General features: G+C 42.5%; 1 protein-coding gene across 1 annotated transcript; it reads right to left on the reverse strand.

Annotated features, from left to right (window-relative positions):
* Positions 1 to 6,815: 6,815 nt before the first annotated feature.
* TRIM71 (tripartite motif containing 71) lies at positions 6,816 to 53,734 on the reverse strand. The gene is made up of 4 exons (XM_066631364.1): positions 52,787 to 53,734; positions 17,644 to 17,811; positions 9,016 to 9,150; positions 6,816 to 8,267 (listed from the first exon to the last, which is right to left on the reverse strand). The coding sequence occupies exons 1-4, from the start codon at positions 53,732 to 53,734 to the stop codon at positions 6,816 to 6,818; spliced, it is 2,703 nt and encodes a 900-aa protein (XP_066487461.1).
* Positions 53,735 to 72,089: the final 18,355 nt, after the last annotated feature.

The raw sequence follows: 72,089 nt of genomic DNA on the forward strand, positions 1-72,089 counted from the left end.
AACTGCATAGAAACATTTTAAAGTCCAAAGAGACAATGACTTTGTTTTAAGGCTGCCAGTAGCGGATACATCGTCTCCTTGCTACATCCTTCAGCCTTCTCCATGGACCACAAAGATACATTCAGAAGCCTCCATTAAAAACATATAATCTACCATTTTTTTTAGCCTGTTAAAACAAAGCTTGTGCCTCACCTGTCCTGCTTTTTTACTCTGCAGTCTGCAACATTCACAGTTCTGAAAAGCCAGTTCAGGTTTTGTTTTGTTTTTTAAAAAGAAGGCTTCCGTTGAAGAGGGAAAAAATAGTCTTGACCTAAGTTAAACACTGTTGGCCACAAGGACAATGCTTGTTCTACAAGACCTTTCCTAATAGAGGTACAACAAAAAACCAAATTGATGTGCAGCAGAGCAAGAAACTACTGAAAACCAACTGGCTTAAGAGAAGCACCTTTTCTAAGAACATGCAGAATCCCAAATACACCTCAATGGAATGCTGAACTATTTAAAAGGTTGGCTTCTTCCTTCAATAATTTGGATTTACAAGATCAAATTGTATTTCGAAACCAATGGAGGATTTTAGTCTGCAGAGTTTTCCATGCTGGGTTGACGGAAGTGTTTTCTTTTGGTCTTAGACTTTCCACTTTGTGTTTAGGCACAGAAAAATACTGAAAATGCTTTGGGGAAATAAACAAAAAACCCAACACACTCTAAGGCATGTTGCACTGCAGTTACTTTAAAAAGTGAATGACTCTCTAGGCAGATACTCAACAGGTGAGGCACAATACAAGCAGTATCACATACAGTAAGAAAAGTCACCCCAACCAATCTGGGTGACTGTACACACGTTACATTAAGTATTTTTAAAAATGTCTTAAGGGGAGGGGCTAAAAACCAAGATCTCTCCCTGGGAAAGAAGCTACATAGACTGAGAAGCATTCTATAAAGCTACAAAGAAACTTACTCATTTGGTGGCTTAAAAGGACACCATTTACTCTACTACATACACTTAACATTCAGTCACCAAAGCTCTGACAAAGGAGCTTCAAACAAAATTACAAGGCAACCTGAGTTTGTAAGTTGATACAATCATTGAAGAGGTCTAAGACCATGCAGGTACACAAAGCTTTTCATTTTTCAAAGTTTCTTCCTGAAGAACCATTACTGGTTAAAACATGCTGGAGAAAAACCAAATGCCAGCCAGTCTTGGCTTGTTAACCCGTAAGATCACTTAAATATACACAAAATGGTACATCTTCCACTGTAACATATACCAAGCTCAACACAGCATAATCACTGGTGGTTTCTGTACCCATTTCTCCAACTTGTCACTAAGAAGACTGAGGGAGAGGCAGGGGGTGACAATTTGGAGGATATTCCCCACAGTAATTCAAAAGTGTGCTTCTTTTCTACCTGTGCTGCTTAAAGGAAATGGATGACACCCCCCTAAGTCAACTGCCTCTGGTATAAATACCTTAACAATGCCTAAAGCTTCCCATTGTGTCAGAATTTCCAGGATACTTTAAATACACAATCCACAATCTCATTCCCTTCAGTCATGTATAACCATTTGTTCTTTAAAATGTAAGAGAGTATTGTAACCTTTGATGAAATCTCAACTGCAAAAGAGAGTTCAACACCAGGCATTTCCTAAAACTTCCTGCAGGTATCACCAGATCAGTTATTTTTCTCTTGCAGAGAGGAGACCTGTGGTCACAAGAACTCTGCAAATAAGAACCTGTTCTCTGTGTTAGCCAGCTGTGCCGTAACACTGAAAAGTTATATACATTCCTAGAGAAGTTCAGTACATGAAAAAAGATTATCAGTAGACTTGCCTGAGATTTCCAAAGCATCTCTTATTTACACTTCCATCAGTGTGGCTGGCCTAATTTCTTTCTTCTTTTTTTTTTTACAGACAGACAGCCACTTGTAAAGTCACTACATTTTAACGTATAGCACTACTAAAAATGAAAACAAAAAACCAAACACAAAAGCACAACCTTATTCCGCTCCTACAGTTAATTCCTTTCCTCCTCATGTTGAAAAACCACTTTCTTCTATGACTTTTTGATGCTAAGTTTGAGGTAGACGCTTTGCTTCTTTTTCCAAAGTGAGGTAGAACTTTGAATACATGTTCAGGTATCCTGTACCACAGCAAACTGGGTTCTGCTGGTTTCCCCAAGGACTCAAGGACCAGAAACAGTGTTTGTCTAACGCAAGTACCAGTGTTTACTTTTTACACAGCTCCAAAACTGTGTAAGAGTGTCTTAAACATCTTTTTTTCCTTAATACCCTATTACCTTTTGGCACCATTTGGATATATTATTTAAAAAAACCACACACACACACACACACACAATGCTTTGGCACTTCTCAATTTAAACCAGAACTTGACATAGGAATCTCTTGGTCTTCAGAAGATATCAGAGATATGGCTAAAAAATAATCAAGCAGAGACCTCTCTCCAATAAATTAATTTTGGCTTAAACTAACTAAACAGACTGCACCCATCTCTCACAGTTCCCATAAGCAGAACCTCCCTTGTTCTGATTAGGGCAGAGTCTCATTCACAGGATCTCTCAGGTCCCCATTGCATTATATGGGATGCCCCTGAAGGTTTCCCGAAATAAGTTATACTTCAGGGTACCGTTTGTTACCTGAAGTTACTGCTATCTAGCACTACAGCTTTCTATGAGGCTTTCAGCAGGAGATAATTAGGGCAACAATTGGTTCAAGGAACACTATTTGGTAGCACCAAGATTTGATTCACACAGCTGAAATCAAGAAGGCAATGAGAACTGGGGGGCAGTATTTGGGGCAGAGCTAACAAACAAAACAAAAAACACAGCCCCAAAACAAAACACAGTTTATAGCAGTTCAAATTCCTTTGAAGTTTTTTTAGTGCACAACTGTCTTCCGAAATGTAGAATGTGGTAGAGGTTATCTCAGTTCTTTCTTATGCAGGTTCACTTGCTTTCAAATAAGTACAGGTTAGTTGCCCATTCTCAGACCTGTGCTTATTCAGTTTTTTTTTGTAGTCCTGTCTCCTACTCAATCTAGGTATCTGGATTACCCAGTTAAGCCCAGGAACTATGCAAACAGATGGACTTCAAATCCTGTCAGTTATAAACCCAATAAAAACCAATCCCCTAAGGGGCATTTTATGTTGGCATTAAATGTTTATGTTGGCATTAAATGTTTAAATTGTTGCACTACTTAGCTTCACAGCGTTACAAACACTCCCCTGTCAGAAGCCACATTAATACTCCAGTGGGATAAGGTGTGCTTTGCACTACCTACTGTGGTCACTGCACAGGAGTCACTCTGGATAGACAAACAACAGCATTTAAAAATTTTTTTAAAAAACCTTTTGATGTGCAAGTTGAAATTTTTCACGACTATTTTTTCCTTTGCTTTGTGCCAAAATAACAGATACACAGATCCACCAGTAGAGGTAAACAGCATATTTATGGAAGAACTCACACATGTTTGTGCAGTCCTTCTCCATAAACTAAAGAGATTTCTGGCTTCTCCAAGCATGTGGTGCAATACATATAAGTCATGAAACCTGAAAGGATTATCAGCCAGTGGCTTCCCTACAGCATGAAGAGATGGAATGGCACAAAGGGAACCTTTATTTAAACAAATACTAGAAGTAGCTTATTTTAAGAACACAAAACACACACATTAGAAAACAAAAAGGGTTATCAATAGAAGAAAACCAAGTGTTTGCCTTACAATACACACAGGAGATTCTACAAACTCTAGAATTAAAGCTTTTTAACCAGTTAATCTTTGGTAGCTAGTTCTGCAAGTCTAACCTTATTCCTCAACTCAAATCACAAACATTCCAACTTGGGATGCCTTCAAACCATTACATGTAGTCCCAAATGCACAAGCATTGCGTGGTCTCCATGACCTACTCCTTTCCCTGACCCCAATGACAAAAATGCCATGCACTCTGGACAAGAACAACACAATGGACAGCTACTTAGAGCCGCCTGCTAAAAACCCACCCACTACCTTTTCAGAAGGAAATGGGACACTTGGTGTTCTCACAATGCACAAACGTAATACGATGCAAACGGCCAAACATTTGGATTCAATCCTAAAGGAAGGAATGCTTCTGCTAGAGGAAGCAAACCTTAGGATAGAACTCATAATGTGACTGACTCTTAAAGAATTATCTGGTTTGCATCTTGAAGAGTGTAGGGATGTGGCTGTTAGGTCACAAAGATAATGCTTGGCCTCATACCCATCGGCTCTCCCTTTCTGACGAAACAACTTTGCAACTGATCAGCTACATGGAGTCCAGTAGGATCAGGCATTACCATCTTTGGCTCAACAAGAGCAGCCGTGCACAAGAGAAATCGAGTTAGAAATGCCACCAGAGGAACATGTGTACTAGTTCTCAGTGGCTGTACGGAATTGCAGTTTAAATCATCCAGGTCTGGGTTTCTCCCCTTTTAAGAACAGCTTACAACAGATGAACCCTACACATTAAGCCTGCTTAAAAGTAATTGCTCAGAGATGTTGCTGTTGGTCAATACAAGACCAAAACGATTCAAAAATATTAAAGATGAGAAAGAGTTCAGAGTCTCATCAATCCTACATCTCTCATATATTTGGAGAAGAGGGAACAGTCACAAGGTCTTACAGGACAGAACACAGCTTTCAAAACATCCAGAAGTTAGTTTTTAGGAAATTATGAAAAGCGCAGAACACAATCTTTCTAGTACAGAGACCTCTTTATTATTTCTGATCAGTAATAGATATATAGGTAGAGGAGGCGTGCCTTCCTCTGCCTTAGCTGAAAGGAATTCCAGCCTCCATGTTAAAAACAGAAACTGGTGGCGATTTAAGACTGTTCCTTGCTAATGGTTGCTGGATAATGCAAGACAAAGTGTCATTGCTACACTGCAAACACGGAGACTACCTTATCAGCATTTTGCATTCCCAAACAGGACCTCAGAGGAGAGACAAGACAGTGTAGTATAAATGTGCCTCTTAAGATAGCTATTGTCCACCATGCACTAGCTCAGAAGTAAAGCCATATTGAAATACATGGACTTTGCTTCCAAATGGGGATGAACACACCTTAAAATGATGGGATGCATACTGAAGAAACAAAGGATTCAAAACAGAAGGAATCACATTCCTATGATTTGGTACAAAACTTGAAATTTGGATCTTCTTAGAGAAGTAAAAGGAACCTTGATATTTTCAGTGCTAAATTTTGTGGCTGATTAAAATCTAGACACTCACGTTTTGGTTTTAGATACTGCACCCCATTTTACATGGCATTCTTTGGTGGTGGAGCAGCAAATGAGGTAGGGGTTAGGGCAGTTTTTCTCTTGCCCATAATCTCTGCCAACAGAGGGAGCTACATGGCTATCTTAGCAAATAGCAATTTCCCATGTACATGTTTTACCAAAAGCAGGAGGGCAGTGAAAGAAGAAAAAAGCAGAAGGCTGAAAGAGGCAGGAAGCAACACACCAAGTTAATGCCAGTAGAAAAATTAGTTACTACAATCTGTTTTCCTTCTGAAACACACCCTGAACCTCCAAATTTGTGCTTCCTGTTTATCTCTGAAAGATTAAATACTTCTCTTGACAGAGCTGCACATAAGGACACAAGGAGAGAAAGTTAAAATTCTTCAACAGAAGCCTTCAGAACAGTTTGCCTCTTCAGAAAAAATGGAACATTAAACTCAAGCATTTGGCTCATTGCCACAGATTGCCCATGTTAACCCTCCCAACACAGAGAGAGAGAGAGAGAGAGAGAGAGAGAGAGAGAGAGAGAGGCGGCTTTTTAAAAAGTCTGGAAAAGGGGTTATGAGAGAAAAAAACTGGCTCAAAAGGAAATCCATATTCAACTTTGATAACTAGTTACACCAAAGCTACAATCCAAACGATCTCCTTTCATTAACACAGAGGGCATGCAATTGTGCACTATATAGTTTTTCTGGCTTGCCTCCACACCTCACCTGCAGAGGTCACTCCCAAAGAGGAGAGGAACTTGTCCAACAGTGAGGAGAGCTGCTTCCAGAACATAAGGCAGACTCAGGGGCCCTGACACATGAGCAGCGCTTGGCCATTCAGCCCTTCGGATCAAGGCTGAAAGCCACCAATAAGAAGATTAATAAACACATTTGTGCATTTCCTTGAACAGTTTTTCTTTGTGTTGTGGATTTACTGAATCTTGCAAAACTGACATGCAATGACCCTAGCCTTTCCCTGGTGAATCCTATTCCAATTTGGGGAGAAAAAAAATCAACATCTTCTAGAAACAAGATAACTATGTCAAACAGTATGTCAAATGCACTGAGGTATAAAAAAGGAGAACAAGGAAAGAGTTCTCTGCTGCAGCAGCATCTAGAAACACAACCCCCTTCACCCTCCTCCAACCCCCCCCCCCCGAATAATCAGAACACAAAATTAAAAGTCTCTAAAACTACTGAGGTTTTTTTTTCCTTCTTCAAGATGAGAGTGCGCCTTTTTTGGCAGAGTCTACAAGGTTACCACACAAACCACCAAATGTGCACAGATACATGTTTGTGCATGATGCCCCATCCAGGGAAAAAGAGGTTAATTTTATACTGCGCTGTGTATACTGTAGAGGTAAAGGAACACAAGATAATGAGGTAGATACAAGTTTACAACACCACAGGATCTTTCCCTGCAGATAAAAGGGGAAGTACATTCATCTATAAAAAAAATTAAAGATGAGGTAGGTTTGAACTAACTTTGTAATTTTTTTTGTGTGTTCTCTTAAAATAATTTTCCCTGAGACAGTTTCTTCCTAGTACAGATTAGCACAAATTAGAAGATGAGAATTCGATTGTTTCCAAAGTCAACTACAACGATCATGCCATCTGGGGTGACTGTAATACCTGAAGGACGGTCCATCTGACCAAAGCCACTTCCCTGAGTGCCAAATTTGCATAAAAAACTACCATTCGGCTCAAATATCTGCACACGATGGTTCCTGGAATCTGCCACAATGATACGACCTTCCTGGTCCACCGCCACACCTTGTGGGCGCAGAAACTGGCCGTTACTTGTGCCTTCAGACCCAAGGAAGCGTGCTGACTGACAGTCAGGGTGGATAACTAGAAGGCGATGATTGTTGAAATCTGTCACGACGAGATGGCCCTCATGATTGAATGTCACACCTCTTGGGGAATCAAAGTGCTTCCAGAGTGCACCTTCAAAACCATACTTATTCAGGAACACTCCGTCTGGCCCAAACAGCTGAACTCGATGGTTCCTAGTGTCAGACACCAGGATTTTGCCTTCAGAGTTGACTGCAACATCCCATGGGTAATTGAACTGCCCATTCTTGGTTCCTTTCTCCCCAAACTTCAGAATGAACTGGCCATCAAATGTGAAGATCTGGATACGATGATTGTCCTTGTCTGCCACAACAATCCTCCGCGAGGAGTCGGAGGCGACGCCGGCAGGCCTATCAAACTGACCAGGCCTGGAGCCCAAGGTGCCAAACTTATGGTGGAAAGCACCACAGGGCTTAAAGACCTGAATGCGGTTGTTGCTGCGATCGGCCACAATGATATAGCCTTCTTTATCTACACTGACACCCCAAGGGCGACACAGCTTGCCGTCACTATCCCCCTCGCTTGCAAAGCAAAGTCCTGGTAGTCCAATGCCAACGTAACTGCGCCCAGATTTTACCATGACTTTGAATGGGCTACTTTCTATGTGCTGGTTGCACATCATGACTGATATCAGGTGTTCTCCCTCCATTTGGGGCCTGTAGTTGACGAGATAGGTTCCATTCTGCTGATCGCCAATATCTGCTCCGAAGATATTTCCATCTGGTCCCATTACCACAGCAGAGATCATGTCTCCTCCTGAAAGGCGAGGCTCTCCATCATGGTCATAGCCTATCACAGTGAAAGAGGCCACTTTGCCTTGCAGTGCACGTTTGAGACCTTCCCCAGTGGCTTTGGTCAGAGGAGCGAAGGCACCACTGCTGACAAACCCCATGGATTTGATGGCCATATACAATGCCTGATCAGGAGGTGTGAACATGACCCTGTCATCCTCTTGAGGCTGCAGGAAGCCTCTGACATTCTTCAGCTCCTGTACCTGAGCAAGCATGCGGTCTCGAGCCAAGAGGATATCCATGTTCCGCCCTTCCTCTAGGACTTGCTGGACTGCACTGATGGTGTTATCTAGTTTGTTTAGGTTTTGACGCAACTTCTCAACTTGCAGGTAGAGTGACTTAGCTTTCACCTGCCGTATTTTTTCCACCTAAAAAAAAAAAAAGATACACACATGCACAGTTAAAACCATTGACACATATCAGAGTAGAAGCATTATTTTATTTGCAGCGTTGAACTGAAAATCACAACTGCTCTGATGCTCAGCAAATGCACTTCATTCCTCTCTTCTGCTCTGCAGGATAACAGGGTGGGAAGGTTTGGGATTTGGCGTTTGTAGGTTGCATTGTAACATTTCCTTCTTCCTAAGGAAGTACTCTTCCTCTAAAGGAAGGAGGCACTCTTTTTAGAAGAAAGACTCTTTTCACAGAAGGAAGGAAATCTCACGGAATAACCCAAAATTGGAGGGGGGAGAAAATCATATTTTATCCCCCTAAAATTCATCTCTGATGGAGATACAACAATAAGGTGACTGAAAAAAAATGAAAAAGTCCCTACTGGTTTGGGCAGGAAGTATAACCACATTTTTGTGATAGGCGCACTGAGGTAAGAAGAAAGACATGCTGAAATGGGGCGGCAGTGGAAAGAGACTATCTTGCACCTGTATTTTATCTGTTTCTCAGCTGGACAACATTGACACAAGTTCATTGTCAGAGACAAAATCAAAGTACTTGCCCAAATGACTGCCTGTGGCAATGCAATGGGCATTAGTGGATGCTCCTGTCCCAGCTGTCAAATGCCCCTTCAAAGCATATAATGGCACAGGCCGTGGAAGTACATACGCCATGGCACATGACATGGAGAATTCATGGATCATTCAGCTTTCCCCCTCCCTTTACCTTCCACAGCAGCTCACACTCCCTTTCTTCAAGGGCCTTCTTATGCCTAGATGTCACTGCCTTCACTTCGGATTGTACCATCTTTGCCTTCAGCTCAACTTGTTCCGCTACTGCTTGGGCTTGCTCAATACTGAGCTAAAATGAGAGGAGATGGGGGGAAGCTAATTAGTCACAGAAATTACACAGCAGTGCACAGGGAATTACTTGCATCCCCAATGCTTCTAGCACAATAGACCAACAACAGAACATAATCACAGCATGGCCTAAAATTTCAAGATAGCACCTTCAAGACTAGACCACAATCATTACCAGTTTTAACTGCAACAGACTGAAGAGTCCATGCAGGATCTAATCCTAGGGTACTTGGGGACAAGGCTTAATTTTCTAACTTATTACTAGAGTAAGTAACTTATTCCAGTGAGTAAGATAGGATTACAGCCTAAGTCTTACTGAACACAATTGGTTTATTTATGAGAAAAACAAATAGTTTTCAGACACCTCTACTTATTACAATACTGTAAATAAAGTATGGGACGGTGTTATTTGATATAGAGCTCAAATAAATTTGTTGGACGAATGAGGCACGGATGGTCCCCTGGGCACAATCAGATTGACTTGCAGTGAATCACCTCTTAGAATTATTATTAGTAATAGTTTAGGGCTATATTTTACATGACTGCATGCAACTCTCTATAGTCTATATCTTTACCCAATTTTTTCTTATGGGAAAAAATTCCCCTTTTTCAGTCTAATGTAGGGCATAGATGTATATATTGTTCCTACTACCTGTTTTTTTAGGTAATCTAAGAAAAGGGTTAAGAGTAACGGCCCACCAGTGCATGGAACCAGAACCTGGTCTGAATGCCATAGCTCTGGACCAAAACTATGCACAACGTTAACAATGGGCTTAACCAGGAAGTGGATCAGAAGTTCACTTCTCATATTCAAAACACAGCTGCTGGGGGAGATAATTCAGCTCTGAATTCTGGAGGGGTATCACGTATGTATATTTATACATACAGTAAAACCCCAATAATTCAGCATCTTCAGGACCAAAATTGTTCTGAATTATTGTGAACCCAGATATGCTGGACTATTCGGAAGTGGTATCCTGGCCCAAATTCAGCATCCCTGTTGCTATAGGAACAGGGTTGCTACTTACATTTATTACCAAGCTAACTGGTTGCCCCGGAGGGGCTTCCATAGGCTGTCTTGGTGACACTATTGCATCTGTGCAGGTCAGGAGTCTTCTTCTGAGTCAAGAGTGGACAATTCTGATGCTGGGATATGAGAAGTTCACCTGCAGTTTTACTATATGTGCATTAAAATAAAAAATTTGCCCCTGCACCAGATTTCACACCTAAAATTATCTTCTGAAGTGTCTATTAGTTCAAATAATATAGAGGGGGCAATTTTCAGCATGAAAAGTGGGATAGGAGCAAAAGTGTATTACCTTTCACAGCATGCCACGGTTCTGAGTGGAGTCTCACTCACTCACTCACTCACTCACTCACTCACTCACTCACTCACTGTAATTTATGAGTATAAGAGGGTCTCTTCAGTGTTTCAAATCAACTGAACTGGTCTTATTTCTCAAGCTGACAAGTCTTCTTGGACAGTGCATACTGATTTGAGATGGCTCAATAGTTCAGTCTCCTCAGGGTCTTTCGCCTCACTCATAGTCTCCAACAACTCACAGAATCTCCCTCAGGTATTTCAGAATGACAAAGGTCTAAAGGGCGCGTACCCCACAGAGCAGTGGTTCTTACACATTTAGCACCAGGACCCACTTTCTAGAATGAGAATCTGTCAGGACCCACCAGAAGTGATGTCATTACCTGGGAAGTGACATCATGGCCAGAAGTGACATCATCAAGCAGGAAAACTTTTAATAATCCTACCCATAATTACCCAGGAGTAAGCCCCATTGACTATCATTGTTAAAAGCATATACATAGCAGCCTGTTAAAAGTATAGATCTATAACATTCCCCAAATGCAGTCACATACCAGGGCAGCATCAAGTCTAATGTGTTAAAAATAAAATTGAAATGAACAGGGACCCACGTGAAATTGGCTTGTGACCCACCTGGTGGGTCCCGACCCACAGTTTGAGAAACACTGCCATAGAGGACTAGACTCACTACAGAGGTTTTACACAGCATGTACAGAGTGTATCTTGCTCACCACTAATGAAATAGCAACCATATTTAGGGTTGATCAAAGAGCTCAGAGGAATGTGGGGAATAAGACCAATGAAGATGTCCTGATCCCCGTCCCCCCAACACAAAAACTCTAGTGAGCTCAATTACAATAACTCCCTGTCCTCTTCCACCTTCTAAAAACAAACATCACATAAGTCTAGCTAAAGAGCAAGTATTCACAATTCCAATTCTCTAAAATGTCAGCAAAAGATGTCTGTCCCACAAATTGAAGATTAGATAAAAATCCAGTGTGCATGCCTCAGCCCGCACAAAAAAGACTCTTTTTTGGTCTTTGAAATGTACCACTACTCACACAATGGGAAACCCAGCACTGCACACTTCCATGAGTTCTATTCGCTTTTCAGTTCCTGGCCCAGAAGCTTCACCTGACAACAGTGATCCTTATAAGGAAATGTTTGTGAAAAGCAGCCAATTGCACAAAGCTTCTGAGCCAGGGACCAAGAATGAGTAAGACTGCATGGAAATTATAAAGCAGCCTATGAAATACCTCTTACCATTCCTTGGTTCTAGCAATGAGAACAAGAAGAAGATTGGTTAGTGGAACAACTATATTTTTTAATCCTCTCCAGGGTAGATTACGAAAGAGGAACAGGCTGCACACAGCAATCAGAAAAACACTATGGTTGATGCCATGAAGAACCCTAAAGAACTCTAATTTCATTTTATTCTTTATTGTCTGGAACAGCCTCATAGCTCATAATGGGAAAACTTTCCCATGCAACTTCTAAATATTTCCCGACTCTCCCAACTTTTTAATTGGGATGTTGCCAATAGCAGATTTCAGTACATTTTCCAAAGGTCTGCATCCACAGACACCTGGCATTGTCATAATCATCACCTAGAGGAGCTTTTCTCAAACTGTGGACTGCGCTAGGCTGGTTACAAGCCAATATCAGGTGGGTCCTCATTCGTTTTAATGTGTATTTTATTTTTAATATATTAGATTTGATGCTACCATGATATATGACTACAGTCGAGGAAATGTACAGATCTGTACTTTAAACAGGCTACTATGTATATGCTTTTAACAATGATAGTCAATGGAGCTTACTCCCAGGAAGTGTGGATATAGGATTGCAGCCTTTGGGATGTTTGAGGAATTTTTTTTTAAACAGATAAGCAACTGCTTGGGAGGGTTCGGAGTCTTCAGAGGGTTGTTCTTTATTTTAAATAAATTGCTAAACATATACTTACGACTTTTAATTTTCTTACTTGATTTGATTTTCTCTTATGGGAGGGTGTTAAAAATTTCCCTTCTTGGCCATGATATCACTTCCAGGTTAATGAGATCACTTCCAGTGGGTGCGGACAGACTGTCATTCTAAAAAGTGGGTCCCAGTGCAAAAAAAAGGTCGAGAACTTCTGACCTAGAAGACAAGCTCTAAGAGCTTCCCCTCCAACCCAACAGAGCCAGGTGAACACAACACACAAATAATAAAGCCTCTCCGGCAAGGTTCCAGGGTCAGTCCTGGCACCATGAACTAATCATTTGAAATTGGTAAATCACATGCCCTCATTCAAAACACACTTACGTCAGATAGGAAGGATGCCTTTTTTAGAGCAAATGTCAGGTAGTGTATGATTAGAAAATTAGGACTAATGGCTTTACCACTACAGATGGAAGAGTCCTGACCTTTGGTCACCTAGATTTTTTGTTTTAATTTAAAGGTTTAGATTTATGAGCAAACATGATCAACACACAGTTAGATAAGTAGAATTTGCCAGAGGGAAAGCAGTGATTGAAAAATCTACAAGTTCATACCCTTGAGGCTTTTACAAGGGGAGAGTTTCCCTAAAGAATGATTTATTGGGGCATCAAGGTATAGTTTTGCAATGAGACAGAGAGCTGGAGAAAAGATCTAAATGCAAACTCAGCAGTTGTAGAAAGAGAAGAGAGAGTTGCTGCAGGACCCTTCCCACTTTCCAAATTTGTTCTTCTTCTTACAGATGTTCTTTAACAAAGAAAAGCCCATGGAATTGATAGAATGTTTATTTTGGACAAGCCTGCTTGCTCTGCTTCGGATCAATGGTCCTTGGCAGAGCTGGGCTAAAACTGCATGCCCTGCACACAAGACCAGGTCAGTCTGGGGACCCTGGGCAAGCCGATCCCCCTTAAACTGACGTGGATTATTATCTGACCCCACCTGTACAAGAGAGAGGAACTTCCCAGTTGCTCAAGACTGAGCCACCCTGGAACCACTGGAGAAGAAAGTCAGGAAGAGCTGTTCAACCCAACTCCTTTCTTGGCATTTTGGCATCCAGTAAACCTAGTTTCTTTTCTCTACAATTGAAGTTTTTGCCCAGATGAGACCAGAGATGCAAGATTCATCACCTGTTATCAGGTGATACAGCAGCCTATGTATTTTTGTCTAGTTCGGGAACATTCAACTCATCTTCACAGAGGTCTATACACAATGCAAATAACCAAGGATATGTTTTGTAAATACATTGTAATGATTCCTGAATAGTTTGCAATAGCTGCATCTTCTTAACCTATCTGAACATTTCCTTTTCTGAGAATCTGGCTCTGCAACCAAGGGAAATTTTCCCCACTATTTTTCCAGCCTTTGAATTTAGCACCTGCTGTTCAGAATAGTTCATTTGCATGCATCCTCAGAAATTCATGTAAAAAATTAAAAACAGTGCCAACAGATGGCATTATTCAGAGAGAGCAATTCATCATTCAAAATCCTTTAGAGTGCATGAGATTTCAAGCTGCAAGTTGGACTGCGTGATCTCTTCTTGAGATTTAGGAGGCAATGCCCCTCAAGCTCCACACCAAGGGTTATAGTACCTACAGATTAGAGCAGTGATTTTCAACCTTTTTCATCAAGCAGCCCACTGGCAAGGCACTAAAATGGTCAAGGCACACCATCAGCTTTTTGACAATTGACAAGGCACACTGTGCTGTCAATGGGGGCTCACATCCCCCAAAGTTTCTATTGATAAATGATCCTCTCCCAAATTCCCACGGCACACCTGGTGACCATTCGCAGCACACCAGTGTGCCACGGCACAGTGGTTGAAAATGTCTGGATTCGAGTTATAGTGGAAAGATTAGAAAATGCTTCAGGGTAGTAGACCATGGCAGATTACAAGTATACCGACAAACTAGCAGTTTTTCATGAGCTGGGCCTGTTCAGTCTAAGATCCAAAGGCTAATCTGTATTACCATTAAAAAAATACCAAACACATACACTCTTAGAGGGGAAAAAAGGTCAGTTTTAACAACTTTTTCCCAATCTAAGAATAATGAGGCACCACTTAATGACACACAAAAGCCATAAGACTAAGATTTCAGAGAAAACATGCTGCACATCTTAGCCAAAAGTCAAAGAAACAGAAAATTACTGGTCTAGTGATGGGAGTAAATTTACTCCCTAGGTCCAGCATGTAGGGAGTAGGTTCAGGAGGCTTTGCAAGAGGTTTGCAGGATTGAAATAAAAAGTGCTGAAAATGCAGCTCCCGGGCTCCGAATATTCAAAAAGTGCAGCTTGCTGGTTTCATGCCTTGGAAGCAACAATACAGAGAGGATAAAACCAACAACATAAAAACAAACCTTTGATATAAAAACTTGCTTCTATGTACATATAAAACTTAGAGCAGTTTTCATACCATTGCATCTTAAGGGAAGAATTTTGGCCTAAGAAAAGGACAATTTTCCAAGAGGAAAATCTCTTTATCCAAGTCTAACAAGCTGTACTAAGGTAAAGCTCTTTCCACAAAAGTGGCTATAACATTTGCATGTGCTTTTATGCAAGAAAAGTATTACTTACAATTAATACGAGGGCAATATAATATTAGCAGTCTTATTCAGGATCACTTTCCTAATGACTCCAGCATGGACTTTACCTCCTTTACAGATATTGCACAATCGGTCCACATTTTCTCTGGACTATCTTGCTATGACATCATGATCTCTTTCTTTTTCCACCATTGACAGATCCTATCTGTGTATATATGAAGATGGAATTTGTTGCCCCAGAGTGCATCACTTTACACTTATTGACAATTAAACACATTTGCCATGCGGTTGCCCATTCAAGCCGGTTTAGAGATAGATACCTTTTAGAGCTCTTCACAATCTGATTGGTTTTCAACCACCCTGAATAGTTTGGTATCATTTGCAAACTTGGGTACTTCATTATTTACCCCTAACTCCAGGTCATTTATGGAAAAAAAGCACTCGTCCAAAGATAGTTCCTTGGGGGACCCCCACTTCTTACGTCTCTCTACTATAAGAATTGCCAATTTATTCCTAATCCCTGCATCCTTTTCTTTAACTAGATACCATAAAGGGACCTGACCTCTTATTCCATGACAAGAACCTTTGTGAGGGACTTTATCAAAAGCTTTTTGAAACTCCAAGTATATAGCTAGATCTCATCTATCCACATGCCTGCTGAAATCTCAAAGAATTCTAGAGTGTTAGGCAGGCAGAACTTTTCTTTGCAGAAACCACACTGATTCTCCTTCAACAAGTCTTATTCTTCCAAGTCATAATTACTAAAATAAGCTTTATGCCAACTTGTCCAGAACAGATGTGAAGACAGCTGTCCTGTAGTTTCCTGGATTCCATCCCCCTTCCATCCATTCTTAGACATAGGCTAATATGCCACTCCCTGTCCCCACTATATTTACATCTCCTTTGCAACCAAGCACTCCAGTTCCCCCATCTTGGCTCAGAGACTTCTGGCAACTGCATATAAATCCTTTCCCAAATGTCATTGATGTGTCTTGTCCTCTTTTACCTGCTGATCTACCATATGCTCATTTCCCAATTGTACCTTTTTTCCTTCTGGAGGGTCTGGAATATTTACACTTTCAACCCTGCTAACTGGGCAAAGAGGCACCTTTTAAAGTGCTGCCCTTTTATATTTAGCAGGGGCAGGCAACTGTCCTTCACCCCAACATTGTGTCTTCTCCTGTGGCTGCTGGTGGTGTCTCTTCTGTATTTTTTTTTTAAAGATTGTTAGTCCTTTGGGAACCATTTGATTTATTTTACTATGTACGCTTTCCCGTGAACTACTTTTGCTGAAAAGTAAAACAACCACTACCACCACTACCTTAGGGATGACTTTCACCTGGAATGGATTCTGCCCAGCTCCTGTTGGGCTTCCCCCAGAAGTCTGTTAAACTGTTGTGCAGCCTTGTTAATGTTAGGCAACAGCAGATTGATTCCATTTAGGTTAAAATGGAGTCCATCCCATTTGTGCTAATACAAATTTTGGCTTGTCCCAAAATATTACCAATGCTTAACAAATCCAAACCTCTACTCCCACCATCTATATCTCATCCAGGCATTAAGACTCTTCAGCTACTCCTGAGGCCCTGTGTATAGAACTGGCAGCATTTCCAAAAAATTGCACCCTTGAAGGAAATAATGGCCTTCACCATCTTATCCAGCAATGAAAATTTGACTTCCAGGAATACATTCCCCAACATCATTCATGCAAAGTGCATCAGAACTGCTGACTCCTCCTCAGCACTGTTTACCACCCCATCTAGATAGTTAATAACAATTGCAACCTTTGTACCTGGTTATCCAGTCACAATACACTCCACATACGCATCACAAACCCATCCCCAAGTTCCTATTAAGTCATTCACTGCTAGGAGAGTCCTCTAAGTCCCAGAAGACTATCCTTGACACAAGAGCTCATTATGCAAGGAACAGGTCCTTTAAAAGGGATTGCTCCTTCTTTCTTGAGCTAATTTTCTTCCCCTAAAACTCATTCTCTGTGACAGAAATGCAGCTGCCATCCAGGGAATGCCTTATACTAAGTCAGAGTATCAGTATAGTCAACACTGACTGGCAATAGATCTTCAGAGTTCCAAATAGCAATTTTTCTCTGCCCTACCTGGAGACTGAAAATCTGGAACCTTCTGCATGCAAGATATTTGCCATTAAGCCTCAGCCCTTCCCTGAATGATTAGCTTATCACAGGGGTGCTCACACTTTTTTGGCTCGAGAGCTACTTTGAAACCCAGCAAGGCCCGGAGATCTACCAGAGTTTTTTTTACAATGTTCGCGCCATCATAACATATAACATTTATGTGTACAATGTATGTTGGTGTACCTTGAGCCCCACTGAGTATAACAGGACTTACTCCTGAGTAGACATGCCTAGGATTAGGCTGTGAGGCTGCAATCCTAGCCACACTTACCTGGGAGTAAGCCCCATTGAGTACAATGGGCCTTACTCCCGGCATTTCCTCCCAGAGGCACCTGAAGGGGGGGGGGTCGGCACTCCGCGATCTACTCATTTTGCCTTGCAATCTACCGGTAGATCGCAATCCACCTATTGAGCATCCCTGGCTTATCAGATGGTTTCTGCTTGAGGTTCATCATATAAGTTAGCCACTAGGATGTCAAACAACAACTATGCTACTTGCATATTTACCTGAATAGCCTGGCGTCCTTGTTGAGCATCAGCTAGTAGCTGAATGGTAAGGGTCCTGGAGTCCTGCAGGGCATCTTGGAGGTAGATAAAGCTGTGACCCACATGTCGTCCCATGGTGCATTCCCGGCAGATGGGGACAGAACAAGTGTCACAGTAGAAATGTAGCACCTGTAAAAGAAAAAGTGAATACATATATGTAAGCAGAGCCACTCAGGGGAGGGGACCCACCTGTGCAGTCTTTACTTTTACAACAATTACATATAAAATTTATTGAAAGCCAGGAAGTTCTTCTTTGTAGGCTCCAGGTATGTGCACAAAGCTATCTTACAACAAAGAATATTCTCTGAAGTTTGTCCAAGAATAAATTATGCAATTACAGCTTTTAGCTAAAGTGTTGTCAGTAAGAAGCTTATTAGTGAAAGATTCACCAGCAAATCAGGATGCTTTTTTCACATTCCATCCAGCAGAGGGCAGTAGCAGAGTACTTTGCAAAGGTGGCAAGGCTTAGTAACTCATTTAGAGAGCTGGCAAAAAAACTCAGAACCACCTCATAAGAAAAAAACTAAAACTGTTGCATCATACTGCAATTGATTTAGAAGACCATCCTCAAAGAAGCCAAGTGAAATGCAATGCTCAATCAAACAACATATACCAGTTTTGTTTAAACACAAATAGTTTTAAAAGGCATCATTAACATGAATTGAAATTGGTTAACCACTTCAAAATTTGGGCTAAGGTGATAAAAAGGATCAATTCTTCCTCAGGTTCACTTCCCAGATGTGCATCAGCTCATCTTAGAAATTAAACCAGAGGATAGATATTTCTTTTTCATCACAATGTGTTTGCCTAAACATACGTATTATTTGTGGAGGAAATGAACTTTTGTTAGTTCATTTAGAAATTCATTTACCTTTTCTACACTTGCATTACAGCTAACAATGATTTCCTTAACTGCTGCGGAAAAAAATTATGTACTTTTCACAAAGTGCAACCTTTCAAAACAGAACTAGGAGAATTAGTTGAGACAGAAGCCTTTATTTCATTTTTATTTGTGCTTAAGCAGACTTTTGTACTGCTCTTTCAGCAGCACAGAACTGTGTGGTGCTTTGTATAAAAACAGTTTTATTGTAATGAACTGCTAATGTTTTATTCCAGAACTTAAGGCTAAGTAATGGTTAAATGTGCATAGAAACATACTCTTACTAAATTTTAAAGCACTAAAGCAGAAACCAGCAGGGGGTCAGCTATCAAGTCACATGAATATCACAATTCTCCTGCTTGTTAGAGGAGGATCCCCCCCCCCGCGCTTCTAGTCAAAAGGGGCCAACTGAAGAGAAAATGGCGTCAATATGAGCAAAGGTTCAGCTTCAAGCTAAACCTACTATTAACCCTCTGAAACAGTTAATGCCAGAAGCAAAGCGAGGTCAAAGGCCAGAGAGCAGCCCTGTCATGCAGATCCAGATGCTGCTTCCCGAAAGAATACAAGGCACAGTGTAGGAGTCACTCAGCCACACAAGCCACAAAAGAGAGGAAAAAGTAATCAAAACAATTAACAGATTGTTAAAGAAAGCCTCTGGGTCCTCTGATCCAGTAAGAAATCACAGAACCTGTGCCCGTTCTGTGGCACTGGTTCTCCAAGGCCTTCTTCAATGCAAAAAAGTTATTTTTGTTTTCTTAGCAAAAGGAAAATGTTTTTTTAAAGTCTGGAATATAAAACTGGTTTTTCAAGTCAGGCTCCTGACTGCAGGAGTCTTCACAGGCTCACAACTGAAGTGTTCTCCGCTAGCCATTCAGCTGCTCAATTCAGTCCATCTCATACAATTGCATCAAGATACACCAAGATCTCAAGCTACTGGTCTATGTGGGAGTAGGGAAGAATCACCATTTGGCCTGCCTATTTTCTTCATCTGACACATTTTCTCAATGAACCTCAGTGCCCCCGTCCAGACCAAAGGCAAGGAGGAGCACTAGGATATTTCTGCCATTTTCAAGAGGCTGTTTTCCTTCTTGCCTCATCTGCAGTAGGGGTAACCAAAAACAGAATTGCAACTACCACCTTCCCTGCCAAGCCCAGCTACTTCTGACTGACACTTTCACACATACTGCTGGTAAGAGAGGATCCCCATGTAAATTACCATGCAGAGTAAAGGAAAAATGGGAGTAATTTTGATGTCTTTATTCTCAGCCTTGCCAAAGTTCCCCATTTCTATTGCAAGTACAAAGCAATACAGGGCAAGGGGCTCATTTACAGTTAATCTGCATTCAGAACTTCAATGTGGGGGGGGGCATGATTGAGACATACAAAATTATGCAGGAAATGGATATTGTGGATAAAGAGACGCTCTTTTCCCTCTCACATAACACCAGAACCAGGGGATATCCACTAGAATTGAGTGTTGGGAGAGTTAGGACAGACAAAAGAAAATATTTCTTTACCCAGCGTGAAATTAGTTTGTGGAACTCCTTGCCACAGGAAGCAGTGGTGGCATCTTGCCTAGATGCCTTTAAGAGGCGATTGGACAAATTTCTGGAGAAAAAGTTCATCACAGGTTACAAGTCATGGTAGGTATGTGCAAGCTCCTGGTTTTAGAGGTTGGCTACCTCAAATTGCCAGATGCAGGGGAGGGCACCAGGACGCAGGTTGTGTCTTGTTGTTGTCTTGTGTGTTTCAGGTTCCCTGAAGCATTTGGTGGGCCACTGTAAAATCTAGGAAGTTGGACTAGATTGGCCTTTGGCCTGATCCAGCAGGGCTCTTCATATGTTCTTATGTAAGTAGGGATGAGGGCACTGCTGTGTTAGGCATGTCCTTTCACATACTTGACCAGCCAAATAACAACTTGCTAGTGTCCCTTCTCATCCCTTAGTTGCCTTCTTCAAGTTTCCATAAGCAAAAAATGATTTAAAATTTCGCCTCCTTCATGTATCTCCTACCACAGAAACAGACAGGGGGATCTCCTTTCATGGAAATCCAGTAGAAACACAATAAGGGCTACCAACAGAAAGCAAGGAAAAAATTTCATGATTAAAGCATACCAAGCACTACTGAAAATGATAGAACAATTTGTGCTACACATTTTTCCAAACAACTAAGCTTGCACATACCTTTTCACACGAACTATATTTAACATGGAACTTCCATAAGTAATGTGAGAATTTTGATAAAAATTACACACCCCCAGTTAACCTTCAATCTACAGCCAAAAAATTTTTAAAGATGTTTTATATGGATATTATGTACCTCTAACTGAATCTTATTATTAAGAAAATTTCTTCACCACTATTCAACCAAAAACACAGCTGTGTCTTGGCATCCACGAGGGTTTTTTTCTGGAATCAATAAACAAACCAATGGGTCAGAGCACACCAGACCTCTGAACACAACCAGAGCTGTGCCCTGGTCATGTTTCGAGGGTGTTCCAAGGCCTGGAGAGGCCGCACATGGCTCCCCAGAAAAGGATGATAATGCCTTAACCATCCTACTTCAACAGAACTGCCAAACATGTAGGCAATCAGCCTGCACACTAGAGGAAAGCTAGGCTTCCTGTCAGTCTCTCTGTAGCATGCAGGCTAGTTGCTGCAGGTTCAGCAGTTCAGTTGAAGCAGAATGGTTAAAAAAGATCATGCTGCAAGCAATTCTCCAGTGCAACAAAGGTAATTTAATGGGGGCATGGGGAGGGGTCGCTATTTATATAGCATTTCCCCAGTGTTCACAGTTTCTGGTATCCGTGGGGGTCAGGAAAGCATCCCCCACCAATGCTGAGGCAAAGCTGTATAACTATGTCAGACTTCTTATGCACCAACACAAAAATACACAACTTAAGGCAACAAATGTTAAGTTGGGCTTACCAAGATATTAATTTCCGTTAAATATGGAGTTTATGTAGTCTTTGTGTTATTATGCCAGTAAAGGTTCCTGGGTACATCTCTGTTCAAGTCATGAAAGAGGCTGGAAGCACAAGAGTGCCTTCCAAAACTGGTTGATACAGTCCAGTAGCAGCCTTACAGATGGCCTTTAGAAGGTTGGTAGGACAGCAACCCTATTGATGGAGCAAAACGTCAACCCAACAGCCTGAATGACAATAATTCAGTGCTATGTACACCTTGGATGCAAGAACCATCTCCTTAAACAATTGAGAGGTGCATGACAGGTGGCCCTATCAGATTATAAGAAGGGGCAAGCGGAGACCTCAAGGTGGTATTCAGTTCCATTTCACACACACATCCATTATTGGATTAGATGGTTGTTTAAAGATGCAACTGCTACCATGACCAATGAACCTAAAGTGTAACACCCTTTGGATGTAGGATGGATAACTTCTCCATTGCAGATGCTTCAGCAAAAATGGGTTCAGGGGCACCATAGACTCATTGTCCAGTGAACTAAAGAGTGTTTCCATCTGCCACAGGGTAGGATTCCTATTTTCCACCCATTGCCCTGGAAGGTAGAGTGCTGATCACATCACCAGGGAAGGGATATTCCTGTACAGCTCTTTCCTGAACTCTCATTTTAATACCTTTCAAGGGACAAGATAATGGCTGACAATTCTAAGGTGCCAGGGACTGCTGGTATCCAGATTCCAGTACAAGCAAAGCAGCCCACTCGTTGAAGAAACTGCAGGCTAAACTGCATGACCCAGGTGCACTACTTAAGCTATATGTCTTGCCTTCACCTTTTTGCCTTCTTAGACATGCCACTTACTTTTGGTTCCCACCTGGCTGATGGCTTGCTCCTGCTTCATCTTGTTAATTGACATGCCCCAATTAACACGACCCACCAGCAACCCTTTGCACTCCCTGTGCGCCAACAAGTCTCCATCAGAGGTAATATTTAGGACCAACCAAAAGCAACACAATATTAATCAGTGAATTTTTAATCATTCATCAGATTGAAAAAAGGATATGGGGGAAGAAAGGGGTATGTTATAATAATTCCGACAGTCTGCAGTTGGTGTTCAGGGTGCCTTCCTGCAGGCATGAATCATCTCTGAAAAGATATGTGATGATTTCTACACACAAGTAGAACTAATGAACCACCATGACTCCATACAACTTTGTGAGTGGGAGAATGCTTAGCCATCCAGAAGGGTATTTTAAACCGAATTGGGGGGGCATTTTTTACAACTAGATGGTGGGATTCTTATTTCTGAAGAGTGAAATGCCCTCCAACATCAATTTGGGTTCAAGTTAACTACATTTTAGGTGCTGCAGTAAACTGAAAGTCAATCTTCTGCTTTATGAAAACAAAAAATCATCTTATACATCTGCTTTGGAAGAAGCCTGAGTTTCAAGCAGGGATGCCAGAAAAATTCTCCAAGTCTAAATAAGTTCTGCAACGGTCAAAATCGTTTTCCACTTGGGAGAAATTCACTGGATCACATTACCCGTCACCGTCCCCAAACACCTATCAGCCCCTCCATCCCTCAAAAACATAAATAGAAGGGGTGTGCATTTACAGTAGTGGTGAGGAAGAGGAGCAGCAGCGAGAGTGGAGTTGGAGAAAGGATTCTGGCAGGTGCCAACATAGAAAGTGGCAAGGGAAGCAACATACAGCAAGTAAGGAGTTGGTTTTATTTTAAATGTTCCCCTTCCCTTTCTCTCTGTCAGTGTTCCCGCCAGCAGCAAAGGGAAAGCTATGGGGGCTTGCACTCTCCTACCATTGCAGGAGGTACTGTACTGTAGCACTGGCAGGAAACTACAACCCCCCAAAAAATATTTAAGAATATTCAGCAGTTTACATAACATAAAAAATTAGATGTCATCTACAAATCACTGGAGGTTGCTGCTCTCTTGTATTTCTTTTTTGGATTATAAGCCCCTTTGAGATACAGAGCCATATTCTAAGTACAGGTGCAGCCTATTTATCCACAGATTTATCATCTGTGATTTTTTGTCTCAACATGAATGGGGTGGGGGTACTGAAAGTCACACACACCTTTGCCTCCTTTGCCCTGTGCTGGCATCTCCCTCCATTTCCAGGCAGCCCAAAACACTGCAAAAAGTCTCCAGGCAGGGAATAGCCCTGGAGCCCTGGAAGAGGTTCCCCTTTTGAAGGAACAGTAACATTCCTGGAGCCCCTGAGCCAGCAAAGAGGCTGAAGAGGGGGGCAGAAAGCCCTGTGTAACCAGAACACGTACAGCAAGTTGGAGCTCTCCCTCTCCCTCCCTCTCTCTCTCTCTCTCACACACACACACACACACACAGGACGGTGTGGTAGCAACAGAGGGGATTGCTTTAAAAAACCCAGGGAGTGTTTGCCAAATTCCCCCCCCCATGATGCAGGCAATCAGACACAAGCAAGTCTTTCTAGCAAGCAAAACATGTGATATAGCTTAGGTTCCTCTCCACACTTTCCTGCGAGTAAGCCCCATTGACTATAATGGAAACGCATAGGGCTGGACTCTGAAAAGCTCAGCATCCCACCCATGAAAGAAGCGGGACAGCTGGCAACTGGGAGGGCTCAAGAGGGGGAGGAGAGGGGATTGCTTTAAAAAACCCAGGGAGTGTTTGCCGAATTCCCCCCCCCCATCCCATGATGCAGGCTCTCCTGCTCCAGCAAGCCTTCTCAAGCAAGCCTTGGGAAGCCTTGGAGAGACAGGCGAGGGTGAGCAGAGGAGGGAGCAGAGGGGCAGAGGAGCTTCCATGATGGTGGCCAGGGAGGGCTGCAGAAGTGGTGGCAGCAGCAAAGAGGAGGAGGAGAACCTGCAGTGCTGTTGGGAGGCCACCTGGGACACAGAGGACGAGGCTTCCAAAGCAAGCTCAGCATCCCACCTGTGAAAGAAGCAGGACAACTGGCAACAGGAGGGTTGAGTATGGAGGGGAGGGGATTGAGAACAGCTGCCTTAGTTTCCTTCCATCCGGAAGTGTCAGGCTGCAGCGTGTTTGCGTAACTGTGGAATTTAGCACAATGCGTTTTTTGTTAATCGTGTGCCGAGTCACGGAACTAACATGGATAAATAGGCTCCATCTGTACTCAAAAACTTTAGTTTGCAATGGTGCGCACAATGAGAAGTTTGTCAACGAAAGAAAGAGGAGTACTTTGAATTGTGCCCCCAAATAACCAATAGACAGCAGGTCCTGTGCTGGACATGTCAACATATCATAACTGAGCCACCACATTTTGCACCAGCCATTATTTCCAAAATATGGAACTTGGAAATAGCACAAGAGGGAGAAAGACGGCTGTAGGGATGAGATATGGGCAACAGCAGGGAAAGCAGAGAATCTACAACTCTGTATTTTGCCTACACTCCTTTGGTTCCAGGATGTTGAACTTATAATGCTTATCAGGCTGTCACCTGCAGATAGAAACAGTCACGCAGCCCACTGGGATTTCTCAATGTCTCCCTTGGACTGAATAGGAGGGAAAGCAATTGCAGGCCCCGCTCCCATCCTTAGTGCAGGGGCAAGCAGTAACCTATGCTAAGGACCCTTATGGTAAATTATACTGTAGGACTTCCACAGCTCTCCCAGAACAAGGTGGAAAGGAGAGATAGCGTTGGGAGTCATCAGCATACTGGTTACACCTCACTCCAAATTCTGCATGATCTCCCCAGCAATTTCATGTGGATGTTAAAAAGTGTGGGGGATAGAACCCTGCAGCATTCCACACTAACACTGAGCAAGTAAGTGTTCCCCAGCATCACCATCTGAGAACTGTTGACCAAGAAGGAATGGAAGCACCACAGAACAGTGCCCCCCTCAAACCCCAACTCAGCCAACTGACCCAGAAGGATACCATAGTTGACAGTATCAAAGGCTGCTGAGAGGTCCAACCAGACCAGTAGGGACACACTCTATCTAATCCTTAATGAAGAAAATCTTTTAGGGAAACCAGGGTTGCCTCTGTCACAAAGCCCAGCCTTTTGCTAGACTGAAAAGGGTCCAGATAATCTCCCTTAGGATCTCCTGGAGCTGGGATGCCACCACCCACTCCATCACCTTACCCAAGAAAGGAAATTTGGAAACCAATTGATAATCGTTTAAATTGGTGGAATCCAGAGATGGTTTTTTTTTTCAGGAGGGGGGCACACAATTGCCTGAGTTACTCACTACTAATCTAATCTTACCCCCAGGCAAGCAGCAAAATGAGATGGTTTAACCAACAAAAGAGATGTGCAAAAGCAGAATGACAGGTTCTTTAGATTGTAGAACTGCTGTAAAGCTAACACAGGTTGCCCAATCTTTATCACTCAAAAACTACCTTCTCTCTGAAGCAACACACTCATCAATTCCATGGACAAAGGCGAAATATTAACCTCTTGCTTGTACAATTCAAGGATCCAATTACAAGCTTGTAATACGCCAGGGCCTGTTCAATAGGACCAGGTCTCACCAAAACCCCACAAAGTATTTGATGTTTGAGGAGAAGAAATGATTCAAAGCACAGCAGAAGTTAGCAGAGCTAAACTCTTTGACAGGTTGTACTTTGCCCCTCCCTGTTTTCCCCAAATGAGAGCCATGCTAAATACTTCTTAGCACTTGTATAATGCTTTGATGGTGCAAAGTAATTCACAGGTGTTATCTTGATGTATGTAATTCTAACCAAGAATCAGTTCCAAGAGGGACTGCAAGGTCCCCCTTATATCTGGAACTATCTCCTTAGAACATGTACAAAATGTCTCCTCACAACCTTCAAATCCCATCTGAAAGCCCATCTTTTCCAGAAGGCTTTGGACCATGCTTTAGTCCCAAAGCCTTGTGACTAGGGCCCAGAACAAACATGCAAAAACCCATGTGGAAATCCACATTTCCCAAAGAACAACTGCATGCTTTGATGCAAAACACTCATGGGCTTCCTCATCCATGAGTTTTTTCCCAATGGAATAAGCCAAGTACCCTTTTCACTCCTTAGTCAGAGAATTCCAAATCTTCCATGTGCAGCTGGAAAATTCACATGGTTGTCAATATCCATGAGTTTTGACTCCTCAGAAGAGGCGAGAAAGCCCTAAACTGTCTCCCAGCAGAACCCTCCTTTGTCAGAGCTCATCCTCCCTTTGCTTTAAAAAGGCGGCTCCCTTTGCATGGGTGTGGGGGGAGGGTGCAGCACCTACTCAGAAGTCAGTCATTGAGTTCAGTGGAGCTTACTCACAAGAAAATGCATATAGGATTTCCAGTGGGAAAGGAGGATGCTGACAGCTAATCAATATGTTCCTCCAATCCCATGCTGAATCAATTTAATTTCTTTCTACATCTTTGTTTCATAAAAAAAATAATTGTTTGGACTTGAAATTTCTTTATCTGCTCTTCCAAGTGTGGACATGAAGGGCTGTGGGGCAGCTGCTTGGATGATCATCCCCACACATTTGCTTTGGGACAAGATTCTACGCCAGTGGTTCTCACACATTTAGCACCAGGATCCACTTTTTAGAATGAAAATCTGTCAGGACCCACTGGAAATGATGTAATGACCAGAAGTGACATCATCAAGCAGAATTTTTTTTTTTTTTTAAACAATCCTAGGCTGCAATCCTACCCATGCTTACCCTGGGTAAGTTCCATTTATCATCATTGTTAAAAGCATATATATAGTAGCCTGTTAAAAATACAGATCTGTAACATTTCTCCAAATGCAGTCACAGCCTGGTAGCATTAAGTCTAATATATTAAAAATAAAACATTGAAATGAATGGGGACCCACCTGAAATTGGCTCGCAACCCACCTAGTGGATCCAATCCACAGTTTGAGAAACACTGTTCTACGCCCATTTTCTTAGAAGCAAGTACTGAGGAGAGGCCAGGGGTTTGCTCTTGCATGAGTAAAGCAGCCCTCTGTGCACACTGGTGCAGCAAACACATAGTAGGCAAAAATGTCATCACTTACAGGAGTAGGAAGTTTACTTCCCTCAGAAGGGCAAACGCTCAGGAGGAAGCTCCCACCCCTTTCGGCTGCCAAGTACTACTGGGGTACATAGGTTTTTGAGCTAGCCAGCTAGAGGTGTACGTAAATCTCCCCGTGTGCTATGGGTGCACATGTTTTTAAGCTTCTAGCACATCTGTGAAACTTGCAACTTTTCATCTGAGCCTGAAGGTATGGAAGCCACCATGCATAACATCATTTGACTCCCAGACAAAAGTAAAAATACCAATATACCCCAAAATTCATTCAAGACCATTGAGGTGGCTTGCAGCAACACTTCTCATTTTCCGATTCTGGTTCTAGCTCTCGTAAATAAATATTTAACATCGCAAAAGCACCATGAAGTAAGTTAAATGCCACATTCTGTGCTTGCTGTTTGTTAATAACTGAGCTAGAAGCATGCTAGCGATGTCACTTCCTGTGATAGAAGCAATCGTGGCTAGCTCAAAAACGTATGCACCCTAGGATACGTGCAGACACAGGAAGTCTGCCAAACAATGATTGGCAATGCTGGAGGATGGGCTAGCACAACTTTTTCCATGAATACCCCTCCCCCAAGGTTGAAGTGAACATGTGGTAGCAAATCCCACATGGCTGAAACTTGCAAAGGTATTTTTCCACAGAATAAGAGCACATTTGGTCAGGGCCTGAGTTAAGTGTGTGTAACAAAACAATTTGCATATGCTTCTTCAGTCCATCCCTGATTACTCTGCTAACTGCATAAAGAGGCACTTTTTCAAGTGGTACTCATCTTATGTTTAACTGAGGGGAAGCAACAGTCCCTCTTCATTCCAGCTTAGTGTCTTTTCTAGTGCCTATTTTCTGGCCTGTCTTTTTAGATTGTGAGCCCTTTTGGGACAGGGGAACTTTGCTTTTCTCTGTAAACTACTTCGCAAACTTTTTTGTTTAGAAGTGGTATATAAATATTCTTAATACGAAGAATTAAGAATAAATACCTCCACCTGTCAAATTTCTAGATTGTAAGATCCTTGGGACAGGGGTTTGTCTTTTTACTTTGTGTAAAGCACCATGTACATGGATGGCGCTATTGTCATACAGCTGCTGAGGTTAAGAGGGAATGACCTGATGCATGGCAGAGGTGAGATTTGCACTGGAGAAGTCCTGATTTATTGCCACTGTGCTATACCAGTATGGTAATGGAATTCTAGTTCTTTACAATTCTATACTTTGCAGACTACACCAGGGATCTCCAAACCCCAGCCCGGGAGCCAGATGCAGCCTTCAAGGAGCTTCTATCTGGCCCCTGGCCAGCCTCTGGTCCCCTGAGAGCCTCTGGACAACTTGACTGAACGTGACCAGAGCTGTGCTCCTGTTGTGTCCAGAGGGTGTTTTCAGAATGCCTTTTAAAGGCCTAAAAACATCACCTCCTGATTTTCCTGAAAATCTGGAAGTATCTTTTTGTGCCCTCTGAAGGCTTTAGAAGGTTTTTGAGGGTTGGGGAGGCCTCCACAGCCCCCAGAACATGCTCCAGGTGTTTCTTGTTATTTGCTGGTTCTGGGGTATTTACTCCTTTATATTTAAGTAAGCTGCTTGGGATGTGGAGGAATGGGGTCCATTTGAGTGTGTGCTGTATTTCTGTGGTATGTACTTGTGTCTGAAGAAATCTTGGAAATTTGAGCCCATTCATTTATTCATTCATCTAAGCTCCATCACTAATGTTCCATCTCTAATTTCATATTAATTCTCTTTTTTTGGCCCTTGCCAGATATTTGATGCAGCCCTCTGGCTGAAAAGTTTGGAGAACACTGCTCTACACAGTTTTTCAACTGTTGGGTAGCAGTACATTGGTGTGCCACAAATGATCCACAGGTATACCGTGGAGGGTCATTTATTAGTTGGGCCATGGGGGGGGGTCCCCACCAGCGGTTTGGTGTGCCTTATCTCTGGCCAAAAAACTGGTGGTGTTCAGCACCTTGCCAATTTTAGCACCTGGTCAGTGTGCCATGAGATGAAAAAGGTTGAAAATAGCTGCTCTACAATTTCCAGGTCAGGTCATAGCCCAGGAATATCCTAGAGGCCCAGCCCACATCTAGAAACCCAATGCATTCAGTCCCTGTCCATCCCACCATAGCATATCTTCTAGTGAGCATTTGCAGGTATTTCCCTTACACCTGTTTGTTTAAAACTGTGAGCCCCTTTAAGACAGGGAACCAATTTTTTGTTTTGTTTTACTATATAAATGCAATATTAGCAATGCAGTTTATCAAAAAATTAACAATGAAAGAGGTATTAGAAACAGCATTCAGAAATTCTGGATTGTAAAGTTGTGCATGCACACACACTTATGGCAAGAAGAATCAAACTCAGAAGTTTCAAGCCAATGCTTTTAGCTCCTGGAATTACTAAATTGCTTCCAATCACAACTGTTTAAAGCTTCCACAAGTACATAAGAGGTGTTCCACAGAAGAAAACAGCTATGCTTCACATATGGTGATGCACTAGTTAAGCTTTAGCAATATTCCAGTTCAAATCATTCCTGCAGAAACCATGTGGCATCCTGACAAGCACCAGCAAAAGCAAAAAGGCAGGGACAAAAACCTCAAGAGATGCTTAATAGCAATTTGCATTCTAAAGAGACATTAACTTCAAGTAAATGGATCATTTCCTAAAAAACAGGAAACATTTCTTCAGTTGGGCATACACACTTTGAAAAATGCAAAAACACAGTAACAGGAACCCATTTCATTTTCAGAAGCCAGTGAAGTATATCATGAGGCCATTCATCTTTTACAGCCACAGCAGGCCAAGGGGTACCAGAGCAAGGCCATAAACCTGATTGCTCTAGGAAAGGGCTTTATGGAGCACTGTAAAAAAATTTTACAACCCCAAGAATTCCTGGGTGTCATACTCTTCTTCTCCCCTCTTTTTTGGTCCATCTGTTTTCAAAGAGCTCATGGGGGAAGGGCAGAGATTCAGATAAATGTCTCCTGGGAATCCATAGCAATCAACCCACATCTGATGAATGGCCGCTAAAGTTAAACTCTGACCTCACTGGACAATTCCTATACCGGCTCCCTTCCCCCCACTGTTGGTCAGCTTTCCAGTATGCCCCACCCACCTGCCTCCCTTCTCCAAAAGTTCTCAAGTGCCAGGCACAGTTAACAAAAGCAATGGAATGTGGATTTCTCCTTGCAGTAGCTTCCAGCAAAAGCACTGATGCAAAAGAGACTTGGGCTCTCTGTGCTGCTGAAGGGGACTGCTTTACAGATTGTCATGCTCTGCCTAATTATTTATGTATGGATGCAAGACTGAGAAAGGGCTTGCCTTCCAGTTCCTAGGCCCAAGACTAGTGACTATTCTTAACACCTACAGGCATGACTCTAAAACAGAATATCTGGTGGGGAAGATTCCTGGGGATGGAACAGAAAAGGGTAATGGGGAATCCTGTGTACCCCATGTACATGTTCAGAAAACTATGGCATTTATACCTCTTTTCCATGCTGCCAGGCAGACCCTTTAACAAGTTCTATAGGATGTCATGGGAGATATCGTTTAAACCTACCAAAAATTCTAGTCCTCCTATCTCAGATACAATATTCCGCTCAAAAAGATTATCTAGCAGTGCAAGATCTCTACCAACGAACCTCACACTGAAGTTGCTGTTTCACTAAAAACTATTATTCTGGTTTTTTCATTCAATTGAAAAGCTTTAATATTCATTCATACATACAACAATTTTTGGCAGAATAACACAATGGCAATTCTACATACATACACTTGCACTTACATCAGAAGAACAGATGTGAAGCTCTTTGTATATTTGGAAAACACTATACTAATCTTGAAAGCCTGTTCATGTTTGCTCCTCTAATGAGATCACAAAAACAAAAGCCATAGAAGAGGTATGCCAACTACCTCCTAGTCAATGAGATTCTGTAAGTTAAAGGTATCTTGAATAATAAAAGGAGAAGTATCATCCAGTTTTAGTAATGAATTCAACAAAATAGAAGTCACCAACTTCCATGCTGCCATTTGAGGATGATTTCATTCCAAATCATTTCAGTCACAGAATACAAGTTGAGATGACTTCAGGCTTCTCACTCCCTACAGGTAGGGAAAAATCATGCATCTTGGAACTCAATTCATTGAACCTCACTGTCCGCTACACGATTTAATCTTGGTGTGAGATTTAAGTCCTGTATTATGCTATACTGCTGCCACTCAGATTAGGGGCATTCTCTGGTTTTAGTAGACTGGGATAGCCAAGTTAGTGCATTGGATCATAATTCAGCAGTAAATGATTGTTCTGATTAATGATTGATAATTGATGATCATTAATGATAATGGCATGTATTTAGTAAGGAGGATGGCAGGAGAATCATCTACAGTATTTAACTGCTGAAGTTTTGTTTGCTTACCAGTTGCTTGAAGTTGAATTCAAGCAAGATATGGGCCAACAGCAGCCAGAGCTGAACACTGAATATACCAAGGATTCCCAGAGGGCTCATCTCCCCCCTCCCCCCATGGCACTCACCATTTGGTGAAGACATTCAATGTGCTTACAAGCCTTGAATCATCACTGCATTCACCTGTTTCTGTCACTTGCTTTTGTACTTTCTATTACTTATTTTGTTACTAAGGGGTGGTCCCTCACAAATAAAAAAAAAGAAAAACTGTTTAAAAACCGTACTGATTGTATCTACTAAATGTCATACTCTGAATTCAGCAAGAGCTGGAGGTCCAGAACAAGGATACATTGACTCATCATTCCCACACATGCCAAGACACCAGCAAGGAGTTTTTTTGTTTGCGTGGGCAAGTCAAAGACAAAGAATTTGGCTGCATTTTTCCCTTGGACACATCAGGTACCAATTCTCATGTGCAGAACTGAAGTGCATAGAATGGGAAGAACTCTGCCCAAGTATCTCTCCTTACGTTCTTCTATAGTGTCTTGGCCAATGTAGAAAGAGAATTTGAGGAACACTATGAGCAGAAAGCTTTTGGCAAGCAAGGGCCTGGCTTGTTTTCTTTGCATCCTCTGTGGTATGTCTGCTCCAGGATAGGCAACTGGCCCTCTGGGGCTTCATTCTATCCCAGTAGAATGCTTCATCTCTTAAATGACTTTGTATTCTACCACAAGCCAAGTGAATTATTAAGAATAAGACTGCTTGAAAAAAAATTTCTGTTCTTTGGGGAGGAAGTCGCATGCAATTAGCACATGCTCCTAAGAGATGCACTTTAGTACCTTGATCTCAGTTTGATTTCTTTCAGCAGAAGAGGACTCCTTTGATATTAGTTGACAAGATAGAAATCAGAATGCATTTTATCTGGTTTCTTCTTAAGATTTATTACCACATGTGTATTATTTAGCACAGAGTATACTATTCTGAGTGATTATAGCAGCAGCAGAACTTCAGGTAAAGAGATTAACTTTACAGAAAGCATTTGAGTGTTAAAGGACAAAACATTTTATGCATGCATAGGATGTACAACATCAGATTACCACACAGTTTGAATTTCATGTTATAGCAGCAAACATGCACACATAAAACCAAGTTACGTTCTTACAAAAGGTTTAAAAATAGCTGATTTTATAAAGCAATCAATCTGAAAGAAGTTACACTATCATAATTTGCAACATTGCAAAGTATAGCAACCTTCACTTTATAGGCTGCAAAATGGACTACATTACAACTAACCAGGTGTACTAGGGAAATTAGTATTGTGACAGCTCTGCGATTAACAAATTTGTCCTTAAGTTGAAGAATGGATGGGTCAACTACTTATAAAAGTAGATTAAAAAGACAGAATTTATGTGCCATGGCTGTTCTTGTGGATTAGAAAGTAAGGGCCTAATTTCAGCACAAATTCAACCAGATTTTATAAAACCGATGTAATTCTAGCTCCCAAAGCACACAGAAGCGGAAGATCTGTACAGACCATTAATCTGAACTAAACTATCCATTTAATATATTACTAAATAAAGTAAAATTATTTTTAAATTTCAAAACTTAAGGAAGTCTGAATTTGCAACCTCTTCAAATTATACAAATAAGTTATAAAGGTTGCAGATTCAAGTTTTTGTTTTTTTTTAAAGCAAAGAAAATTGTTAAATCGAACTGCCTTCACTAGTATTGTCACAAATTAAAGAAATAGTAATCAATTGAACATAATACGTTTTAGTCAAGTAAACAATTGACTAAATTTGCATAAAGCCAAAGACAATAGTTCTGAAGAAAGCAGCATATTTTGTTTCTGAGTTGCATGAGACATTCTTCCCTTCGTGGGGGGGAGGAAGGGAAGATGCTTTTTGAAAGCTGATGCCTCACATCTACACTTTTTGTAAGTATTTGCATTGAAGTGATGTTTTTGCTTAAAACTGCTGCCTGATTAAAAGAGATGGGGGTATCTTTCATATTAAATCTGTGAATTTATCCAATTTAACAGCACTAGTATGGAGAATAGCTCAAGCTTTTAAGAAAGGCACCCCCATGGCATGCCAAATATCAGCTTTCTCCAACTCTCCTCCATCAGTTGTTGACACAAGATGTTCTATTTCTGTTATGTCTAATTTGTAGGTAATATAGCAATATCAAATACATTCCACTCCTTCACATTCTGTCACTGGGCAGGAGGTCTGGTCTAGAGGGTAGAGCCTCCATTTGCCTGAAGATAACATCCACAAGGTCGCCAGTTTGAGGCCACCGGCACCATGCGACCTTGAACCAGCTGACAAGCTGAGCCGAGTTATTCCATCTGCTCAGTGTGGGAGGATGGAGCCCAGAATGTGAAACCAGATCAGAAAGAAACATCTGAATGTTGTGGCTCTTGTAAGATAGAACCTTCTTTCAATTGTAAAAATCCCTACGGGGATTTAAATAGCCTGCCTATGTAAACCGCCATGAATAAAGTCTTGAATAAAGACCAAGAAAGGTGGTATATAAATACCTGTATTAATTATTATTATTATTATTATTATTATTATTATTATTAGACTTCCAGAGCCATCCCTTGGGTAGGGCAACTGGGGTAGTCACCCTGGGCTCCATGATTTCATGACCAATATATGGCCATAATGGGGAGTGCACTGGTTGAAATGCCCCCCTGCCCGCACCCTACTAAGGAGCCTCAAGAATAAAAGAGAATTTAACTACCAGAAATCAAGGGAAGGGACATTAATGCTCAGTAGCCACTGGCCATTTCCTAAGAAAGGTTTTCTTAAGTCCCATTGAAATTAATGGTCCTTCAGTTACAACCAATTTGTTTCATTTATTTCAATGGGGCTTAGTCATAACTAGCTTTCTTATAATTCAACCCCAAGTTCTCACTCAAAGAAACAAAATCCGTCCAATTGTATTACTCCCCCAACATCAAGCCAGCTCTTCATATCAAGCAATACTACCAGCCTTCCAGAATCCAGATAAATAATCCAAATCCAGATTAGCAGTGTGATCACAGCTTTTAAGAGGTACCATACCATTAAAATTTTATACTGAAAACAGACCATTATCACCAATTAAACTGAAGTTAGAAGTAGTGGTTAACACAGAACTGGCTCTTTAAAATGGAGCAATTGCGTGTTAATGGCATGGAGGTTCACTATTTAAGCCTATCTTCACAAAGAATCTTTGCTCCGTGAACTAGACCAGGGGTGGCCAAATTTGCTTAATGTACAAGACATACATGACAAACTTCAAATGCTTTTCACTATAAGATACTACTATGCAAATGTACTTCCAAGTAGCCTCATTGTGCTAAGCAGCTCCTGCTGCAGCAAGGTCACTAGCAAGGCGGTGACATCACTGCTGAGTGCCCAAGGTGGGAGATGCACTGTCAGCAACCAAAAATTTGGGTATAACCAACACAGCCAAGCAGCAGGAGAATTCAAAAGGGAAGGTAAAAAGTTAGAGTGGAAGAGAAATTAGATGATGGCAAGAAAAACCAGTAGCAAGAGAAAAAGGCTAAAAAAGAAGAACGAATGAACGAGGATGAAGCAAGTAAAGGGGGGAAAGGGGCAAGACTGACTTGGACAGAGAAGATTGGAAGAGAAAGACAGGAGGAACAGTGCAGGCAAGGAAGGAAAGGTGAAACAGCAAGGAAAGAAGAGAGAGTGTGGGGGAAGGAAGGGACATCCCCAGAGAGCTTCACTGGGTTGGATATGCCCTCACAAGCAGGGAATCTCCCAGGCTAGTCAGGACTGAGAGAAGAGACAAAGTCCAAAATCTTAATCAACTTTCCAATGCTGGCATAGTGGTGCCAATGGGGCATGTGCTGCAACCTGCAGTTGGGTGGCTCTCATGGAGGCCTCCTCAAAGTAAGGGAATATTTCTTCCCTTACCTCGGAGCTGCACTGCCCTTATGCCGGTGTTGGAAAGTGGGTTAGGGATTATGCCCTAAAACAGATTGCCAGCTACTGCCAGACATAATACCCAAGGAGGCTTGCCTGATCAGTGCCCCAGCAGCCCAGGCATACTCAGCTCACACCATCCAAAGGTGGCCTATGTAGAGGCAGAAGGGGGCCAACACCTGCCTGAACAAGGTTTATATTTACAGTAAGGGAGTAGGGAACACTGTGTTGGGTTCACAGGCCAGTTAAGAAGTTATGACACCTTTATGATGCCTGGTGTTATATTTGGGAGGCTTCACTGCCTCCCTCTCACTTCACCTGCCATACTCCATTCTCTGTGGTGTGGAGCTCTTGCCTTGGGATGAAGTCGGGGTAGCAGGGGTAGTTATAGGGAGTAAGCCTTCTTCATACAGGTTGAGAGTTTCTTCTCAGTGATTTGCAAACTTCCATACACATGCATTCTCCACCTGCAATATGTAGCAGGGCCCTACCTGCTGCTAAACTCCTGCACACAGACTCTCTTTCAACCTCCCAGGGTTACTGCAAGAATAACATGAAGATAGCAGCCCCATATGCTGCCTCAAGCTCCTTTGAGGAAGAATAGGCTAAAAATTAAATAGATTGCCCTTAGCTGAAAATATCTTTCCAACCTTCCTTTGCAGAGGCTGCATATGAAAATCAAGTGTTTAACTGAACGATTAAAACAGTTTTTGATTTTGTGTGTTTTGTTGAAAGTTTGTTCTAAACCAGTGGCTATCAAACTCACGACTGCTATGCACCAAAAACGTGGTCCCCATTTGGACCACAGCTTACCGTTCTAGCCCCATGTAGCTTGTCGTATGAGAAGATCTGAGCCCTGGGATGCTCTGGGCAGTCATGTCTGCTGTCCGACAACCCAGAAGCTGTGCAATAGGAGGTCCGGGCAGACACGACTGCCCAGAGAGTCCCGGGGCCCACATCTTCTCAAACAACAAGCCGAGCAGGCCTGGAATGGTAAACTCCACTCACAGAGAGGAAGGCATTCTCCAAACCCTGGATTCAGACCCCAGGCCAGGATTTGGAGAAGCCTGTTCTATACAATATAACTCTATTTTAAATTCCAATCTAGATATGGCTAAATTAACATTAGCCAAAACTAGCTAGACAAATTATGTATGTTGCATGATGTTAATATGTTTGTGTATCTGTTAGCAAATAAGAGACATATAATCAAATACAAAACTCCAACTGTGTATTCTCTCTTCAAGCTTAAAAGTTTTAGTGACATGGGGGGGAAGAGTTTAGCAACAAACCTCAAAATGCAAGATACATCTGGAAGGAGACAAAAGCCAAGCAATACTGGGAAATTAAAACATTGGGTCTTATTCAGATGGACTAAGCAGTCAAAGGTCAAAGCAGCATTAAATCATTAGTTCCCCAGCTGCCACCAAGGCGTGGTGTTGACCTCTGATTTTGCAAGAAGTGGTCCATGCAATTTTCTCGTGGCAATCTGGTAAAGTTGAGTATTTCTCTTGCATTGCACAATTTTTTCCTATGATAGCCTTAAAGCGACACATTAAAATAGCCAAGCACCAAAATACCAAAGTGGATCAAATTAATGTTACATTTCTGAACAGGTACAGATTGGTTCTCTCCTTTTTGTTCTTTGAGTTTTTTTGTTTGTTTGTTTTACAGACTACACACACAGAGCACTGAATATATAGCTAGTAAAAGCAGTGGTATAAACAAGGGTCATTGGATCCAACAGAGCAGTCAAGACCGTTAATAACTAAAGCCTTTTATTTTTGGCTCAGTTTTGTAGAAGTAACATAAAATAATGTTTACTGAACTATATGCAGCAAGATAGTCTGAACCGATCTCAAAAACAGTGCAAGCTTTAGTACTCTGTTTAAAAGGCCTTCAGGGTCACTTAAAAATGATGCTCTTCTATGTAGGAAAAAAAAATCACCATACAAGTACTGTAGTCCCTAATGTACCTGAACTGAAGCAATTTCCATTGAACCACTGAGCCCCAGCGTCATTTTCTTAAGACATAGATTAACTCGGTATACACTGTCAATGACAGGCCACGTGTATTGAAGTGGAACAAGCAAAATTTTGGACATTTTAAATTATTGACATTTTATGACAAATCTTACAGGGACAAACAGGATCCTCCTATGTGGGAACTGAGAGGTGAATCCTTTGAGAACCAAGTCAAACATTTTGGAAGCAAAAACAATGGCAGGCAAGAGCACTCTGACAAATATTTGTAGCAGATGATGCAACTTGTTACACGATTTCTCTACAGTCCTCTTACAACAAGGAAAATAGCAGCAAGTAGGAGTGCTAAACAATGGTGATCAATGCAACATGCTGGAAAGAGCAGAAGGTCAAAGAAAATGATTCCAAAGGATCTGTGTAGATAACATAAATGAAGTGTACTGGACTGGCTCACAACACCCTTACTAATAAGTACTTATTTTGACCTTCTAGCAAAGGCAAAGCTATGTTATACTGTGCACTCAGAGAACTATATACACCCTCCCCAATCCTTGAGCAACATCCATTCAAGACCTACCTAATTCCCATTTTGACTTATCTGGTAAAAGAAGTTTGTTGTTAACATCTGCTTCTGAACTTTTTTGGCGGGGGGGGGGGGGGTACAATTTATATTATCAGCACCCAGTCTTGATCCAAATGTCACCAGTGTTGCCAGCTGAACTGCCAAGTAATGGTAGGATTTTATTTCCATCACATAGCCCTGGATGGAATACATGAGATTCCTAGGCAGCCACCCATCCAGGAACTGACCAGACCTAGGCCTGTTTCGTTTCAGCAAAATAGCTACATCATACAATAAAGAAATACCACTGTTTGTTAACAGTGATTTGGGTCACTGCAACTCATTTGACTTATAAAATGGTTTGCACCAAGCAACTGGCAATTGAGAACTGGCAATTGAGAATGTGTCAAGCAAATGGAGATGCCAAGACAGACTTGGTCACTGCTGTTTCTGTTATCACGGTTGTATGTTTTCTATTTCTGTGCCTACAACTGGTATTGTTGCACATCTACAACTTCTCAGTTTAAATACCTTAAATTAGGTCCCAAGCACGAGGTTGTTGTTTTTTTTTTAAAGGCTTGGTGTTGATCAATGATATGGACCTTCAGAAGATTTTGAATTGCAGTTTTCCAATGCAATTATAGAGTATGATAAGATATGTCATGTTTGATTTATATTTGCTAAACAAAACTAAAGTCTCTCCTCCCCATCTGATGACCTCTGATAATTTTCTATCCAAATAGAAAATAGCCACCAGTATTTGAACTGAAATATTTGATTAGGGAACAAAATTAAACCATGTGTAGTTCAAACAAAAGTGTTACAGTCTTGGCTTTCCTTCCACTGCGGTCCAAGACGAAATAAGAACATTAGCTTTGGCTTGGATTTAAGCCATTTCTGCCCAACGTTGCACATATGCAACAGGAACCAAATGTGTATTCCTGTGGGCTGGGCAAAAATGGGTTTTAACCTACATAGTCAAATCAGATGACTTCATACTGTGATGTTTGATCTGGACTATTATGGATACACCGTTTTATTTCAACCCCCACTTACAAATCACTGACACATATGTATTCTCTCACACGTATGTACTTCCTAGGAATAAGAATCTGAAAATTCTTTGAAATTGCCACCCTTGCCTAATATTGTACTGCCAAGAGCATCCATCTGTTACCGACGAAGTTTATGAAATGAATCTTCAGAAAGGGAAACAATTTCATTGAAAAAAATTAGGCATTGAAAAGTTTTCTGCTCTACCCCTCTGGGGCTGACCAGTATAGGAATTATCAAAATTGTTAAGGCTATTTGCACACTACCTAGAAAGTTAGCATTTTGGGATGCAGATAGTTCAGTTTACTAGAAGAATCTATTTCCAACCCTGGATTACTTCATAACAGAGACTCACATTCCAAAGCAGAACAAGCTAAGTCACAACTGGACACAATACTGAACTAAAAGTATTTTATTACTGTGAACGCTTTAGGATTGGGGGGGTAAGGCGTTCCAGTAGCAGCCAGGAATGTGTACCTTTGTGTGAAGAATGCAAGTTGTATTTACTAAAATACAATTAGATCAGGTTTCAACTGCTATCACTTCATGAGTGAATGCTTGCATGCACACACAGAGGCTGACTAGAAAAATACACCTTTGTGCTACAATAAATGTGACTTTAAATGAGGCAAGCATTCTTAAAAAGAATCTCAAACCACCCGTTTAACTCAGACAGAAGACTGCAATTATGCAAGATTAGATTGTTACACTTTCATTGATTCAAAGTGGTAAGGAAGCAGTCCAAACTAGCAATGTTCTTCTTGATACCAAAAGCTAATACTTGACTTACCAATCGGATCTAGTACTAATCTTTACTACAAAAAATACATACTTTTTACTCCATTTGTGTCTCTGTCTGTGTCTTTCAGGCAGGTGACTTACCACCCAAACATGCCAACAAAACTTCCTCTACAGGTCCCAAAGAATCAATAATTCTTGTTAAGGCTATTAATTTGTTATCTTTTTAAAAATGGAGGTGGGTTTTAAAGAAAATCAGCTGCCACAGTTATAGAAGGAAGATAATGGTCTTTTAAATTTAACTAAAGCAAGCTCAGCGTCTGCTCCACAAGCACATGTAAGGAGTAGATGTCCTTCAACCTACTACTTGAAATTAAAGACCTCTTGGGATGCATGCTCAAGGAATTGCCATGCCATACATTTAAAATGTTGATTTTCTATTTGTTTATTATATTGATCTAAATCAAAAACTGTAGCTTAAAAAGGGAAGACAGGAGTTTCTGCTTCGCGTGCTAGTAAGAAGCATAATGACCGTTTTAGAGAAAAGCAGTATGATTTCAAGTTGCCATTCAATTAACACTGGAAAGCTTCACACACTGCAGGACCCAATTTCAGATCATCCTAAATCCATAACACCTTAATAAAGATCACTATTGTTTAACAGATATATTGTGCACTGGACAGCCAGGGGAACATTCATTATTCCCATTATTTCCAATATGTGCAATGCTGGTAAAATAGAGGAGGGTGTGCAGAGCCCACATTTCTGTTCAAAGGTAAGGCTGAGGATCAGAGTTACCAATTCAGAGTTACAAGCTTAATCTATAGAGTTCAATTTAATCTACAACACTGCTGTGAAGAACAAAAAAAGAAAGACAAACAGGAGGATCCAACTCATGGAGATGCTACCAAGAGTTCACCTTCTCTCTTCAAAACAAAGTTTATAGACTGAACTTTGTTTTTGCTCAAGGAGAACCATTTTTCTTCCCTATTGTTTTTCTTTAAAAAAAAGAAAAGAAAAGCAAATTCATCCCTAATAAGATTTTGATTTTTTTCCAGTTTCCTTAAAAAAAAAAAAAAAAAAAGTAATCCCTTCCCTTTCCTAGTAAATTGCATGATACCATTTCACCAGGCAGCACTTGCCACTTCAACTTGGTTCTCATTAAGCCACACAGTCCTGCCAGAAAGAATAGCACGGTATTCAAAATTTACCAACTCTACTGCACTGAGAACACAAAGCACTTCACCTGTACTGTCTTCATATATTCCTTACAACACTCTGTAAAGCAGTGGTTCCTGAACTTGCTCATGGCACCCTTCCTCCAGCAGTGCCTGTTTCGGAACCCAGAAGTGCTGATGATGTGTGACAGCAGCAGCACTTTGTACCTGGAAAGAAAGCTTGAAAATCAGTGTAGACACAGTCAGGAAGGGCAGTTAGGCTCAAAAAACATTGTGTGTGGCCCTCAGCTAAGGGAGCTGAGCTTCTGCTCTGTGATCTCTTGTGTTCATGTCACTGTGCAGCTTGGCTGGTGTGCAGCCCATGATGCCCTTGGAGAATCGTCACAACACCCCAGGATATGGCAAAGCACAGTTTGGGAACTTCTGCTATATGGTGAGCAAGTATTATCCCATATTGTGGCTGCAGAACTGAAGTTTACCTAATCATAGCAGGCAAGAAATGAACTGTGGAAATCCTGATATGCAGCTCAGTCATGATGCTACATCAGCTTTCACCAAGCTTTGTTTCAAGTCTCCTCTCTCTCTCTTTGTACTTAAAGTCATTAGATGTCATCGCCTGCAAGTCTCCCCAACAAACACTAGTGCAGAATGGGCACATAGGTAAGGAAACGTGTCATAGTTACATGTTACAAATAACCAGAAGAGAAAACACACATTTTGCCATCTTAAAAATTAAGACCTATTCCTGGGTATGTTTGGGGTGCTAATTCTAAAAATAGCATCAATTTTGCCCTATCACATCTAGATTTAGTGATATGGCATAGACTCCTTAATCATGGTTCAGGCTTCCTCATGAGGAAGCTTCCTGAACCACTCACTTCCTGAACCACTCATAGCCATAATGAGGCTATGCCGCATCTCCAGAACGAGATGTGATAGGACAACCTATCCTATAGGAGAACCTATGACACGTGTCAAAGGTGACATGCCACAACATTTTGCATGAAATGTCAGCATTCACCAACATCTGACAACAGCCGAGTTTATTTCATTTTTTATAAGTGACATTCCTTTATAGAATGCATAAGCCCACATAAGATTGGACTTTTTTTTAAATATGTAAAGCAGTGCTTTCCAAATTTTTAAAAATGATAATCCATTGTGATCCACTAGATTAAAAAGATCCAGAAAGAAATATTTTATTAATAATTAATTAATAGTCAGGATCTTCTGCTCCCAAGGTTGCTAGAGACCTTACATAGAGAGAGTATATAGACATTAGCTGGACTCTCCCTAGAAACAAAGTTCAAGGACTCCCCCAAACCTTTACAGTCATTCCAGGATACCCAGTAGGCTGAACAAGAGAGAAGATGTGCCATTAGGGACATCCAGGGCAGATGTAAGGCTGACCCTGGGTTTACAACATGCCAATTACTAGAAAAAAAAAATCAGAAAATTGAACATTTTACTTTGGGGATATGACAAATACTTCATATCACAGGTCATAACAATTTTCTTCTATAAACCAGGGAAAGGTGCTCAGAAAGTATTTTTTAATGTTTCAAAAACTTTTGCGGCCCACCCAAAAAAATCGGCTAGTGACCTACTGGTGGGTCTCAACCCACAGTTTGGGAAACACTGATGTAAAGAATTATGCCTCTTTTGTTGGGGGGGGGGCAGCGACACACCAGCATAGTCAGGTTAGACATTTTCCAAATTTCACACCGAGTCCAAACAGTTCACCATCACTGCGACAAAGCAAAACTTAGGCCACTTTTTGAAACAACAACAACAACAGTATTTATATACTGCTTTTCAACAAAAAGTTCACATAGCGGTTTACAGAGAAAATCAAATATCTAATGGCTCCCTGTCCCAAAAGGGCTCACAATCAGCACCCCAAATTCATATAAAACTACCATAAATTTTGGAAAAAAAGTTTGACCCTCAGTTTTGTCGGTCTGTGTAATAGTTGCAGTGACAGCTCAGCCTCTCTTATACTATTGAGGTTGGCACAAAGCATTCATTATATGAACTACTACATTCAAGCAGACATTTAGTTAAAACTGGTATCATCAGTACAGGTGAAATGTGTTGACATTCTGATTATACACTACTGAACTTCTAGATCAGAAGTTCTTAGCTTCCTTAGGAGTTCAGACTCCCATATGATTGCCCAATATGTTCCCATACTCCCTTCAACAGATTGTCAAAATCAGCACCACTAGCAATCCTATTAGGCACCAGTATGACTGCAAAAGATGTCAATAGCTTAGTTTTACTTTACATATAGATAGCCAGGAACAGTGCCTCAATTCGTATAGATAATGGCAATGGTTAATCTAGGGCCCAATCCTAACCTGTTTTCGAGCACAAGGGCAATGCAGCTCTGAGGTAAGGGAACAAACACTCCCTTACTTTGAGGAGGCCTCCGTGAGTGAGACCCAACTGCAGGATGCAGCACACAACCCATTGGCAAAGCTATGTGCAGTAAAGTTGGTTAGGATATGGTCCCTAATCTAACATTTTTGAATTGTTCAGAGATCAAGTCCCATAACCCCATCATTTGGTTCCCATACACCCCAGGGGGTAGGGATAACCCCGGTAAAGAATACCGGTTCTAGATTACAGTTGCAACTGTCAATACTAGATTTAATTTTAACTCAGTAACTACAACCATGCCATTATTTGGAAAGACAGTACTGCAAAAATAAAAATAACACATTTGAACTGAATTATATTCTGCAATTCTTTTTGCACAAAATTAAAAACAGCCCTGCATGTCTATTCCCCTACTCCATGTTAAAAATGTGCAACTGATTGACCAGTTACTAAGAAGCCCACAGAAAGACTGTAAGGGAACTACTTTTAATCAGCAACAAATTCAGAATTTCGTTTAGAATCCATAGTTTTGCTAGAACCAGATGCATCCAAGCATGGCCAGCATCCAGTCTTCTTCTGATCTTTTCCCTGCTATAAGTACAACTAGCTGCTGTCTTCCCGTCCCCCGTCCCCCAATTCACAAGGGCAACATAATGAGCAGCATTTGACAACCACTGGTATTCATCATTGCCACTCTTTGGTTTCTAAGGAAATGCAACTTCCTGGTTTTCATTTAATACACAGTTAAGATGGCAGACTTAAGCCCACACAGAAGATACCAAGTTGAGACTGCAGTGCAATGCCTTCCAATTTCAATTTTTAACATTACTGCTCTAGGAACATAATTTTCCTTGACCATGGTTTAATGATGTACTAGCTCCTCTCCCCCCCCCCCAACTGAAAACAGAAATAGAACATTAACATTCACCTCAGTAGGTTGAGGATTTCATTCTAGAAATTAAGCTTGAGGAACAAGGACCAAGCTGTAATGATGGCTGTTTTAATGCAGTCAGCCCATGTTGAAGAAGCACAATCTCAATTAATATGCTCAAGTCAAACCACTCAAAAGTTCAAGAGGTCACACAGCTCTGCCAGAGCAGGAACCAAAATTCCAGGAAGACTGATCAAGAGGTTTGACTCAGGCTTGAATCAGAGCAGGGGCTTCCCATCATATTACAGGTGATAATTAACTTAGCAAGGCTAGGAAGCTTCAGTTATCTCCAGTTAGTTCCCTTTTGATTTGTCAACTGTGCTGATCATGTATACAGTTAAGCAGCATACAAAATTGTCACCAATATAGGGTAGGATCCCAGATCATTCATGTTAATCCATTCTTGGAGGGAATCCCTAATGGTAGAAGCTCTAGACAGAATGCCCCCAAATCTCTTGTATTTCATGGCCATTTGATCCCACTGCGCACTTGACAAGTGGGAACTAAACTGTACGCATCTGCTCAAAATGGATTATAGTCCTTGTTCAACAGTACCACAACACTCTTACTGCTGTGCAATGGCCACCTCGCACCCCTGCCCCAAGGAGCCAGTTTTCATGATTTAAAGATGAACAGTTTTGCTCCGTGACTCATTTTTAAGAGTACAACCAAATCCACATCATCTCAAGAGTGAGTCCAAACTTACCTTACAGCAGCCTTTCAGAACATGCTCTTCTCAAGGAATTGGCATGCACCATCACATGACTGGGGCACTGAGCAGCAAATGGCTTCAGCACAGCTGCAAGGCTTTAATTTCATCAGGAGTCAAATGGGTTGCAAAATCCAAACACCCACTCTTTTGCTGCACTTCCACACATTTTTTCTACCAACAGCCCCTTAAACCTCAGGGGATATGCCAGCCTTTTACTGCAGATGGTAGTAAGGAAGCCAAGGCTTCCAAGATGAACTTAGATGCAAAGATGAACTTTGCTATCTGAAAATTATACTGTAAGCCACTTCAAACCCCCCCCCCCAGCTGTGGCACTATTACTCCTGCCTCCTCCCTGGCACTTTAAGGCCAGGATTTCTCCTTCTAACCTAAATGATGGCCACAGGGCACAGCCTGCCTCTTTCATATCATCTGTTGTTTCAGAGAGAGATGCATTTTACACACAATGCTTGCACATGTCCCACTAACAATTTTTGAAGTATTGTACTTTTTCAGTGTTACTGCTATAAAATACTATTATTGGGGGGGGGGGGGAAGAGGGCAGGGGAATGAAAATAAGTTACAAGAACCCAGAGATTCTCAAGACTTTTTATTACTACGAATATTGATATACCATTTTTCAACAGGAGTATTTCAAAGCAGCTTATGTAATAAAAATTACTAGGAACAATGCCCCATGCCCACATTGTGTTTCAGCCTTCTAAGCAAAACTAAAGCAAAGATGGGTGAACCTGTCTGTTGGAAGTCAAAGTGGAAAAGGCATTTGGGCTCACAGTGGGGTACTGTACTTCCAAAGGACAAATCCCCACCAAAGGCAAAAAAAAAAAAAAAAGCCCATAGAAAATATGGAAGTGCCCAGTGAAAGAATCATCCTACAATGCAATGGACCGGAAAGAGAAAATCAGGAAATACAGAAACTAGCCTTCATGTAAATTAAAAAACTGAAGTCATGAGCTCAAGAACTCCAATATCTTTTTTATCAAGTCTCGAACTAGCAAACTGTATTTTGACTGTCTCACTGGCTACACCTTTATGTGACCACTGGGTCTGCTTGTTGGAATAGCTAAGCACCATGCAATTTGCTGTTCAAACAGTTTTCCAGAGATACTCAAATAACTGAGGTAAACAATTCTTATTATTTCAGTCTCACATTTGTCACAGATTGTTTAAGAAACCAGAAGGTGATAGTGCTTTTAAGTATCTTTCAAAGTTTGTGTAGTGGTTACATTCCAAAGTTTAAAAAGAAGGCAACAGTATTGCAGGAAACCTAGATCTAGACTGAAGTACAGTGGTTTTCCCCCTCAAATTTGCCATTTCTGTTTTGCTACAAATATATACAACTGCCACCCAATGTCATCCACACCACCCACAATCATTTTAAATGTGATCTGACTCTGGAAACCAAACACTGCAACACTAGCATGTTAGGATTCCATCTCCTTTTAAATTTTTACTTTAAGTAGATGTTAAATATCTCAGATTGGGGGCTAAATATCTCAGATTGGGGGCACAAATGGTTTCATCATCCAACATATCAATGAGAAAATGGGATGCAAAAACACGGAGCAACTCAGGAGGGTGATTTTCTTTCTCTTCCACTCTCCGCATTAAGAGAAATTGAAGTAAGAGCAAATCTTTTCTGGTAGGTAGAAAATATTTCTTCAGATTTTGGACTGAAACCCTGTTCTGCATAGAGTAGAAGCTTGTTGCATTGGGATTAAAGGTTTATAAAAAGGTACCACAACTAGGTTATGTCCACACTCTGAGAACACTATAGCACCATGCAAGACAATGCTTCAACAAACAACATTCCCTTCTTCCCTCCCTTCCCTTTTCAAACTCTGCATTTTCAACTTCCCCATGCCAATATACACAACTAGAAAGAGATAAATATGTTTGCCCCTTGCCTTAAATGCATCCAGTTCAAGGAGACTCCTGATCTCTTTTTTGTTTGCTGAGGAAATAGCAAAGAAGTGGAAGCACTGAGAAGACTTGCCAGAATGAGAGCATGAAAAGCATCTTTAAAAAGCATGGCAGAACTTCAGGAAATAACCAAGAGTGGGTAGATGGCCAAATGGGAATATAAGACAGAAAGAGGATAGCAGTCAAAGTCATAAAATGACTGCATAAAGGTTTGCCAATTTTGACACACCAGCATTAAGTTTCTAGGTGCCTAGATGATTAAGCACATGAGATCTTTCAAGAGTTAAGCAATGAACAATATTGTGAGATTTGTCCTATCATATCTGGGACTTTAATCCCAGGTGCCTTTTTCATCCTTGAATTGAAGACTTGGTGGCAAAATGCAACCTATTACACACAATTCTGCACACACACCCCGATCCAATATTTTCCTAACTCTCAACATTTATTTTTTTTTTGGAACTGATACAACAAAATAAACAAGTGTCATTTCATTCCTTTCTGATTTGTTGCCTACATATTTTCACTGCTCAAGCTACAGCTTCACTTTTAGAATTCAGGATCACATTTTTAGAACAACCAATAACTCACAAAGGGCATAGGTCATACAGTATATACCTGAAGAACAATACTTGCTTCATTTTCTATTGCTGTTCTGATTTAACTTTCTGGAAGCAAGAGTTTTAGCTCACAAAACTATCACTTTAGGTAAAGACCATCACAAAAAGGGAAGGCTGATGTAAATTGATCCACATAGCAAATGGATCAGATCAGACAATTTTTCTCTATGCCAGGAGTGTCTGCTGTGATACAGAAAAGTTGCCTTATCCATGCGGCCAACTTGGCTGCCTTTGAGGCAATTTCCACACAAAGCAATTTAAAATTGTCCTCCGCATAGCAAATAGGATGTGAGACGTGGCCTTTTACAGGCTGTTTTAGCAGTATACAGGGCAGACATCTTCCCTCAACTAAAGAATTAAGATTTGGCACTGCATGTCATGCCTTTAATTTATGTGCTCCCTGATGCGCAACAGTGCATTAAAGTACATTTTTCCCATTATAACATACTGTCAGACACTTCCTTTAAAAATGGGTATTAATGAAGTTTTAGTGACAGTGTACCCAGACACTTATTCATTGACCATCCACTCCAAAAGTGGTAATCATTAACCATTACAGACAAATGAAGGAATGTGGTTTCTTCTACACCAATTTGAAGATTCAATTGTACAACTTTACAGGCAGTATAGTCAATCAATATGCATGGCATTTTACAAACAGGTCATAAGAGCATCACACCATTTAAGTATTTCTCAGCATGCTACAAGATCTATCATTTGGCATTTCAGTTCTGTGTTAAAAGAGTTTAATAGCCACTACTACCTGTGCTATCTAGCCAGAGCAACAGGGTACAGTATTTCTATTTTTTTTCCAGAGCGACCTTGTGACGAAAACCAATACTGAATTTCTAATTAGAAATATTATAATACATGCACCAGTACCATGCATTGCTTAGACTTTCCTTCTTAGATTCGCATTTGGAGTTCCAATTGTCCTTCAGAGGTTCACAAATAGGCAAGAGTATTTGTCAAACACCAGAAAACTCTGTGGGAGAGCCAAGTGCTAACAAGGAGATTTTTGCATTTCCTCAAACCCTTCCTGAAAAGGCTTTCTAAACATTCCTTTTATTTACCAGATTCAGTGATTCTTTTCCATTTTTTCTGAATAATCACCTGGGGAAAAAACTTTGCTAATTTCCTGGTATGAACCCTACTTGACTACCAAAATGATCTGCCAAGAATAAAATGCAAGCAGTTTTTCAGCTAAACAAAGTATTTACATAGCAATAATCAAGGGAATCCTTCACCCATTGAGTCCTCAGACATGGATCTTATCTCAAAAGGAGTCAGGAATAGCCAGAAAACTTTAGGAGGGAGTAAGCTATCCTCTGTAACAATGAAGCTAATGGAAAATTCCACAGTGGCACTGAGCAAACTGCCAAGAGGAATGTGGACTCACAAGCTGAACTTCAGTTCATGCAGTTGCATCTAAGATATTATTTCTCTGACATCTGAATCTGTACTAATTACCCCATATTAAAACAACCCATTTTAAAATATACAGCTGCAAAACCTAATTCATGCTGGTGATTAGAAATATCAGAATTATCAGGAAATAAACGCATCTAAGGATCACACTAAATTCCAGTGTGCTACAGCCTTGTATTTATGCACTACTACAGTCCCTGTCCTACCCAACAGTTAAAACAAACCGTTTTAACAAAGTAACAATCACTACAGTCGTCCCACCAATTGTTTTCTTTACCATTCTCTCATTGCCACAATTTTCTTGCATTCTTAAAAACGATTTCTATTGTTGTCACACTGCTCCAACTACCCCATACTAATCTGCCCTTCCTGTATTTCAAATCTATGCTAGTAATGAAAAATTTGTCGGAACTTAAATGTAAGGGCATCTGGCCCTTGTTCCAAGTCCTTAGTTTATCAGAGGTATCCATCCTACAACTATTTTGTTGTTTGCTAAAAGGGATCTACAGTTTCCTCTTTACCAGCTTATAAAACCTCCCCATCAACCCAGTACTAAATAGTAGTACAAAATAGTACTAAAAGACCATGCCAACATTTTCATGGATGCTTTCCAACATCAGGTATGGAAACTGACACTACTCCCTCCACCCATCTTTTCCAAATGGATAGTCATTGTGAGCATTAAATAGACCTAAAAGTCAAGGAGATAGTAAGCTTGTAATACCCCTTTCCTGTTTTGAACTAATGCTGGAATTAGAGACATACCCTCCTCATCCACTATTTCTAGCTATTATTAAGAATATTTACATACCAATTTCTACAAAAATGTTGATAAGTTAAAATATTGGTAACTGAATTATTTCGTTCTTTTCCCTACCTCAAGCATCCTCAAAGCCATGAAAAGCAGGATTTTTTTTTTTTACAGTTTCAAACATTTATTAAACATAAACGGAAACCATAACTTTTGTTTTTAAAAACACTGGACAACAAACAGAACCAGTTTTACAATCAGTGTTTTTGGTCAACTAGAGAGTAAGACTCAATAAATTAATAAAGAGAAAGGCACAAATGAGTGTGTGCACACACTAGGCATGAAGTCCACATCTCTGAACCTGGAAGCCATTAAAAGATCTGGATTGTTAGATGCAAGGATCTATACAATAGTGATAATAGTGATAATTCAGTAGTGATATATCACTATCCAATAGTGATAATACAAAGGTACTCTGCACATGCTCAGAGATGAACACACACACCCTAACTTCCAAGCCTCAGTTGTAGGTCATATTAAACTCTTCTAGACTGAAGTTCTAAATCTAGAACTAAGTGTTTTAAATATATATTTTACTTGTCTGTCATACCCATTCCAAGACATGCAAGTTAGATAGTAACCTTACACTTCTTTCACAATACATCAGGGCACTTCCAACCAGTAGTATCAGAGAAACAAATAAATTGAATGACAGCAATCTGCTCTTTAGAAAATAGCAAATTTTTGGGAAGGGTGGGAAGGGGTAGCTTTAGTGTCCTGCCCTTCTCAGAGGATGCAATACCAAGAAGCAGCACACAGCAAAGATGAAAAAGCTTCAAGCTGCAGGATTTGCAGGGCTACAATTAAAGGGGAATTGAGCTCTCACACTGAATTAGCAGGATCCCCATGGAACACAAGGAATGTCTCAAAGTAACTTCAACAACCCTCTCTCACCTGTGGAGCGTATATAAAAGCACCACAGCTTTGCACAGTACACTACTCTGAAGATTTTACTCCAGTTAAGCATGGACAGCTCCACGTGAACAAAGCATGCAAGCGAACAGGGAAGTGCATGCTGGAAGCAGAAAGCATACTGTGTGGCCAAATGAAGAGAGAGTGGAAAAAGAGAACCTATTTAAAAGGGAATTAGGGTTGCCAGATGTTCTGGAAATGAAGGGCAATCCTTGTAAAGGTGTCTGGGAGGGGGAGAACGTGACAGCTCTGTGGAAAACAATGGATGTGTTTCAATTTTGGAAGACTTGAATGCCACTTGGTAGACGACCCCGACACAGCTCCAAGCCAATATGACAAATGTTAAAATGGGGGAAAACAAAGTTATAAAGGCAATGAAGCTGGAAAGAAGGATGGAAGGATTGCCAGACATCCCTGACAGAGTCACACTTGTGCAGGAGGGGGTTCCCTATTCCATGGAACACAGAAAAAAATGGTCTAAGAGAAAGAGGTCTAAGAGAAGGCTACTTAAAAGGCAAGTTACTTTGCCAACTTTCACCTCACTCTGGAAATCACAGCACAAGTCAAAGAGTGGGGGAGTAATTTGCTTCCCTTTTTTCCTCACCAGTGCATGCTTGTGAATGAAATTATTCTAATTCAGGTTAATAATGAGTTAATACTACAGAAGCAGCCAGGATCCTGTACTACAGCACACTAAGCCTGCACAAACCCATGTTGAAATGTTAACCAGCAAAACCGGTCAAAAAAAAATTATCCTTTTACAGCACTGCCCCCTTAATCCAGATCCCACAACACAGCTCCCCATAGAAGATCTTGTTTTCAAAGATCCCATTGAAAGCATTCTTAAATGTCTTGAGAAAAGATGCCCTTGCATTCCCCTTTCAAAATTCCCTCTCCTAAAAAATGAAATAAAATGAAACCCATCTCCATTCTCGTGACTTGAGCCCAGGCTCAAGAACTCTCAGCCCAGGTACCTGTTTACACATGCTTCCAACAGCCTTGTTGCTTCACTCCCCCTCCCCCCAACGGGAGAGCACAGCTTAAGGGCACAATCCTATGCATGTCTACTCAGAGCTCAGTCCCACTGAGTTCAATAGGACTTACTCCCAGAAAAGTGTGGATAAGATTGCAGCCTAAATTTGTGGGAATGTGGTGAATCCTGGCACCTCTCCTTGTGCTTGCTCAGGGGAGGCTCACTGCCTTCTCCCCCAGCCACCCAGGTGGGTTCCCTGAGGCAGAACGGGCTCAGAACCCAATCATATGCATGTCTACTCAGTAGTGAGCCCTCTTATAGTCAAAGGGACTTACTCCCATGTAAGCGTGGAGAGGATTGCAGCCTCAGAAGGACCCAGGAGGCCCACTGCCCAAGCCTATGCATGTCTACTCAAAAGTAAGTCCCATTGTGTTCAATGGGACTTACCCCCAGGAAAGTGTGGATAGGATTGCAGCCCCAGAGCCCCATCTTACACCTATGAGAAGTCAGTCTCACTATAGTCGATGGGGCTTACTCCCCTGTAAGTGTGGCCAGGATTGCAGCCTCAGAAGGGCCCAGATCCCAACCCTCCGCCTGTCTACTCAGAAGTAAGTCCCATTATAGTCAGTGGGGCTTACTCCCATGTAAGAACTGCAGCCTCAGAAAAGCCCAGGAGACTCAGAGCCCAGCCCTCTGCCTGCCTACTCAGAAGCAAGCCCCCTACAGGAATGCGCGGCCGGGAGCGCAGACTCACCTCGTCGTCGTGGTGCTGGCAGTAGTTGACCCTGTCCGGGAAGACGGAGAGGATGTTGTAGGGCGCGGCGGAGTAGGGCTGCCCGAGGGCGAGCTGGGCGGCGGCGGCGGGGCCGGCGGCGGAGGGGGGCCCGGGGCCGAAGCGCTCGATGAAGTGGTCCTTGGTGAGGCGGACGCGCTGGTGGGCGCGCACGCAGCTGTCGCACAGGTGCTCCTGGCAGTCGAGGCAGCGGGAGCTGACGGCGGCGCCCTCGTCGCAGGAGCTGCAGCGGGGCTCGCCCTGCCGGCTGTGGGGGCGCCCCCGGAGCAGCAGCGCCGAGCCCCCGCCGCCGGCCGCGGAGCCTGGCGAGGAGCCCCCCGTCGGGGCGCGGTGCTGCTGCTGCTGCTGGGCTGGCTGCTGCTGCTGCTGCTGCCGGGGGTGGTGGTGCCTGTTGTTGGTGCTGCTGTTGCTGCCGCCCCCGACGCCTACCCCGGGACAGCCTCCGCCCCCGCCTACCCCGGGGCGCCCGTTGTTCTTCTGGTCCTCGGCGGCCGCCGCCACCACCACCACGTCCAGCAGGTTGCTCAGGAGGAAGTTGGAGGAGGGCAGCGCGTCCATCCCCGACGGCTCGGAGATCACCACCTTCTGGTCGCACACCGGGCAGCGCAGCTTCAGCGAGTCCCCCGCGGACGGGTGGCGCTGCGCCTCCAGGCACTGGCGGCAGAAGGCGTGCAGGCAGGGCAGGACGTGCAGGCGCCTCGACGAAGAGGACCCCCCGCCGCCACCACTGCCGCCGCCACCACTGCCGCCTCCGCCTCCTCCCCCGCCTCCGCCTCCTCCCCCGGACGAGTTGGACGTCTGCGAGGACGACGACGAGGTGGACGAGTTGGACGAGATGGGAGCGGGCGAGCCGCACATCTCCTTGCACAGCGGGCAGACCTGGAAATCCGACTCGGGGAACGAAGCCATTGGGGAGGGGCGGGGGGGAGGAGAAGGGGCAGGGGGGAGGGGGCAGCGCCTTGCTCGGCTAGCAAGGGGGCAGCAGCAGCAGCATGGACTGTGGCGAGCGCCTGCCCGCGTTGCAAGCCCTGGTGGGTGGCATCAATGGGGCGCTGTGGGGGGCCCCCCCGGACGGCTACAGGGAGCTGCTACTTCTCTTTCTCCTCCTTTGCGGGCTGGGATGCTGTTTCAGCTCTTTCTTAAAGAGGCTTCCACCCCAGGCGCTCCCACGTTGCTGCCTCTCCCCCGGAAAAGCGCACGTTGCTGGGTTTCCAGGCGGTCCCCGAGGGCAGCCCTTCTCCTTCCTGCTCCTGGCTCAGCGCTGCTTGGACGGCGTGGGGGGCTTCCCTGAGCAGAAAAGTGCATCAGCCCCTTCTTCACATCCAGCCCGCATGGGAGCTTCCAGCGTCTGTTCCTCGATTCCTTTTATGGGGGGGGCGGCGAATTGAGTTGGGGGGGTCTGAAGTCCAGCAGCTCTGCTTAGAGTTGGTCTAGTTGCCTTGCTGGACGAAGGGGGGATGGAGGGAGGGACTTTCCTCCTGGCTGATGGGGGGAGAAGAAGAGGAGCGGGGAAAGGGTAAGGTATTTGGGTTCACTTCTCCCTCCGGTGGGTCCCCCTCAGGCTCCGGGAGACGCGCAAGTGGCCCAAGCAGGATCCGCCAGCTCCTTTCTGCCCCAGCCGGCTCCACCGCATGTCTTCTAGAGAAGCGAGAAGCAGAGATGGCGATCCCCCCGGCGCAGCAGCAGCTTATGGGCCGGCCAAGAGAAAGGAGGGAGGGTGGGCGAATGAATGGATGGCTGGCTGGGTGGAGAGGGGCGATCTTACACTAAGGAGCCTCGTCTTCTTTCCTCTCCACGCCTCTCCCCCCAAAGTCTCTCCAGCCGGTTCCTGCAACGAGAGATCGCATGATCAGGTTCCCTCTTCCCTGGCTGGGATCTCCCGGGCCAGCTCTCCTCCACCCCCAGCCCGGCAGCGTGCACGCGGTCTTCTCCTCCTCCTCTTCCTCCTTCTCCTGTCCTCTCGCTTGGGCGCACACGCGCTGAGCCCGGCAAGGAGTCGCCACCAGGGAGAGAGAGGGGCAACCACGGCAGGTCCTGGCTGGCTGGCCGGGCTGAATTATTAATGGGGGGCGTATTATATTCGCTGGCACAAATGGGGACTGCGCTGCAATGCTATCCGAGCTACCACCACTACCACCCCCCGCTGGATCCACCCACCCACCCCCTTTGCCTTCTCTCTCTCTCGCTGGTCCTTTCACCCTCCCCAACCCTGCAATGACTGGGATCACATTTCCTTTGTCATGTCGCCTCCTTCGCGTGGTGTGTGTGTGTGTGGCGGGGTCGATCTGTTCTTTGAAACCCCCCCCCCCACTTTACTCTGCGATCATCAATAAAATCCCAACCTCAGGACCCAAACAAAGAACAAACAAGTGGAGAGTGAGGTGGGGGTGGGAAAAGCTAACAGGGTCCAGAATCAACAGCACTTACACCGCAGCAGCCCCCAGGGACTCGCCTTCCAGTCCAACAGAGCCATCGCGCTCGATCATGGGTGGTTGTGTGTCCTTCCACCCTCCCCCCTCCGGTGCTCTTGCTTGGAGGTTTGCGCCTTTAAAATTCCCCCTTAGGTGAGCGTGGTTTGGGGGAGTATTTTTTTAAGGGCACCGACGTGATCACATTCCTCTTGCAGCAATGCCTGTTACTGAAACTGATCCAGAGTTGGGAATCCTTTTAATCTCCCAAGGAGCGCATTCACTTCCGCCTGGGCGCAGAGAAGGGTGGTTAGGGGGGAAGGGGGGGGGTCTAAAAGGCAAACAGGAAACATTAACCCTCTTGCCACTGCTGTCTTTTGTGTAGTGTGTTGCCTGCGACCGCCTCTTTCCCGAGAAAGCCTGAAGATTCTAGCAGTCGGAGGGGGGGGGGTTTCTTTTATTCATGGTTTAATTCAGGGTTGTTTTTTTAAGTGACCCTACACAGGCTTTAAAGGGTGACTGCAGGGAAACCTGGCTAGTTTAGTCCCCCCCCCTTTAAGGACTTTGGTCTTAATTATGGCTTAAAATAAAGGCCATTTGTCTTGATCCATTTCATGATCCCAATCCTGTCCTACTCAGACCTCATGAGTCACATGGGTTTCAAAAGGACTTACTCCCACGTTGCACACGTAGTAGGTCTGCAGCCTCAGACCGGTTTTAGGGTAAGGTTGGAATTGGAACACACAGACTGCAATCCTATCCACATTTTCCTGGGAGTAAGCCCCGTTGAACACAATGGAACTTACTTCTGAGTAGATATGCTGTTCCTGCTTACAATACTTACCTTAATGGGCGTCTTCCGTCTAAGCGCTAAGAGCCCATTCTGTCCTGGGCAGCAATAGATACACTTAGGAGGAAATAAACTAACAGCAGCGTTGTTGTCATCGCAAAAGGGATCTAACTAATGAATGGGCTGTTTGGGAAGCCAGACTTAGCTACAAAATAGCCAACATCACAGAGATGGAACCAATATCATTTCAGCTCCAGTGTCCACAGGCAGCTGCAGAAGTTCTCTACAGCCTTCTTACTCTAAAGATCAAGGCTACAATCTTATGCACACTTTCCTGGGAGCAAGCCCCATTGACCATAATGGGACTTACTTTTGAGTGGACCCGCTTAGGATCGGGCTGCAAGGCTGCCCCCCTCTTGACTAAGATGTAATCAATCATAAAAACTTTACAATTCAAGCCTAGGTATGCCTACTCAGAAGCAAGTCCCATTGTAGTCAATAGGGCTTACTCCCAGAAAAGTGTGCACAGGATTACAGCCCCAGTCAAGTGATTATCTGTGTGCATAAATAAAACAATTATCCACAAGAAAGCAAAACATTTACTTTTTTAGGTTTCATGCACACATGAAATGTCACATCTTAAAAGAGGCATTCTATCTTATGTAAAGGCAAGCAGGGAATGCCTCTTTTGATATAGTGTCAGCTACTATATTTTTTTGCTATCCTAATTTATCTGTATTCTCCCTTTCTACAAAATTATGCCTAAGGGACAACAAATCAAATTACCTGCACATTAATGAGAATCATCAGTTGTATGTACTTGCATTAAAAAATAATTACCTGCGACTTAAAAAGCTGCTGCCTGATTGATTAAAAGGTGCTCTTAATTAATCAAAAGATTTTCAGATGATTGATCAACTAAGCAACTGCAGAAGAAAGCAATTTTTTTTCTACTGAAAAAATATTTGGAAATGGATATGCATTTTACCAACAGAAAATACATGTAGGATGATTTGCCTTTCATACTGAAAACTAAGTGTTTTATTGAAGCTAGTAAAATTTTGTGGAAGGAGATAGATTACAGAAAGCAGAAATGCTTCAAGTATACAACCATAAATGGGGCAGGGTGTTAAAAGAAAGCTGCATTTAAGGTGCCATTTTAAACCACACTAAAAGCCAGAGGAACTTGAGTAAACATGGACAGCAATCCATTTGTTAGCCTTTTATAGGTTTCAAACCTGAAAGAACATGCATTTCAAAAGGGCATACCTATGTAGCTTAATACTGGCTTAAATTGGAACATAAGTTTCCCCAGGTTTTAGTTCAAGCCTGGAAAAAGATCATAGACATGGGAAAAGATTATAGGCATGTTCCATATATCATCAAAGTATCACGTAGAACTGACTCTATGCTCAGTTAAGTCAGGGGGAAATGGCAACCCCCCCTACGGTACCAAAAGTGCAAAAGCCTCCTTGCTTTTCAATACAACAAAAACATAAATGCAGAGAGGAGTGAGGGATTTGTAAAAATGCTTTGTTTTACCACTTTTCCTAAAAAAAAAAATTTTTTTTTTATTCTCACTGGTTGAATTTGTGAATTAAAAAAAATGCACAAAAAAAATTATTCCTTGACTTTTGTTTCAAAAGTTGAGCCCTTATGTACAGGATTGCATGCACTGAATTGCGTTTGCATGACTGATAAATCTTGCATGTGTAGAGTTGAGGTTACATGACTGGGGGGCACAAGGTCTACTCAGAAGTAACTCCTATTGTATTCAATAGGACTTACTCCCAGGAAAGTGAGGTTAGGATTGCAGCCTGTGTCTCATGCATGTGTCTCATGCATACAACATACATGCTGCTGTGATGCTAAGAGAAGGGCTTATACTCTTTAAGACTCTTGTCAGGATGTGTTACAGCCTCTCAGGGCCCAATCCTGCCCAACTTTCCAGTGCTAGTGCAGCTGCAAGGTAGCCTGGAAGTAAGGGAACAAATGTTGCCATACTTTGAGGAGGCCTCCATAACTACCCTCCCACCACAGAATGCAGCCAAACACCCCATTGGCATGGCTGCAACAGGGCTGAAAAGTTGGATAGGATTGGGTCCTCAGTGCTCAGAGAGCTAGACTTTGTTCCAAACTCAGCATTTCCCAGGCTCCCAGTTTTTCCTTCTCTATTTGAAAGCTTTCCTCAAGGAAGTCATGGCTTTCACTTATAGAATTTTCTTATCCAAACCTGCCTTTTTTGAATGTTTGAATGTAAAACTATGTATTTCTTGTTATTTTATTCTTCAGGAATGTGAACAGTAACTCAAGGGCAATTTTGGAACTTGGTTCTGAAATAGGAAGGGTGGGAGCACCGCGCAGTTAAACAATTAATATAATTACTGTTCTACTTTGTGCACCACTAATCAGCTACATTGCTAGTTTCTTAATATGTCCCTTGCTTCATTATTTTAGATTACCATAACTTGGTTAAGTTTTTTCCCCTTTCCTTCCTTATTCAAAATCAGGAAAAGTATGTTGTGTTTATAGTAAATCCTGAAATGTGCACAGTCAGAGATGCAAGTAGCAATTTAACAAAATTGATTGCAAATGCATGCATGTGGTCTATTTTTAAATTAAAGCTGCAGTCCAATGTAGAACTAGGTTGAGAACTGGGGTGTGAATTGCTAATTTCAACTCCTAAACAAAGACAAAGATAGCAGTAACCACAAGAGAAAAGAATGTCTTCTCTTTTGCCTTCTGCAGGGCATAGACAGGAATAGGAGTTAATATTGGGGGAGGCAAAAGAGATTGCCTCTTCCTATATCTATCCCATTCTGATGGCAATTCCTTGCCATTTAAAATATGCTAACCTGGTGCTTTGATGGGAGAAAAAGGTAACCTAAGTATTCAAGACTTGTTACTCTACTTTTACTCAACTATTACTCTGCTGTCCAGAAAACCAACTCAGGCTGCAATCCTGTGCACACTTTCCTGAGAGTAAGCCCCATTGAATACAATGGGACTTACTTCTGAGTAGATATATATAGGATTGTGTTAGTTGTTTCTGCTAAAGCAGTGTTTCTCAAACTGTGGATCAGGACCCACCAGGTGAGTCATGAGCCAATTTCAGGTGGGTTCCCATTCATTTCAATATTTTATTTTTAATATATTAGACTTGATGCTACCCTGGTATGTGACTGCATTTGGGGAAATGTTGCAGACCTGTACTTTTAGCAAGCTACTATGTATATTCCTTTAACAATGGTAGTAAATGGGACTTACTCCTGGGTAAGATTGCAGCATAAGATTGTTAAAAATTTTCCTGCTTGATGATGTAACTTCTGGTCATGACATCACTTCCGGTGGGTCCTGACAGATTTTCATTTTTAAAAGTCGGTCCTGGTGCTAAATTTGTGAGAACCACTGTGCTAAAGATATTGTCATCTTATGTAGTGAAGAATATGATTCTCCTATAGAAAGAGATTCTCCTAGCCCTTCCTCCCAGACAGCATCAATACTGGTTCTGTTTGGGAACAGACCTGGCACTTCTTGCCTATTATTTTGTAGGAGGTCCACAACAGGAAGTGAAACCACCAGCTGAGGCTTTCTGATGGTTGAAGAGGCTCTGAGTGTTATGTGCCTCTTTTATTAATTTGTCTGTGCTGAAGAATATAAATCAATCTTCTCTGTGATCCTCCCACAGCTTCAGAATAAAGTAATGGAGAACCACATTTGTTTTTTAATTGTTATGTTTTTCTTTGCTAAGTCAAAGCATGGAACGGTTTTGATTACAGTGCTATAATTAAGCTATACTCCTACATGCACTTTCCTGGAAGTAAATTCCATTGAATTCAGTGAGACTTATTCCTGAGTAGTCATGCATAGAGCTGTGTTGTAAGAATCTTGCACCCATTTTATAGCTCAATCCTGGGCTCGGCCCTGCGGCTCCATGCCACCACACACTGTTGCAAGTGTGCCGTAAGGCACGTCTGTGACACCGCTGGGCAGTGGCTTCCCTGCAGTTCGCATCACCCGGTGCAGGATGCCAGTGCGTCACCCCCCATGTAGTGGGCAGGGCAACACCCCAGGTGGTGGGCATGGTGATGTACCATCACTCTACCCCACTGGTTTTTTGTCTGTACCTTTTGATAGAACAAAGATAAAACACATTCTGCATGAAATTATGCAATGATTGATATATAGCATGCTGGTATATAGCATGATTGATATATAGCATTCTTCCAAATGTGATTTTAATGATTTTGGTCACTAGTGGTGTCACACACACCCCAAGGGTGTCAACGTACTAATACCTTATTGCAGCAGTTCTAAACTTTTAGCACTGGGACCCGCTTTTTAGAATGACAATCTGTCCAAGACCCACCAGAAGTGATGTCATGGTGGAAGTGGCATCATCAGACAAATTAAAATAAATAAGTATAATTAAAGTAAAACAAATAATTAAATAAGCAGAAGCCTGCCCTGGTCCACCAAGTGAATTTCCTCTGTAGCCTGCCTGCAGAAGCACCCTCCCCCTCCAAAACCAGTAAGGTTTTCAACCCAACCCAGTGCCCAGTTCAATTTAAGAACTTCTGTTTAAATGAAATCACTGTCAGGATCCACCTGGCTTTGCAATTCTCAAAAAAGTTCAACTTATCAGCTGAAACCTCTGTTTTGATCCTTTTTAGGGTGGGGGGATGCTGCCTTCTGGAGCATTTGTTGAGCTCCAGTTCCATCAGATCAGGACCATTCTGGTGGCTTCACATTCCCCTTTGCCTGGCCTGACTACCAGCCAAGGCAGATTTGCTTACTTGTAAGTAAACGTGACTGTGAGGCTTAGGGCACAATCCTAATCAGGTGTACTCAGAAGTAAGTTCTATTTTGTTCAATGGGGCTTACTCTCAAACTGGATCCAAGGCGTTCCTGCACAAATGCCTTTACTTTACCACCGACCTTTTGGTCCCATTTTTTTGAGCCCATTGTGGGGCTCTTAGAAGGGGACAAATGTAGCCCCAGGTGCACAGGCGCACAGGATCCAGTGGCATCTGTGCTCAGTGCTGGCTCCCTGGGGCAGCTCAGGATTGGGCTGTTAGACTTAACAGAAAATGATAGTAGTGTTATCAGAATTGGACAACAGCATTAAAAAAATATGGAAACTTTGCTGCTGATGTGACTTAACTATCCACTGTGGCCATTTTGTTAGGATTCAAGTGTATATAATTATAGTCACTTTGAAAGTGTACTACGTAGGTGGTATAGTGTCAGCAGATGCAGCCACACTCATTACCTATGCCCCTTTTTGTCCAGTCCATTATTGTTTTCAGATTTACTAGTTTATTTTTTCACATACTTTTGGAGTTTTCCTTTGTTTTGTGTTTTACAAAAATGAGAAGTGCAGAAAGCAATGTTATGTGTTTTTCATTTTGTTATCATCCAAAAAAAAAAAATCACACCTCTAACTATAGAGGAGCACCACTTGAAAAAGTGGTGTTTCTTTGCCCAGTTAGCAGAGTGCATACCACTAGGACAACCTGTCAAATTAATATACAGGTGTGTGTTGCTTCCATCCACCTAAGGATGGACCACATCTACAATGGTGGTCAAAGCACGACAAAGAGGCTCTTAATGAGGCAATCAGGGTGTGTTTACACAACATAGAAGAGGCAATCATTAAGAGGCTCTGAATGCAAAGAAGAGGCATTCAGTCTCCAGTAGCCTGTGCAGTGAGTATCTGGTAGGGAGTGTCTGTTTACACAACAAAAGCACTAGATTCAGATAGATGTTCTCTTAACAACCTAATTACATAACAGGAATAGGAAAACACATCCCTGTTAAGTAATGTAGTAAAATCATCTATATGGAAGGTTGCTAAATTATGCTCAACTGACAATGCTAACACACTGCTTTGTGTTTTATCAATTACAAAATTGTTATAGTAATATTAGTAGAAAAAAATTACTTGAACCTTGTGGTTTAAATGACAGATTAATACCAGTGTTTTTGATGGGGGTCATACATAAAAGATGGCTTTCATATTGCTCTCATCATTACTTGATCTTGTGACAGACTACTTCAGTCAATAGCATAGCTAGAGGTTGTGCAAAGCACTAAGTTTTGCACAGTGCTCACCCCAGTGTGCAAGCAGTCCCTCCCCTTCAGAGCCATTCCAGGCCACTAGAGCAAAACAGAAGAGTCCTCCATTTTGCCTAACAGCCCAGAATGGCTCTGAAGGGGAAGGGGAGTGGCTGCTTGCACACCACAGTGAAGCACCATGCAAAACTTAGCACTCTGCACCTCCTCTACACAACTGACTTCAGTTTGATTCCATTTCTCTGTGCATTTGGCCTGCCATGCTAAACACACTTAGTAAGAAGTGACTTCAGTGAACACAATTCTGACTTGTGTGTGTGTGTGCGCGCGCGCTCTCTGCGCATAAGTGCATCTGCTAAGCACAAGCTTTTAATCGCTGACTCCAACATTGATGATGTCCAAGTTATTCTGATTTGTTGTTTGAGCAGCACACATTTACTATTCTCGTCTTTTAAATCTTAAATTTTATTTTTAAAGATCTGGAATATAATCTTGAATATAGAACCACTGCCCGCATATAACGTGAGTGTTCTGGTCACAGTCCATCCCAGAGTTAGACGCACTGAATTCCATGCACTTCTACTAGCTCTGGGTTGCCTTATGCCTCTGTCTTCAGTTCTGAAGAGTATATTTGAACGCACCAGTTTTAAAATTAACTTCTTCCTTCGACCAAACACCTAACTACATTTTTGTGAGATTCTATCAGCTGACAAAAATTCCCAGTTTATTGCATTAGCAGAGAGTACAAAGTTTTCCCTGCTATTATAATTAGATACAATTAAAAAACCCTCAACTGTGCAATCCTATGTATGTTGGAAGGAAATCCAATCTTGTTCAGTGAAACTCACTCCCAGATAAGTATGCACAGGATTGCACCTTAAATGTCTCTTGTATGTATTTCTTAAGGCTTAGTCACATTTAATTTGTGGTTATCCTTATTGTTCACCTATATATCAGTAGGTGTTCTCCAAGGAGTTGCACTAACCACAAACAATCTCTGTAAGACCAAGAGCTTTAACCATAGCTTTTTGTATGGGCTATTGTTAAGCAAGGATGCTGTCATGAAAGCAACAAGCTTAACTGAAGATCATCAGGATTCCTGTTGTAATGAATATATCATCCACATTATTGTAGATACTCCTTGAGTGGTTTACATAAACGTTGATGGGCTACCACCCTGTGCATGGGATGGCACAGGGGCCTCTGAGTGTCCAATAGCAAAATACAGAGGCATGCCTGCTAGGTATGCTCTCTGTTTGTACATGCTTTTAGAAGCAAAAGGAAATATTTATCATGGATAGTTAATCTGTGGAACTCCTTGCCACAGGCAGGATAACCACATACAATAGGGGAGCGTGCCTATCTCTTTAACCATTGTATAGAAGAGGGAATTTGGGCAGGTGAAGCTTTTCAAACCCTTCCATGTTGCACTGCACCTGCTCACATTCCCTCCTCTATGTAAGAATTAAAGGGTTAGGCACTCTATCCTCTGTTGGAACTGGTCACAGGATGTTGTGATGGCACCTGGCCTAAATGCCTTTAAAAACAGACTGGACAGATTTTATGGAGGAAATGTTCATCACGGCTTGCAAGTGATGGTGACTATATGCAATCTCTGGGTTTTAGAGGTAGCCTATCCCTAGATGTAAGGGAGTGGCAAAAAGATATGTTGTCCTGGGTGCTCCCTGAAACATCTGATGTGCCACTGTGAGATACAGGAAGCTGGACTAGATGGGCCCTTGGCCTGTTTGAGGGATGCTCAAGGAGAAGGTGAAGAAGTTGGCTATCACAGAAATCATATTTAGTATTTATATAGCACTTGTGATTCAGAGTACTTCACAGGAATTCTTTCGTTATTATGCTTACAAACCTGCAGGTAAATACTGAATTATAATTCCTATATTGCAGCTGAGGCCGAGGGGGAGCAGCTTGTCTAAGACAACCTAGTCACTAGGTCCTAGTAAGATTTGAGCCTGAGAAGTTGTGTCAGCTCAGGGCCCAATCCTATCCAACTTTCCAATGCCAGTGCAGCTGCAGTACAGCCCCAAGGAAAGGGAACAAGCATTCCCTTAGCTGGAGGAGACCTCCATGAAAGCCCCACAACTACAGGATGCAGCACATGCCCTGTTGGCATAGCTGCACCAGCACTGGAAAATTGGATAGGATTTGGCCCTCAGTCTTTTAGCCATTCTCGGCTCAGTCTTTTAGCCATTGTGCTACAACATCAGTGCCCTGGAGAAGAGTTCGGTTCTGTAACAGTACTGCATGCTAGTGTAGCATAGTCACAAACTGCACTGAACAACTTGAAAGAAAATATATAAGGAATGAGATAGACACCTCTACTTATTAATTAGGCACATGTCCACATTGTACATCAGATTTCAGAGCCATATGAAGAAAAATAAAACAAAACAATTCCATCCTGTGATGTATGCAAATGTTCAAAATACCATTACAGAATATTTGTCAGGCAGCCCAATCCTGAGCTGCCCGGGGCGCCCAGGCTCGGTGGCACTGAGGAGGGCTGCCGCCAAATCCAGCACCTCCCGCGCTACAGTGGGAGGCACCTTGGGAGAAGGGGACATTTGTCCCCTTCCCCTGAGTAAGATAAGCAGCCCCACAATGGGGCTACTCACTTTACCAACAACCAAAAGGTCGGTGGTAAGGAAAAGGCACTTGTGTAGGGCACGCAGCCCTCCATGAGCGCCCTTGATCCTGCAGAGCCAAGCTCCGTGGATCCTCCTTCCTTCCTCCCTCCCCCCCCCGGCATGCCTCCCTCCGCTGACCTACCTCCTCCCCAGAAAGCCTCCTCCCTGTCCCCGCCCCTGCCCCCGCCTGCTGTTCCGCAGCTCGAAAGTCCGAGCCGTGGAACCTGGGCAACCACCCCGCGCTAGCCCAGTGCCGGCCGGTGCTGAGCTGGCATGGGCAGGTGCCCAGCAGTGAGCCCCATGAACGTGCCTTACAGCATGTTTGTGACTGTGCTCGGTGGCACGGAGCCATGCCACTGACCACACGATTGGGCTCTAAGGCACTGCTCTAAGGCAGTGGTTCCCAAACTTTTTTGACTGGTGCATCTCTTGACCTACTGGGCCATTGGCTGCAGCTCCCTATTAGGGCTACAATCCTATACGTTGTAGAGGGCTAACTTTTGTGAGGATTCTGTGACTCTTCTGGCTGGTTTTTATGGCACCCTGGGGAGCCACAGTTCACAGTTTGGGAACCACTGGTCTAAGGGCTTGATCCTATCCAACTTTCCAGCTGAATACAGCCCCAAAATAAGGGAGGAAACATTCCCTTACCTTGAGGAGGCCTCCATGACTGCCTCATCCCACCCCACCTCCCAGTGGATGTAGCCTATGCCCCATTGGCATAACTGCACCAGAGCTGGAATGTTGGCTAGGATTGGGCCCTAATATCTGTAGTCCACTTTTCCAGCTAATGACAGTTTAAAAACGTGATAAAATAATTGGAATAAGCCACAATCATGCAAACCAAAAATAAGCACAGAAGATGTTATGAATAAAATACCACCACTGTAGTAATAGATAATGGATAGAATGCCATTTCAAATTTCTATTTTGTAAGAGTTGAGAAGGAAGCATTGAAGCCCCACTCTCACAGCTGCTCAGGGCTTAAATGAATCTCAAATAATCTGAAGCTGAATATATTGATAAAATAGACTGAGATCCAAAGAGCTAACTTAAGTGCTCTTAGCATACACAATCCCATCAGTGCTTTGAAAAGCAGACTCCCTTGCCCTATCAAGGACTGAAAAAAAATCTCTCCAGTTTCCCAAGTCGCATGGGAAGGAAGAGCACTGCTCAAGAAGCACAGTCTGAAGCTTCCCTTGAACACACAGAACCAGTTACATAGCTCTTGAGACCTGGCTGTAATTCATACATATTCTGTGGGGCTATCCCTTTGATCTGCCTTGAATGGTTTAGTAAATGTTTAAGGTCTCTAACTTTGTAAATATTTGCCCAGTTCAATGCAAGCCTAAATCATTTTTGACCTTCCGGTGATAGAATTTGTTGGTTTTGGGTTGTTTCATATTTCTCAAACCTGAAATGTTATGTTATGCAAATAATACCTCCCTGCGCCTACATTAACTCTTTAAACAAGTAAAGTTTTTTTAGATATCTGGTACACTTTTAAAAAAAAAGGTACAATAGACACTGGGCAAACCTGTTGCAATATTATTATTATTATTATTATTATTATTATTATTAACAGTATTTGTAATATCCCTTTTCAACAAAAAGTTCACAAAGTGGTTTGCAGAGAAAATCAAATGAGTTATGGCTCCCAAAAGGGCTCACAATCTAAAACAGGGGTGCCCAAACCCCAGCCCTGGGCTCACATGCAGCCCTCAAGGCTTCTCAATGTGGAGGGAGGGAGGGAGGGAGGGAGCCCTCTCCTCAGGGAGCCCCCAGTCTCCAATGAGCCTCTGGCCCTCCGGAGATTTGCTGGAGCCTGCACTGGCCCTCAACGTGAGGGTGACTGTTTGACCTCTCGTGCGAGCTATGGGTCGGGGGCTCCCTCCACTGCTTGCTGTTTCATGTCTGTCATGCAGCAGAGGCAGCAAAGGAAAGGCCAGCCTTGTTTTGTGCAAGGTCTTTTATAGGCCTTGAGCTATTGCAAGAACTTCATTCATTCATATAAGTTCAGCTTTAATATATTCATTTATGTAAACTTATGCAAATTTATTCAAATTTAAAATGTAAATTAATTATTTTTTTTCCCTGGCCCCCAACGCAGTGTCAGAGAGATGATATGGCCCTCCTGACAAAAACTTTGGACACCCCTGATCTAAAAGGATGCAAAGGAACACCAGCAGACAGCCACTAGAAAAGACACTGCTGGGGTGAGGAATTAATCAGGAATATGAGTTCTTCTAAGTATTTCCTTTTATCTAGTCTTCATGTTAAAACAGTATAGTGGAAACTAGTGAATTTTCTCATTTACAGAGCTCCTTTTTCCTGGAGCACTGTTGAAGCTACAAGACTTTGACTGGGCTAGCATTTAGAGAGCAATTTTCAACCAGTGTACCATGGCACATTGATAAGCTGCAAATGGTCTACAGGTGTGCCATGGGTGTTTGGGGGAGGATCATTGTCTTGCCACAGCTTCTCCCCACTGGGCCTTGTGCCCACTTAAGGCTGATTAGTTTTCCTTGTGAAACTCACCAGTGCAGCAAGCAAGAGTCAGAGCCCAGTTCCGGTCCACAGATTCCAAGTAAACCAGTCCAATCAATGAGAGTTGCCAAATCAGAGTCCAGAACCAATAAGCCAAGTTACAGTCCAAGGTCAGGTTCCAGGTAAGTCACTTAAATCAGTCAGAGTATCCAAGTCAAAGTCCAAAGTCAATACACCAAGTCACAGTCTAAGGTCCTATTCCAAAGTCAGTCAGTCCCCCCCCCCCCCTCTACAACCCACAAACCCTTCCTGCCTCAGGTGCTCCTTATATTCCTGAGGGCCCTATTGCCTTCCAGTGGCTGCAGCACACTCTGCTGGATGCCCAGGCCTTACCCTTAAAGGGGCCACTGCTGACACCACATCTACCTCCTCACCAGATCTTCAGCAATTCCAATACAGTCATAATATTAGTAGGGCCATTGGGGGATGTGAGCATCCAGCTGGCAGTGCGCCTTGTTGATTGTCAAAAAACTGATGGTGTGCCTTGAGCTTTAGTGCCTTCTCAGTGTGTCATGAGATGAAAAAGGTTGAAAATTGCTGAAATCCTAGGCATGTCTACTTAATAAGTTCCACTGTGTTCTGTGGGGCTTACTCTCAGGATAAGATCGTATAGGATCGCAGCAGTAGAGGCTAGTTAATACAGGGTAATTTTTAGTTGATTGCAATGCATAGTACGTTGATGGATATTTTTACTATTAATTGTAGAGTTTCAACTTACTACTAACATGTAGCCTAAAGGAAAATTGGAAGCAAATTTGGAGATTCATTTACAAAACATGTGAGGAATTATGAGAAAAGCAAAAAAGGAATTTTAATTTTATTTAAAAAAAATACTTGCCTTTCTCAAGAGAAGGTGCTATGCAACTGATTGGGGTGGGGAGTTGGAGGTCCAGTTACATGCTTTGAGATCCTGGGAAGAGCTAGTTATAAATAAATCAATTTTTAAATGTATGCAGTGGCATCGCTAGGGGGGTGTCAGGAGTGCAGGTCACACCAGTTGTCACCCATAGGGGGTGACACTACTACTGGCCAAAATTGTTAAAATCTTTGCACTTTTGAATAATACCATCATGTTATATATCATTTGATGTGTAATTTCATGTAGAATGCAATGAAACAAACCACACTGAAATATCTCTATACTATCAAATGTTATAGCAAAAATACCAGTAAGGGCATGGCAATGGTGAATGACTACACCCATCACCCATGGAAGGAGATCCATCATAGGAGTGACGTGCTGGCCTCCCACACTGGGTGAGGCAAACCCTCATGACACCTCTGAATGTCTGTACTAATAGCTCTTTCCAATATTTTTCTATTTAGGAGTTATATGCTGTAGCCTACACCATGGTTATTCATCAGGTCACAAACAGACTTCAGAGATGGATATAGAATATAGCATGCTTTGTTATTTGTACATATAAGTATTCAAGAAAAAATGGATGGATGATACAATGTGTTGTGAATTATGAGAACCATGAATTCCCAGTCTACTTTTAATGGAAGGCTGGTCCAGTGATGGAATAAATTCTTTGGTAACAATTCTTTTATAATGTTGCGGTTATTAGCCCTACTTACAGATACAGTATTTCTCTTTATAAGGAAGCATTATGGGGAAACTTAGAGGATGATTTTCTTCCATCAGTGCAAAGTTCTAGAGCAGGGGCGGGCAAACTTTCAACTACCAGGATCCTGGACCTTAAATAATTGTGTAGGAGAGAGAATTTCAGCAGGTGCAGCCTGTCACCAAGCTGCAGCTGCTGAAATCCCCTTTTATACACCACAGACACCCGCCCATAAGTCAATCTCACAGATAAGTCAAGGGCAGATTCTGAGCAAAAACAATCATAGAATGTTCTATAACCCTTGGATAAGTCGGGGGGTTGTCTGACTATAAATGTAAAAATAAACCATGATATTCTAACTCTTCTAGCACTCTAGAACAGGGGTCGGCAAACTTTCAACTTTAGTTTGGACTTTTAACAGTTACTGTAGATACTTGACTATAGTACCTTAAATTTCTCCCAAGTAATCAAGCTCCAATTATCACTTCGCCTTATCTCCGGGTCAATCAGAGGGCAGAGCCTTTCAACTCTGGACAGTTTCCTTTCTTGCTCAAGAGGGTCATTAGAAGCAATGCAGAGACTAGTTTCTATAGTAACTTTGCTGGGAAATTCCAGCCAAAGTTAACCTTTGATTCTCCTCTGTTCCATTTTGTGAATGCTGTTGCAGCCTGGTTCTGTTTTAGCAGAGATCTGTTGTTTTTTTCAACACCAGGATGGGATCCTCCTTTCCATTTGAAGCAAAGTCCCAGGCTACAATTCAATGCACCATTACTTAAGAATAACACCCATGGAAAGCAGTGGGTCTACTTCTGAGTAAAAAGGGTTGCAAATTTTTTTTCTCTTCTCCAGCTGGAGGTACACCCTGGAACTAATAAAGATGCTGATCATAAATCCTATAGGAATTTTGAAATGGACAAATTTTCTCTTTAGATTCTGTTTGGCAGGGCATTCTTAAAGGAAGGGTATAGGGTAGGAACCTGGTAACTCAGGCATAAGGCAGCAATCCTGTACGCCAGTGGTTTTCAAACTCTCCTGGAGAGTTTGAGCCACTGTAAGTGCTTGTGGAGGGGGGGAGCCGCTCAGGGGCCTGCAGGTGCACTTACCCAAGCCTCCTGCAGTCTCCCAGGGGTGCGGGGAGCCTTCAGCAGGGCTCCACGCAGCAGTGAAAGTGGAGCTATCACACTCCACTTCCGCCTTAGCTAAGACAGATTGAGATCGCTCCACTTTTACTTTCACTGCTGCGAGGAGCCCTGCTGAAGTTCGTGCCAGGCTCCCCACACCCCCGCGAGGCTGCAGGAGGCTTGGGTAAGTGCAGCCAAGCCCCTGCAGCCCCCTGAGCTGCCACCTCCCTGCCTCCAGGCTGCCCCCACCCCTTAAGGGGGCAGAGGCCAGAGCCCACAGGCTGGGGCATTCTGACACCCCAGTTTGAAAAGCCCTGCTGTACGCACTGTCCTAGGAGTATGCCCCAAATGGCATCCCATAAAACTTACAGCCCAATCCTCTGCATGTCTATTCAGAAGTAAGTCCCATTGTGTCCAGTGGGGTTTATACTGACTTGTAGTTACTCTCCATGGCAGCTATTTTCAACCAGTGTTCAACAATGGTCTGCTGCATATGGTTGGCAGGTGGGCCATAGGAGTTGGGGGGGGGGTCATTTATTAGTAGGGCCATTGGGTGATGTGAGCCTTCCAGTGTGGTATGTCTTGACAATTTTAGCATGTCAGTGTGCCATGACATGAAAAAGATTGAAATTGCTGCTTCAGGGATTCAGGCAGGGGGTCTTGCCCAGTCCTATCCAGAAATGCCAAGGACTCAACTTGGGACTTTTTGCATGCAAAGCAGGTGCTTTTCCTTTGAATTGCAACCCCTCCCTACTTCATTTAGTGCTGCTCAAGTTCACAGGAAGAGGCTAAAACATGAGCTTGCAAAAGTAGCCATATCAGAATGCAAGGTTTCTTAAACATCTTGAGCTGCTCTGAAAGTACTGTCTATAATTATAATTGTTCCAGTTGGGCCCAGCTGAGAATTTGGCTCTTCCAGCGCCTAAAAATAACCTGTTTCCAGCACGGAGAGCAGACTGACAGTGCAAACACCTAGAATTATTAAAATTATTTTGCTTCATGTAAACAACCATCCTAATTTTGCTGCTAGAGCTTCACAGATGTCAATTAAATTACACAATTTATATCCATTGATAATTTGCATATAGATGTGCTAACAAAATATCTCCAGAGGCAATATTCAGCAGCCTGCGGTTATGATAGTGCAGAAGCATTCTACTTAGAAGTAAATCTCACCAAGTTCAATGGGACCTACTCACCCTTAAGAATGTTTCAAGTTGCAGTTACAGTAGGATGCAGGTTTACATGAGTGTATAAGTGCAATCCTAAGAGTGCACTGAACACAGTGGGTTGTACTTCTATGTCAGGGGTGCCCAAACCCCGGCCCGGGGGCCACTTGCAGCCCTCAAGGCCTCTCTATGTGGCCCTCAGGGAGCCCCTAGCCTCCAATGAGCCTCTGGCCCTCCAGAGATTTGTTGGAGCCCACACTGGCCCGATGCAACTGCTCTCAGCGTGAGGGCAACTGTTTGGCCTCTTGAGTGAGCTGTGGGATGAGGGCTCCCTCCATTGCTTGTTGTTTCATGTCTGTGATGCAGTAGCAGCAGGAAAGGAAAGGCCAGCCTTGCTTTGTACAAGGCCTTTTATAGGCCTTGAACTACTGCAAGACCTTCATTCATTCATATAAGTTGATCTTTAATATATTCATTTATGTAAATTTATTCAAATTTGAAATGTAAATTAATTCGGCCCCCAACACGGTGTCAGAGAGATGATGTGGCCCTCCTGCCAAAAACTTTGGACACCCCTGTTCTATGTAAACCTGCATAGAATCAATTCAGTGTATAGGCTGATTGATCAGCAGGACAAATTTTACACATTAGAGCTGAAACTGAGGCAAACAATTGCTTGGTTTTTAAAGCTATTTTTTGGCTTTGGTCTTTTACTGCCCCAGGAAATTAAAAATGACATTATTAAACACAGCTTTTATTTCCAACAACAAATAGTAGCATTCCTTTATTCAATGGAAAGTAATCTTGCTCTTCCTTTAGTCTCCTCAAATACACTGAAGTTTTGCCAACATGCAAATTTAATTTATTTAAATATAATCAATTAATTGATTAAAAGCCAGATGATTATTCAACTTCAGATCTTTAACTGGTGGACAGGT

The sequence above is a fragment of the Tiliqua scincoides genome, chromosome 5 (assembly GCF_035046505.1).
Source record: "Tiliqua scincoides isolate rTilSci1 chromosome 5, rTilSci1.hap2, whole genome shotgun sequence".
Lineage (NCBI taxonomy): Eukaryota > Metazoa > Chordata > Lepidosauria > Squamata > Scincidae > Tiliqua > Tiliqua scincoides.

What these genes read in the sequence shown, in the direction of transcription:
- TRIM71 (XM_066631364.1), bottom strand. Translation starts at nt 53,734, where the DNA reads ATGGCTTCGTTCCCCGAGTCGGATTTCCAGGTCTGCCCGCTGTGCAAG. An exon ending in AAGGACGCCAGGCTATTCAG is followed by an intron (nt 9,151 to 17,643) that starts GTAAATATGCAA and finishes CTCTCATTTTAG; the next exon opens with CTCAGTATTGAGCAAGCCCA. An exon ending in AGTGTGAGCTGCTGTGGAAG is followed by an intron (nt 8,268 to 9,015) that starts GTAAAGGGAGGG and finishes TTTTTTTTTTAG; the next exon opens with GTGGAAAAAATACGGCAGGT.